Source organism: Arachis ipaensis, chromosome B10, assembly GCF_059453495.1.
Source record: "Arachis ipaensis isolate K30076 ecotype BB chromosome B10, ASM5945349v1, whole genome shotgun sequence".
Lineage (NCBI taxonomy): Eukaryota > Viridiplantae > Streptophyta > Magnoliopsida > Fabales > Fabaceae > Arachis > Arachis ipaensis.
The window spans coordinates 105,534,297-105,606,385 of record NC_142435.1 but is presented as its reverse complement, the minus strand read 5'-3'; the positions used below and the strand labels follow the sequence as shown (position 1 = coordinate 105,606,385).

At 40.4% G+C, this 72,089-nt stretch overlaps 2 non-coding genes across 2 annotated transcripts; both read right to left on the bottom strand.

Annotated features, from left to right (window-relative positions):
* Positions 1 to 28,513: 28,513 nt before the first annotated feature.
* Positions 28,514 to 28,620, bottom strand: LOC148581187 (small nucleolar RNA R71). The gene has a single exon (XR_015893965.1). It is a non-coding gene; the product is annotated as a small nucleolar RNA R71 (small nucleolar RNA).
* An 8,790-nt stretch (positions 28,621 to 37,410) lies between these two features.
* On the bottom strand, positions 37,411 to 37,518 carry LOC148581186 (small nucleolar RNA R71). Its single transcript, XR_015895465.1, has one exon. It is a non-coding gene; the product is annotated as a small nucleolar RNA R71 (small nucleolar RNA).
* Positions 37,519 to 72,089: the final 34,571 nt, after the last annotated feature.

Genomic DNA, 72,089 nt, shown 5'->3' with positions numbered 1-72,089 from the left:
TTTATACAAAAAATATACCTTGTAGTAAGGATAAAATCTTCCTCCACTATTGAATATTTCGGGTGGGACAGTTGAGCCGTTCACTTGAACTAAAAATTGATCTTCTAAGGTTATTATAGCTCTAAGGACTTGGTGAAAATGTCGACTAATAGTCTCAGTAGACCGACGAAAGAAAAAACTTTCTGCCCGAGTACTTGAATGACCACTTAAAATATGTAAAAACTTTGCCACTTGCTCTTCAACAATACTATATTGGTTATCTCTAAGAAGCCCTCGTTGACGAAGTATTGCAACTAATCTAGTGAAAGCATCATAACTCAAACGTATTATAGAACGTGAGTTATAATGTGTTTCTAATTGAGCAATCAATTCTCGACGTATTTTTTCTCTACTATGATGTTGAGATTGGGTGATTGATCTTTCAATACAAGATATTTGCCGAATCATATATCACATACAAGCCAAATAGCCTGCAAAAGTAACTATGGCTAAAATTGCATTTATTTCAGATTCTATCATATTAGATACCTACATAATATCAAAGTAATAAAGAAATGGTATGTTGATGATAATAAAGAAACGGAATGACATTGCATTGGATAGGAAAAGGATACATGTTTAAAGAAAGAAACTTAGCTTCCTCTTATACCCAAAAGAACCATCGCATGAAAGGGATGACATCACAATCACAAACCCATACAAAACCCTTGAAAATTAATTAACAGTAAAAGGCTCAAAACAAAATAGCCATTCCATCCAAATTTGTAATCCATGTGTCAAAATATCTTTCATCGAGAATGGTTCTTTAATTGAGTCCTATCCAATTTAACATGGGAGCAACAAAATAATCTATAATGAAATAGCCTGTGATTTACATAAAATAATACACCACACTATAACAATCACCAAATAGTAGCAACAAAACCAATTATACATGAGAACCGCGGGCTAAAAATAAAATCATAAGTTGTTGCGGGTATGAGCATGAAGAAGTGATCAGTCATCAAACAGATTAGAATCGCGTGCTCAAAATAAAAACAAAGATTGAAGATTATGACCATCAGCAATAACAAGCCAAAAAATCATGACAATTTATGGAACTAGAAATCAAATTAGACATTTCATCAAATAGATTGTGCACATTAAACAAATACACAAATCTAGAGTATGGGTAACAAATTTTTGCCAAAGTAATCAACATTCCCCTACCTCTAATTCCAACTCCTATCAATTGACAGAGTGAAGAGTTTGCGTTGCTCGAAGAGGAAGGCTTCACGACACTGTAACAAAGAGCTTGCACCTTGTCAGAGAATGGTGAAAGTAACGAACAACCCTGACAAACACGAACAGGGCTTCACGGTGTGCAGATTCAATCCTCCAACAAATAAGCAAAATAGGGTTTAAGAAAGTGAAGGGATTATGGAATATTATAATTTGGACAGGGGTATTTTTGATATTGCACAGTTTAAGTGAGATTTAGGTGAGAATTGATTTTGAAATCAGACCAAAGTAGGTCTGATTTGTAAATAGGGGTAAAATGATAATTGGAATTCTCACCGAAATTCAACTTCATGTTTTTTTTCTATTCCAAAGCAAGGAATAAAATTCAATTCATCTATGATTTTAAATCAGATGCATTCCAAACAGGCTCTTAGGTAACATTTCATTTCTCTGCTTGGTTTATTTTCTTTCTTTGCTTTGTTTAAATTTTAATAAATTGGCATACGATTATATTCTAAGTTTGGTGTTGCCCTGCAACAATTTGTTTTCAATCCCTCTGGATGATGGCATCAATTCTAATTGAAAGTGTCACACTGAGATTCTAAGTTTGGTATGCCACTTATTTTTCTATGCAAGTCATTCAGTAACACCACTTGTCTGCATAATCATAATGCCTCTGCAAAGTTATCTTTCTTTTGGTTTAACATTTTTATTGTTATCTTTGGTTTAGTCAATTCTTTGTTTTTTTATGCTTTCATTTATTTTGCTCTTTGACTATTTTTTGTTAAATACCTCACCAAGAAATCCTTACTCATGACAGATTCTTGGCTTGGTAATTGTATTTAACATACAACAGTTTTATTTTCTTAGTGTTATTTCAAATAAATTGACATGTGATTGCATTCTAAGTTTGGTGTTTCTATGTAACAAAATTTGTTTCCAATCCATACTGGATACTTGTATCAATTCCAAGTGAAAGTGTCACACTAAGATTGGTGTGCCACTTATTTTCTTTATGCAATGTATCATGCACATCCTCTTATTTTTGCAATCACAATGTCTTTGTTTCTCTGTGCCTTCATGGTTATCTTTAATTTTGCTTGCTTAAAACACATGTACTACTAACATTTCATTGTGTAAGACACTCATGATCCATCTTAGCCCCATATCCATTGTTCTAATTGTTGCTTGAGGATGAGCAAGCATTCTGAGTTTAGCAAGGGAAAGGGAAGAATAAGAGGAAAAGGACAATAACAAGGAAGATGAACCACAAGGTGGTAACGCTCCTTTCTCCTCCTACTTACTTCCAGCACTGTAAAGAAGCATGATTGTCTTTATCTTCTCTGTATGCATGTGTGGTATGAATAAGCATAGCTTGAATTTTGATTTGCAACATGTTACTGGACCATTATGACTACCAATTTGAGTTTTATGAGTTCAAAAGCAGTAAAGTATCATGATCATAAACAAACAAGTTTATTAAAGAAGAATTTAGCATGTGCATACAAGTATTGGAGGGCTAGTATGGTTAACTGTTGCTCAATTGCATTAGATTTTATTTAATTGAAGTTTTCATCTAGGACATTTTGTGAAATCTTTGGAAATCATGAAAACTTTGAAGAAGCAATTGCAAATTAAGGTAAGAAATAAAAAGGGAAAGAATGAGAAAGCTGAAGGCTCGGAGTACCAATGACACTTAAGTTCTTAAGTACTTGTGGTATTTATGTATCAAGCAAAAAGCTTGAAAACAAAACACTTAGAGTCAAGGCTAGGCTCAAGTGCAAAAGCACTCCCTCAAAGCTCAAGGCTCTGAGCATCAATAATTAGAGAGTAAAGAAAAGAAACAAATGAGCTTAAAGAAGTCCTCTAATTAAATGCTTGTGGTGCTTATGTATCAAGTGGTAAAACTTGAAAACAAAGCATTCAAATTCATAGTTTTGGTATCAACTCATGGGGCAAAACACCCAAAAGGAGAAGCTAATCAAAAGCTTGTTTCAAGGAAGAAATATAAGGAAATGATTTCATAAATTGAGCTAGATAGAAGCATCAATCATTTACCTTTCTTTTGTGATTGTGGAATGCATAGAAAACTAGCCGACCATGAACATTAAGTTGCTAGTCTTCCCACCTTGGTTTGTCAAAATTTACTGCATGATTCTTTTCTTGCTTGGGGACAAGCAAGGTTTAAGTTTGGTGTTGTGATGACATGTCATCATGTCATGTTTTTCTATACTTTTTTATACAAGAAATTGATTATTAGTGCTTAAATATTGAATGCTTTTGTGCTTAAATGGTATATTTCTTTGATCTTTTGATTTTATAAACTTTGTAGGAAATAAGAAGAAAAAGAAGCAAAAAAAAGCACAAAATAAGCTAAAAAGAAGAAAAGAAGAATTTTGGACATGCTTTGAAGATTGAGCACGCTTTGGAACCTTAGGCCACGTTTTTAAAAGCGTGGCCCATGACCATGGAGCCTTGGCATTAGTGACATGATATAGATGCATTAATAACTAAAGCATGCATGCATTTAATTATTAATGCTTTATGCATGCATTATCATGAATTATCATGTATTAATGTTTATGCATGCATGAAACATTTAATTAATAATGCCAAATGAATGAAATAAATGAATGCTATGTTAAGTAATTGGCATTACTAATTAAATGTAATAATATAATGAAAACATGCATGCATGAAACAATTAATTACTAATGCTAATGAATGAAGGCGTTAAATGAATGAATGCTTTAACGTTAATGCATAAGCATTATTAATTAAAGCCATACATTTCTAATGCAATTGGCAAATGAACAAATAAAGCTTATATTAATGCATGGCATTACTAATTAATTAAATAAAAACATGCATACATTATTAAAGCTAAGGCATTAATAATAGAAAAGTGAAGCAAGGAAGCCTAGCGTTCAAATCCAAAGTGAACGTGGCGTTCACATTTGTTCACTTTTGCGTGAAGACAAGGCAAGGAAATAAATGAGCTAGCGTTCACTAAAGGAAACGCTTCATTAAACAAAGGAACGCTACAAGCACGGGAACAAAAAGAAGGAAGCAAGCGTCCAAGCTAGTGAGCGCTACGTTCACTAATTTAACCTCTTTCGGGTTTTCTTTGTGAGGCAAGGCTTTTGATCAAGTGCCCAAAGAGCATAGCGCTCAATTAAGAAAGCGCAGCGTTCAATGAAGTGAACGCCCAGCAAGAGAATGGTGCGCATCCAATGAGGGAAGTAGCACTCAAAAAGGCAATGCAGCGCTCAAATTGTGAGAGCTAGTGGAGAGGCCAAAGCGCGCACCAAAAATTGGCGCAAGGCTAGTGAACGCAACGTTCACTTTTCCAAACAAAGTGCTCCCCTGGGAGTGTCAGCAAGCCACTCCTAACCCATGCCATCAAGTGCCATCTTGGATCCAATTCTTCACAGACCCAAGTCACCAAATGCATCCAGATCCACTCTCATTCAAATCCAAAGCAAGCAAAGCCCAATTGACATCACTCAAAGGCACAAGGATCAGTTAGATTAAGAATTTCATTTAATTGTAATTTGTTTTCAATTTCAATTTAATTTTTATTTTGTGAAGCCTATATAAAGGCATCTGTTTCATTTTCAAAAGAGGCTGGCTCTGTGATGAATCCAATTCACACCCCCATCAAAAAATTGGTGAATTAGTTCTTTTGGCAAGCGCACCAAAATTATCGTCAAGTAATAACCCACAGTGGAGTGGGATCGTATCCACAGAGATTGGCAAATTTGAGCAATTTTAATCAATTGATGAATTAGACAATTGAAACAGATAGATTGTGATTTGCAGAATTATAAATGGCAGAAATGTAAATGACTAAAATGTAAAGGAAAGCAACAAAGTGCAGAAATGGAAATAACAGAATGTAAAGTGCAGAATCATAAATGACTTGAATGTAAATGGGAATGGGGAATTGCAGAATGTCAAAATAAGCTATAAAGAAAGTGGTAGATAAGAATGGGGAAATTCATTGAGATTAGGAGATGTTGTCTCTTTGGATCAACTTTAGCTTATATCCTCTTCAATCATGCAACTCATTGACCTCTTGGCAATCATGATTGATTGAGCCCCAATCCCTTGGTGACTCAATCTCTCAGATCTTGATCAATAGCCAATTCCTTGGTCTAATTGTTCATGAAGAGAGATATGCTTGGTCCCTGATTATACCACACATTATCATAGGTCCAAGTAGAGGGAGGATTATATGTCACCATATCCAAACACTAAAACCCAGATCCTACTCAATTGTGAGAAGGGATTTCAAGCATGGTTTCATGTTTCCTTTCCCAAGGTTCCCATGAAACCCATTTTGCATTCAATCTCTTTCCCAAGATAATTGAACACTAAGCATGTAGAACGAAATTCCTTCTAGCAAATCAAAGAGAAGATGAAGAGAAGAAGAATTTCACTATCATTAATCCATCAAGTACAACATAGTTCCCTCTCTCAATGAGAAGGAATTTAGCTACTCATAGCTCAAAGAAAAGTACTCAAAGTAAAGAAGATGATGAAGTGTAAAAGTGAATCTAAAACTGCTATCTCTAACCGCTTAACCCCTTTCTCAGTACTCCTTGGGGGTATTTAAACTACTCCTAGTAAAAATAAAAGAATTACAAAAGTGAAAAAAAAGAAAATTACATTTTGGAGGGAAAATAAACTCAATAAGTGTGACTTTCCAGCTGGCGTGTGGTTGGCACTCCAGTGGCGTGTCACGTGCTCCCTCAATTCTGGCTTGGCGTGCCACACCCAGTCCCTCAAGTGGCATGCTCATCTTCATAACAACCTTGGCGTGCCATGCCTTCGAGCTCAAGTGGCACGCCCTAGCTTTTTTGCTACTTCTCTTTCTTCTGGAAACTTGAACTAGCGTGGCACGCCCAGGGTATGATGTGTCGCGCCCTTGCTGCATGCTTGACCAAGCTTCTCTGGAAAGTTGAACTAGCGTGGCACGCCCAGGGTCTGGCGTGCCACACCCCTTTGTGAACAAGTGATTCCTTTGTTTCCCGTGCCACGCCACGAACTCAAGTGGCACGCCCCAATGGTGCTTTGCTCTCTGAATGACACTAGCGTGCCACGCCTGGGATTCAAGTGGCACGCCCAAGTGAGGAATAGTGGATGGCGTGCCACGCCTTCGACACCAAGTGGCACACCCCATGTATTTGGCCTCCTTCACCCTCCCTGGAAACTTATACCAATGTACCATGCCTAAAGGCTGGCTTGCCACACTCATAATCTTGCCTTGGTTCCAGTAGCTGGCGTGCCATGACTGGTCGCTCAAGTGGCACGCCATAGTGAGATTCTTGGGTTGGCGTGCCACGCCTTCGACATCAAGTGGCACGCCCAGCCCTTGCTTTGGCCTCTTTGTGCATTGGCGTGCCACGTCTGGTCGCTCAAGTGGCACGCCCAGTCTTCAATTGCCTTCAGCCCCTTCTCTAGATTTTTGTACTAGTGTGCCACACCATGCTGTTCAAGTGGCCTGCCCATACGTTTGTGGACTCTCCAAGCTTGGTGTGCCACGCATGGATCCTCAAGTGGCACGCCCTAGTGACTTTTTGGTGTTGGCATGCAACGCCTTCGATACCAAGTGGCATTCCATAGTGAAGGTTCCCCCTGGAGTGATGAGTTGGCGTGCCACGCCCCTTGGCTCAAGTGGCATGCCCATAGTGGCTGATGGGTTAGGCGTTCCACGCCCAACATGGCGTGCCACGCCCCTTTTATGTCCTCCATTGTTGTTCTCTGGAACTTTGTACTAGTGTGCCACGCCCAATTCCTGGCGTGCCATGCCCATATGAATGCTTGAGAATTCTCCTCTGGAATTTAGTACTGGCGTGCCACGCCAGTGCATTTTTGTGGCGTTTGTTCCAAGTGACACGCCAGTTTCACACGCCCAGCTTCTTTGTTGCTTTCTTCCCATTTTTGATGCCTTTTTCACCCGAAATTCAGCATAAATCATCTCAAAGTAGTGTACCATAATATCCATCAAATAATGCATGAATTATACTGATCAAATGAGATTTATGCTCTTTTATGGTCCTCTTTATGCAAGAGAGAAGGGTAAATAATGCAAGTCATCACAACACCAAACTTAAGCTTTGCTTGTCCCAAGCAAATCAATGTGAGTAGCCCTTTTATAAATTGAGACCATGGCCTTTGAATGAATGCAACATAACTAAGGATAGAATTAAGTGTTCACACATGTATGAATGTTTTAATGTCATGAAAAACTCTTAGATCCTTGAGGGTTCTTTCAAGTATAAGCTTCAGGGGTCCTTTCTATTGATTGTCACCTTGAAGTAGTAAGAGTTGTTTCACTTTCTCTTTGGTTGTGCTTTCTTGACCACGACTCTAAGTGTTTTGTCTCAAGACAACCCTTTAATTAAGCTTTTAATTAGCACTCCCAAACCAGTTGCTTTTAGGGTACTGGGTGTCGAAACACCCCTGAGAATCTACTTGCCCAGGCCTCTTCTTGACACATCTTCACCACAAGCATCTACTAGGATCCTTAACTCTCCTTTTTTTGAGCTTTTTAATGTTTCTTTTCCGTCCAAGTAGTTGATGCTCAGAGCCTTGGGTCTTTATTGCTTACTACTTCTTGGTTCTATGGATATTCAAGTAACACCCTTTAACCTTCTTTTATTACACCTTCTAAGACTAGTTGCTTTCCATGACTTATTTTCTTTTTAGTTCATTCAAGGTTCTACACTTAGTTTCTTATTCCTTAGTTTGTTGGATGATCTATCTTGGGCCATGGTTTCTCTTACTTCCTGTTTTTGCACAACTCACAGTAACTCTTATGAAAACAAACTCTACTTTGTTTGTGTTGAAGAAGACTTGAAATACATGGCATTTTCTTTCTTGTAAACTAGAGGACTCATAAAGACTTCAAACATGAAATAAAACTAAGCAGAAAACATAAACTATCCTAGCATGATTATTTATTTTGACAAAAAGTAAATCAAACAAAAGCTTAAAACAGGATTTCAAAAATTAGAGAGTGTCAACCATGGGACTCAACAACCTTGAGCAACTTCATCTTCAGTTCATTGGCCCTTTTCCTTTGTCCTTCTTCTTGGAAGGGGAGGAGCCACCTTCATCTTGCTTGGAGGAACCTTCTTGTGCTTTGGCATCCTTGGGTTTCCATAATCCTAGCCTCCTCATGTAATTCCTTTCATCTTCCTTATGTTTGGCTAGAATTTCCTCTTGTCTTGCACTCAGCTCCTCCATTCCTTGCATGAAGGTTGGGTATTCTGGGTTTAGAGCGGCCACGGCATTACACAAGTGATTCAGCTTCGCTTGTGTATTGATGTCATACTGCCTCCTGGATATGGTTCTGGCATCATAGAGATTTTTGAATTCAGCCAAGTTCTTCTATTGCCATTTGCCTTGCTCTACTATTTTGTCCAGTGCACTTCGCACCTCTCCCCAGTCAAATTGTTCTTGCTGCTCCTTCCTCATATGCTCCCAACTCCCTTGGAGTTATTGTATGTTCTGGTTGACTTGGCTCCATTGTTGTTGTTGAGTCTCCTTGAATTGATTAACATCTTCTCTTAGGTGGTATAGGTCTCCCTTCATTTGGTATACATCTCCTTGCAAGTGTTCCCAGTTGAATCCCTCTGGAAATTGTTGGTATTGGTAGTGTGGTGGTGGTTGAAGTGCTAGAAAGTGTGGTTACTCTTCTACCTCTTGTTGTTGTTGTTGTTGTTGTGGCTCATGAGCATGAGCTCTTTGTTTTCTGTGAAGTGGGTGAACAGCCACCACTTTCGCCATCTTCTTGGCTGTTATGAATTTGTCTTGCTTCACTATCACCTCATCAATGATCTTTTCAACTCCAGCTTCATCACATAACCTCTGTATGATACTGGGGAATGCCAACCTTGTGTTGTCACTAGTGCTTTTCAGCACCTTGTTGATGTTGTTGCCAATCATCTCCCCCACATTGACATTCTCACCTTTCATGATGCTGTATATGAGCACATCTCTCTCCTTGGTCACCTCTGAAGTGTTGGATGTGGGGATTAGGGACCTCCTTACAAATTCCAGCCACCCTCTAGCTTGAGGGCTCAGATCCCTTCTTCTCAATTGGTTGGGTATCCCATCCTTGTCCTTGATCTATTGCACATTTAGCATGCAAATCTCGTTCAGGATTTCATCAAATCCAGGGTTTTGTTGCTTCATTCTTTCTTCATAGCTCTGGGTGGAGCTTGTCCTCTTCACCATTAGCATCCTCTCTATGCTGGAGGGACTATAGTCAATGGACTTTTCCCTCACATAGCTAATATAGCCATAGTGTTGTCCTGATTGAGGCACAGCGTTAGTATAAAACTCCCTCACCAAGCTCTCTACTACCTTCCTTGGTGGGTTGCATAGAAGTGACCAGCCCCTACTGTTGATTTCAATGTTGATTTCAGGATGCTCGTTCCTCCCTAATTGGAACCCAACTTCTGGAATGATCTTCCTCTCACTCACCCAACCATAGAATTGATTATGGTTGAATGTGGAGAGAAACTTGTATTCGTTGAAAGAGCTTGTGGATCCAGAGGTTGGTTCCTTGGTTTTTCTTTTCTTTGAGGCTGAGCTTTTTGGTGGTGCCATTAGGTTGAGACAGTGTGTTTGAGGTTGTAAGAAAATATTTGGGGGAGGTTGCAAGAGGGGCAAGCAAAATAAGGTTTTGCTCCAACACCAAACTTAGGACTTGATTGTCCCAATCAAGAGAAAGGAAAAAGAAGTAGGGGAAGAGAGGTAGTAAAAGACAAAAAGAGAACATGAGAAGAAGGGAGTATGGATTCTCTTCGTGTGTGATCAGGGGTTTAGAGTGGGAGAAGAGTTGGGAGTGTGAGGCTTTTATAAGGTGTGAGGGGTGTGAGTTGAATGGTGGGAAATAAAAAGGGTTAAATATTTTCCCACTTGGGGAGTGGCGCCTAGCGTGGGAAGAAGTGCCAACTCTTATCTCACTGTGCCTTCTGCATGTGTTGAGTTCCAAAGTGTAGGTACACTTTGACTTCCTTGTTTTGTGAGTTATTCACCATGTGGATCCCATCTTTTCTCCTGGAATTGAAACTGAAACCCATTAGTAATGACAAAAGAATCCTTCACTTTCTTTCTTATCATGAGTAATTCGGATTGCAACTGATGGGTGTCCCTTGGCACACCAAACTTAATCCTTTAGCATCTTAATAAATTGGTTCCATCATTGTGTATTTAATGTGTTCATAAGGATGAAATAACTCCAATCTTTTCATTTTCTTTTGATTCCAACCTCCTCTAAACACATTAAACCACGTTCATGCTCTTGCCCAAAACATTAAGTGATCCTTGGTGGTGGCCACACCAAACTTAATCTCTGGGCTTACTCTTCAAAATTAAGCTACTAAAATGGTTGTAAGCCTAGATTAAGTGGGTGAGTGGCCACACCAAACTTAGCATTTTAGCTAGTTCTCAGCCCATTTACTCATCATTAGTAATACATTCATCAAGTTGCAATTCCAGAATAAAAAGAAATAAAAGAGTATAAGAGTGTTCTAACTACCAAAACTAGTATTAAACTTCCTAACCTACTATTGCAATCTAATTCTAATTGGTAATGTAACACAAATTTGAGACTGAAACTTAAACTATCTAAAGCAATGAATTTAAACTACTTCTAAGAAAAATAATAAATCAAAAGGATAAAGTGTTGGGGTGCCTCCCAACTAGCGCTTCTTTATTGTCACTAGCTTGACACTCCTCCATCTTTAGTTAAGCTTGTAGCTCACTCTCTGCTCCTCTAAGGAGCCTCCCAAGTAGTGTTTGAGTCTATGGCCATTGACAGTAAAAGTTCTCTGAGTCTTGTCCTCCATGAACTCTACATGACCATAGGGAAACACCTTGAGTATGGTGAATTAGTTCTTTTGGCAAGCGCACCAAAATTATCGTCAAGTAATAATCCACAGTGGAGTGGGATCATATCCACAGAGATTGGCAAATTTGAGCAGTTTTAATTAATTGATGAATTAGTCAAGCGAAACAGATAGATTGTGATTTCCAGAATTATAAATGGTAGAAATATAAATGACTAAAATTTAAAGGAAAGCAATAAAGTGCAGAAATGGAAATAACAGAATGTAAAGTGCAGAATCATAAATGACTTGAATGTAAATGGGAATGGGGAATTGCAGAATGTAAAAATAAGCTATAAAGAAAGTGGTAGATAAGAATGGGGAAATTCATTGAGATTAGGAGATATTGTCTCTTTGGATCAACTTCAGCTTATATCCTCTTCAATCATGCAACTTATTGACCTCTTGGCAATCATGATTGATTGAGCCCCAATCCCTTGGTGACTCAATCTCTCATATCTTGATCAATAGCCAATTCTTTGGTCTAATTGTTCATGAAGAGAGATATGCTTGGTCCCTGATTATACCACACATTATCATAGGTCCAAGTAGAGGGAGGATTATATGTCACCATATCCAAACACCAAAACCCAGATCCTACTCAATTGTGAGAAGGAATTTCAAGCATGGTTTCATGTTTCTTTTCCCAAGGTTCCCATGAAACCCATTTTGCATTCAATCTCTTTCCCAAGATAATTGAACACTAAGCATGAAGAACGAAATTCCTTCTAGCAAATCAAAGAGAAGATGAAAAGAAGAATAATTTCACTATCATCAATCCATCAAGTACAACAGAGCTCCCTCTCTCAATGAGAGGGAATTTAGCTACTCATAGCTCAAAGAAAAGTACTCAAAGTAAAGAAGATGATGAAGTGTAAAAGTGAATCTAAAACTGCTATCTCTAACCGCTTAACCCCTTCTCGGTACTCCTTGGGGGTATTTATACTACTCATAGTAAAAATAAAAGAATTACAAAAGTGAAAAAAAGAAAATTACATTTTGGAGGGAAAAGAAATTCAATAAGTGTGACTTCCCAGCTGGCGTGTGGTTGGCGCTCCAGTGGTGTGTCACATGCTCCCTCAATTCTGGCTTGGCGTGCCACGCCCAGTCCCTCAAGTGGCACGCTCATCTTCATAACAACCTTGGCATGCCACGCCTTCGAGCTCAAGTGGCACGCCCTATCTTTTTTTCTACTTCTCTTGCTTCTGGAAACTTGAACTAGTGTGGCACGCCCAGGGAATGGCGTGCCACGCCCTTGCTGCATGCTTGACCAAGCTTCTCTGGAAAGTTTAACTAGCGTGGCACGCCCAGGGTCTGGCGTGCCACGCCCCTTTGTGAACACGTGATTTCTCTGTTTGGCGTGCCACGCCACGAACTCAAGTGGCACGCCCCAATGGTTCTTTGCTCTCTGAATGACACTGGCGTGCCACGTCTGGGATTCAAGTGGCACGCCCAAGTGAGGAATAGTGGATGGCGTGCCACACCTTCGACACCAAGTGGCACGCCCCATGTATTTGGCCTCCTTCACCCTCTCTGGAAACTTATACCAGCGTGCCACACCTAGAGGCTGGCGTGCCACGCTCATAATCTTGCCTTGGTTCCAGTAGCTGGCGTGCCACGCCTGGTCGCTCAAGTGGCATGCCATAGTGAGATTCTTGGGTTGGCGTGTCACACCTTTGACATCAAGTGGCACGCCCAGCCCTTGCTTTGGCCTCTTTGTGCATTGGCGTGCCACGCCTGGTCGCTCAGTCTTCAATTGCCTTCAGCCCCTTCTCTGGATTTTTGTACTAGCGTGCCACGCCGTGCTATTCAAGTGGCATGCCCATACATTTGTGGACTCTTCAAGCTTGGCGTGCCACGCCTGGATCCTCAAGTGGTACGCCCTAGTGACTTTTTGGAGTTAGTGTGCCACGCCTTCGATACCAAGTGGCACGCCATAGTAAAGGTTCCCCTTGGAGTGATGAGTTGGCGTGCCATGCCCCTTGGTTCAAGTGTCACGCCCATAGTGGCTGATGGGTTAGGCGTGCCACACCCAACATGGCATGCCACGCCCCTTTTGTGTCTTCCATTATTGTTCTCTGAAACTTTGTACTAGCGTGCCACGCCCAGTTCCTGGCGTGCCATGCCCATATGAATGCTTGACAATTCTCCTCTGGAATTTAGTACTGGCGTGCCATGCCCAGCTCCTGGCGTGCCACGCCAGTGCATTTTTGTGGCGTTTGTTCCAAGTGACACGCCAATTTCACACGCCCAGCTTCTTTGTTGCTTTCTTCCCATTTTTGATGCCTTTTTCACCTGGAATTCAGCACAACTCATCTCAAAGTAGTGTACCATAATATCCATCAAATAATGCATGAATTGTACTGATCAAATGATATTTATGTTCTTTTATGGTCCTCTTTATGCAAGAAAGAAGGTGTTCCGTGGGTTACCTGAAACTGGAGGTCGATCTCGGAGGAGTCTTCTGTACTGGTCAGAGATGGCGTGTCTGGCTAGCTGACGGCAGCCGGAGCTGTTGTGTCCGACTTGTTGGTCTTGCTGCACTGCTGATCCTTGGCCACCGGAGGGTGGGGGGTACCTGCAAGAGACTCCGATGCTTAAGTTAGCACGGGTATTAAACAGGTTTTTATGTAGAATCAGAGTATGAGTTATACCTGGGTGCTCCAGTGTATTTATAGTAGCGTGGGCTGACCTTTCTGATAAGATAAGTTAGTTATCTTATCTTATCTTATCTTATCTTGAGTGAAGTCAGCTTATCTTCAAGGGAACCGCCTTTATCTCTATAGGCTGGGATTGCCTTTGGATTCTGGGTCGTGTTCCTCTATTTGGGCCCTTTTATTGGGCTTTGCTGTCGATTTGGCCGAGTTCTTCGTAAAGAAGTCGGTCCGCTTGACCTGAACAGGTCGGTCGCTTCGCTACTGAACATCCCGGTTCGGACAGCTCGACCCTGGGTATGAACAGTGCCCCTGCTTGAGCTCGGTCTTCTTTTTGAGGTCGAGTTCTCGACTTCGGTCCTTCTTTAGTGAAGCTGAACTCAAGCATTTTGTCGATTCCCTTGCAGCAGCTTTTTTGAATGTAGAACGTTTTCCTCTAAAAGCGCGCCCTTTTGTATTAGCGCTTTGTCCTGGGGATGTGCGAGGGTTTAATGCCCTAATTAATTAGCTTTAATTGCTCCGTTTTTTCCTTTGGCTCTTTATTTTGATTTTTGAAAGCTCAGAGATGGTTTCTCTTCTTTACTCTTTCGTAACTTCTTCACCATTTTTCTCCGTTATTCTCGTTCTCTGTTTTTCGCCTTCGTTTCTTCTTTTCCTTCGTGGCGGTGTTGCCTGGCGATTATCGGGACAACTTACATCTCCTTCTTTCCTTTGAAGCTTTTCTCTTCTCCAGGTGAGTTCCATTCGCATTTTCCTTTCTCTTTCGCTGCTTTTGGCTTTTTTGTGATTAAGTTGCGATTTTGCTTTGAGGGAAGTTTGGACCTTTCTGCTTCTACTGTGCCTTGGTTGTAGTCGTAATGCGTGTTCTGAGTCTTTTTCGCCTTTCCTATTGCTTTGATGTGTTTTAGGGCTTCTGCATGTTATTTCTTGTTTGTGCTTTTGATGATAACGCATTTGATTCTGAAAAAAGGGCTGGTGTCTTTGATGATTTCTTGTTTGGTATGCTCGGTGTTGGTACTTGCCTTTTACTTGATTTTGAAAAAAGTTTGCACCTTTCCTCTTGGCCGTTTTTACTAAACTGTAGAAATAGTGCTTTCTTCTGATAAACCGTATGAGAGCGATCCTTTTTGCATTTTCGCTTTCTTTTGTTTTCTTTCTGAGTGGTACTGGGGTGCGAGTTGTAGATTTTTCCTGGAAACTTTGCCTGATTATTGCCTCCAAAGGATGCCCCAAGATTTTGGTTTGAGTCTTGGGGTTTTCCTTTTCTGTGTGATCTCCTGCATCGTATTGAGTTATTTTTCCCTTGTCCGAGATGTTTTTAGTAATCCCCTCTTCTTTCTTTACTTTGTAGGATTTAGTTGGCCTCATGTCTTCTCGCAATAACATTGTAGAGATGTCTTCCAGAGTTCCCGAGGGGATGTCCGATTGGCTGGACTCCCTTGTTTTATTGTGTGTTTCTATTGTGGATGCTGAATTTTGCACAGAGCTGAGGAAGCGCCATAGGATTTGTGCTAACGGTTCCTGCGAGGGTGATTATGAGCTTGTTGCTCCTGATTCTGATGAGAGAGTCTGTTTTCCGACTTCTGTCGAGGGGGAGCGTCCCTCTTTCTATGCTTATGAATACTTTTTCAGCCAATTGAACGTTACTTTCCCTTTTACCGCTTTTGAAACTGATTTGTTGTGGTCTTACAACATTGCCCCATCTCAGCTGCATCCAAACTCCTGGGTTTTATCAAAATATTTCAGCTTCTTTGTCAGGAGTTGGATATAACACCTTCTGAAACTCTTTTCCTTTATCTTTTTGTCTCGGCCAAACCTGGGGGTTCCTCTAAAAAGAAAGCTTCCTGGGTTTCTTTTAGGTTGGCCCAGGGGCATAAAGCTTTTGCTATGCATGATGAGTCGTTCAAAGATTTTAAGAACTACTTCTTCCGGGTCCGTGCCATTGAGGGGGTTCGCCCCTTTTTTCTTGATGAAAATGATGAACCTGCTTTTCCTCTGGAGTGGCAAAAGAATGTAAGAGTGCCACGTTACACGTGGGAAATGCTTAGTGAGGTTGAGCGGGCCTTTGTGGTCGTTCTTGAAGATTTGTGGGGGAAGCCACCCCACCTGGACACGAAGAGATTTTTGAGTGATCCATCGTTGGTTCGGGCTGCTTTGGGTATTGCCTGATTTATTTTTATACTTGCTCCCGGGCTTTGTTTCTCCTGTGTTGTAACTTGTCTTTTGTTTTTTGTGTTTTTCAGAGATGTCGAAGAATAATGATTCTATGAGAGCCTATAAGAAGGCGAAGAAGGCGACCGCAGCACTAAACCTCTCGGCCAAAGCGGCTGGAGAGGGATCTTCTCAGCCTCTGGTTAAACCTCCTATACCGAGTTCTCCTGGGCCGAGGAGAGCAATTCCTACCCCTCGGGTCTGTCAGGTTGATCCTCCACAATCTTCCGTTGCGGCTCCTGGTCCCCCTCCTAGTAAGAAGCAAAGAACAGCTGAACCTTTCAATCTTGACGCTCCTGACTTTGATGCAGTTGAGTTTGTAGATCAACAAGTCGGCCCTTATGGTGTTCTTCCTATGGACGACGCGTCGATTCTTCATCATTTTGATTACATCACTCGGAGTGGTATCAAGTTGGCACATATGGGGGCGGCCCTATATCGGACTGCTCAAAGTCTTCCTCTTCATGCCACTAAAGCTTTTATGGAGGAGGCCAAACAGGAGTTTGATCAGATGAAGGATTTGAAAGGGGAGCTTGAAGTAAGGGTGGCCAGGTTGGAGAAAGATTTGGAAAATGAAAAGGCTATTTCTACTTCCTTGGCTGGCTCTCTGAAACTGGCCGAGGACACGGCTATGCGGCATAAGGATAGTTATTTGACATCTTACCGGGAGGTGTTGCGCCTAAGAGAAGAATTGGAGAATGCCCGGGAGAATTACTCCGAACTTCAAGGTCACCTTGTTGGCAGTGTAACTGCTGCCTATGAAAACCTGAAGGCACAAGTTTGGGTTATTGCTCCCGAGGCTGACCTGAGCCCCTTCAGCTTGGAGAACGTTGTCAGGGATGGCAAGGTTGTCCCTGATGACGAGGATGAGGATGATGTCGATCCTCCCCCTGTAGCTTCTACCAAGGTGTCGACTCCTGCTGTCCCTGCCGAGGTTGGTCCTCCTGTTTCTGATCCCGACTGCCAGATTCTGAATCGGGATGACGGTACAGTAGATGCCGTTCCTCTCCAGACTCGGCCTCCGTCTCCTCGGCCTGATGCTGCTAAAAAATCTTCTGATTCTTAGCTTTTTATATTTATTCTGGGCATGTGGTTGGCCCGGCTTGTGGGCTTTATTAAACTCTTTATGTTTTGCTGACACTTTCCTGTTGCTCGCCTTAGCAACTTTTGTTTTTTATAAAAAACAAATGGTAGCATGCTTTAGCTTCTTTGCGGTAGGTTTTGGTTGCCTCCGAGGCTTTTTGACCTTGTGGATGATAACTTTGTCTTTTGTGCTTGACTTGGTATTTCTTTTTTCGTGAATGTTGGAGTCCTACAGCTTAACCACTTTTTTGGACTGCTTTTGCATTTTGTATTTTGAATCCTTTGTGGTTGTGGCTAGGTAGATCTAACTTGATTTTTTGGTTCGTTCTCGCTCGATTTGTGACCTGATTCCTTAGAGTTGGTCTCCGAGTTGTTTTCGCAGCCCATTTCCAAGTTATTTTTGTAATCCCTTTCCTGGATCTTTGTCAGATCTCTTTCCGGTACTACTTTGATAACTTTTAGTAGTAGTAGGAGTCCGACTTGGCGTATCGGTCTTTAAGTTATTTGTAGTCCTCTTTCTTGGATCTTTGTCAGATCTCTTTCAGGGACTACTTTGATAACTTTTAGTGGTAGTAGGAGTCCGACTTGGCATATCGGTCTCCTTTAAGTTATTTGTAGTCCTCTTTCTTGGATCTTTGTCAGATCTCTTTCAGGGACTACTTTGATAACTTTTAGTGATAGTAGGAGTCCGACTTGGTTATATCGGTCTCCTTTAAGTTATTTGTAGTCCTCTTTCTTGGATCTTTGTCAGATCTCTTTCAGGGACTACTTTGATAACTTTTATTTTGGGCTGACTTTGTCGTATCGAGCCCTTCTAAGTTAAAGTAATCCTCTTTAATAGGGTTGGCCAGACCTTTTTTCAGGGTTTACTTATAACTTGGGTTGACTTGGTCCGACTTGGCAACGTCGGCCAGTCTTAAAGTTATTATTTTAGCGATCCGTAAGACCTCGTTAGGTTCTTTTTAAGATTGCTTTCGATAACTTCTTACATTATTCTGTGTTCATCTTTGCCGATTTGTAGAAAGTGGTTGTCATCTCTAGATCATCCTTTGGGTGAATCGCGTTTTCACCTTTATCGGACGGTTTGTCTTTATCGTGATCGTATAGTGAAATTGTTTTTCACTTTCTGCCGATCTGTCGCTTTATAATCGGATGATGAATGCTTCAGATTAATGCGTCTTGAAATCTTTGTAGAATATCTCAAAAATATTTTATTAAAAGAAAAGGTAGAAATATATACATATGGGATTGTCTGAGTCTCAACTTGGTGCCTCATTAAAAAACCTTTTCAGGAAAAAGAGTGCATCCAATGATGAGATCTTTTATATACTTTTTTCTAACTATAGTACCTTCTGAGGTTGCAGGCGTGCCATGACCTGGGAAGCTCTCGTCCATCGAGTTCGGACAGTCTGTAGTAGCCCTTTCCAAGCACTTCTATAACTCAGTAGGGTCCTTTCCAGTTTGCTGCCAGTTTTTCCTCTCCTGGTCGAGTTGTTCCGATATCATTTCGGATTAGGATGAGATCATTTTCTATGAAACTTCTCGGCACCACCTTTTGATTATATCTGGAAGCCATTCGGCATTTTAGAGCTTCTTCCCTGATTCAAGCTCTTTCTTGGGTTTCGGGTAACAAGTCGAGCTCTTCTCTCTGAAGTTGGAAGTTCGCTCCTTCATTGTAGTGAACTACTCTTGGCGATCCTTCCTCAATTTCTACTGGAATCATCGCTTCTGTTTCGTATGCTAATCGGAAGGGGGATTCCTTCGTGGTTGAATATGGAGTTGTTCGATATGCCCATAGGACCTGTGGAAGTTCTTCTGCCTAGGCTCCCTTTGCATTTTGTAATCTCCATTTTAGTCCAGCCAATATGACTTTGTTAGCCGCCTCGGCCTGTCCATTGGCTTGTGGATGCTCAACGGAGGTGTACTAGTGCTTTATATTCAGGTCGGCTACTAGTTTTCTGAAGCCTGCATCTGTGAATTGAGTGCCATTGTCTGTAGTTATCGAATATGGAATCCCGAATCTCGTGACAATGTTTCTATATAAGAATTTCCGACTTCTTTGAGCGGTGGCATTAGCTAGGGGCTCTGCTTCGATCCACTTCGTAAAGTAATCTACGCCCACTATGAGGAATTTAACTTGTCCTGATCCCTGTGGGAAGGGGCCGAGAAGGTCGAGTCCCCATTTTGCAAATGGCCAAGGTGAAGTCACGCTGATGAGCTCTTCTGGCGGGGCGATGTGAAAGTTGGCATGTTTTTGACATGGTGGACATGTCTTTACAAATTCTGTGGCTTCTTTTTGTAAAGTTGGCCAATAGAATCCTGCCCGGAGTACTTTTTTGGCGAGAGCTCGCGCTCCGAGATGATTACCACAAATGCCGCTATGTATTTCTTCTAGCACTTCCTTTGTGTTGGAGGTCGGTACGCATTTTAGTAAAGGTATTGAGATTCCTCTTTTGTATAGGATGTTGTTTATGATGGTGTAGTACTGTGCCTCCCTTTTTAACTTCTTTGCCTCCTTTTCTTCTGCGGGGAGTGTTCCTTCTTTGAGGTAGTTGATTATAGGGGTCATCCATCCTTGGTCCTGACTTGTTATGGCCAGGACTTGTTCCTCTTCCGAGATTGATGGGTTTTGCAGCATTTCCTGGATGAGGCTTCTATTGTGCCCCCTGGTTTAGTGCTGGCTAGTTTTGAGAGTGCATCAGCTCGGGCATTTCGTTCGCGGGGTATGTGGCAGATCTTATATTCCCCGACTTGTCCGAGCAGTTCCTTGGTTTTATCAAAATATTTTTTCATGGTGGGATCTTTGGCTTGGTAGCCCCCTGCTATTTGTGATGTGACCACTTGTGAATCGCTGTAAATGTTGAGTTTTTGAGCTCCGACCTCTTTAGCCAGCTTCAAACCGGCTAATAGTGCTTCATATTCCGCCTGGTTATTGGAGGCCGGGAACCCGAACTTGAGGGAGAGCTCAACTTGGGTTCCTTGGTTGCTTTCTATTATCACGCCTGCGCCGCTTTCAGTTTTATTTGAGGAGCCGTCCACGTAGAGATTCCATTCTGTGGGAGTTTTCGGGGTATCTGTGAATTCTGCGATGAAGTCGGCCAGATATTGTGATTTGATGGCCGTCCGAGCTTCATATTGGAGGTCAAACTCTGATAACTCGACTGTCCATTGTAGAATTCTGCCTGCTAAATCTGTTTTCTGCAGTATTCCTTTTATGGGCTGGTTAGTTCTGACCTTAATGGTATGAGCCTGAAAGTATGGGCGGAGTCGTCGAGATGTTAGGATGAGAGTATAGGCAAAATTTTCTATTTTCTGGTAGTTCAGCTCAGATCCCTGTAGTGCTTTGCTAATAAAGTAGACGGGTTGTTGCCCATTTTCGTATTCTCTGACTAGTGCTGAGGCTATCGCTCGGTTTCCTACCGCGAGATATAATATAAGTGGTTCTCCTTCTTGTGGTCGAGATAGGATAGGTGGCCGTCCTAAGAACTCCTTGAAGTCCCGGAAAGCTTGCTCACATTCTGTCGTCCATTCGAACTGTTTTCCCTTTCTTAAAGTAGCATAGAAGGGGAAAGATCTTATCGCAGCTCCTGCTAAGAATCGGGATAGGGCGGCCAATCTCCCGTTGAGTTGCTGTACCTCTTTGACACAGGTTGGGCTCTTCATGTTGAGTATAGCTTGACATTTGTCTGGATTTGCCTCAATTCCCCTTTGTGTGAGCATGAATCCCAAGAATTTGCCTGCTTCAACTGCGAAGGTGCATTTTGCGGGGTTGAGTCGCATGTCATGTTTCCTTATAGTGTTGAATACTTGGGATAGGTTGGACAGTAATGTATTTTCGCTTTGTGTTTTTATCAACATGTCGTCCACGTAGACTTCCATGATTTTCCCGATGTAAGCAGAGAAGACTTTGTTCATTAACCTTTGATAAGTAGCTCCCGCATTTTTGAGACCGAAAGGCATCACGATGTAGCAGTAGTTTGCTTTTGGTGTCAAGAACGATGTTTTTCCTTGATCTGGTGGATACATGGGGATTTGGTTGTATCCTGAATAGGCGTCCATAAACGATAGGTATCTATATCCGGAGGAAGCATCTACCAGAGCGTCAATACTTGGGAGTGGATATGGATCTTTTGGGCAGGCTTTGTTGAGATCGGTGTAATCAGTACACATGCGCCACTTCCCATTTGATTTTTTCACCAAAACTACGTTGGCTAGCCATAGTGGGTACTTGACTTCTCTTATGAATCCTGCCTCCAGTAGCGTTTGTACTTGTTCTTCCACAGCTCGGGATCGTTCTGGTCCGAGTTTTCTTCGCTTCTGCTGCACCGGCCGAGATCCTGGATAGACCGCCAACTTGTGGCACATTAACTTAGGGTCTATGCCTGGCATGTCTGCGGCTTTCCATGCGAAGAGGTCGGCATTATCTCGCAGGAATTGTATCAGTGAGTTTTTTGAATCTCCTCTTAGGACCGGGCCGATATTAGTCGTTTTATCCGAGGTATCTCCAATCTGAACCTTCTCTATCTCGCCTTCTGGGTGCGGACGGAGTTCCTCCCGACGCTGAGCTCCGCCAAGCTCAATTGTATGAAACTCTTCTCCTCTTCCTTTGAGGTTTAAGCTATCGTTATAGCAACGACGTGCCATCCTTTGATCTACTTTTACCGTGGCTATCCCCTCTGTAGTTGGGAATTTCATGCATAGATGTGGGGTTGAGACTATTGCGCCGAGTTGATTGAGCGTTGTCCGACCTATGAGAGCATTGTAGGCTGAACTTACGTCGACTACTATGTAGTCTATTTTGAGGGTCCTAGATTGGTTCCCTTTTCCAAAAGTAGTGTGTAGCGATACGTATCCCAATGGTTGTATCGGGGTGTCTCCTAGTCCAAACAGATTGTTCGGGTATGCTCTAAGTTCCCCTTCATCTAAGCCGAGTTTGTCGAAAGCTGTTTTGAATAAGATGTCGGCAGAACTCCCTTGGTCCACTAGTGTGCGGTGTAGATTGGCGTTTGCCAGTATAATTGTGATCACCATGGGATCGTCATGTCCCGGAATGATGCCGGATGCGTCCTCTTTAGTAAATGTTATCGCCGGGATGTCGGGTGCTTCCTCCTTTCCCTCAACGTGGTATACTTCTTTGAGATATCTCTTTCGGGACGATTTGGAGATCCCACCTCCTGCGAATCTGCCATGTATCATGTGGACGTGCCTTTCTGGTGTCCGAGGTGACCGTTCAGTTCGTCCATCATCTTCGTCTCTCCGTCTTTTTCTTTGGTCGTCATCCCGGGTGGCCAGAAATCGATCTAATTTGCCTTCTCTTACCAATTTTTCTATGATGTTTTTCAAGTCGAAGTATTCGTTGGTAGAGTGCCCTCGAATCCGATGGTATTCACAATATTCCTTCCGATTTCCTCCTCCCCTTTTGCCTTTGAGTGGTCGTGCTGGGGGAATTTCTCTGTATGGCAGACTTCTTTGTATATGTCGACCAAGGATGCTTTGAGAGGAGTATAGTTGTGGTACTTTTTGATTTTCTCACCCTATCGATCTTCTTTCCTTTTGGAGTCCTTGTCTTTGTCTCGGTAGGAAGCTCCATATTTTGAGGTTTCTCCCAACCGAGCGTTCTCTTCCATGTTGATGTATTTTTCTGCTCGCTCCTGTACTTCGTCTAGGGAGGTAGGATACTTCTTTGATATGGATTGGCTGAAAGGCCCTTCTCGTAAGCCATTGATAAGCCCCATGATGGCGGCCTCTGTTGGTAAACTTTGTATGTCCATGCATGTTTTGTTGAATCTTTCCATGTAGTTGCGGAGGCTCTCCCGATCTCCTTGCTTGATCCCTAGTAAGCTGGGTGCGTGCTTGGCCTTATCTTTCTGGATGGAGAATCTGGCCAGGAACTTTTTGGCCAGGTCGTCGAAGTTTGTGATGGACTTCGGAGGTAGGTTGTCGAACCATCTGATCGCCGTTTTTGTGAGAGTTGTTGGAAAAGCTTTGCAGTGAACGGCGTCTGAGGCATCGGTAAGGTACATCCTGCTTCTGAAATTGCTAAGATGGTGGTTGGGATCTGTGGTGCCATCGTACAAAACCATATCCGGAAGCTTGAAGTCTTTTGGAATTTTGGTCTTCATGATTTCCCTGGTGAATGGGTCCTGTTCTTTGCGTGAAGTTTCCTCAGGAGTGGTCCGAGGAGCTTCCGTTTTGAGGTCGGCCTCTAATTGTTGTAGTTTTTCTTCTAGTTCTCGACGTCGCCGTACCTCTCTTTGCAGATCCTTTCCGATCTCCCGTTTTTGCTGGGTTTCTTTCTCAAGTTGTTTTAAACGATTTTGGAGTGCTTCCATGGCTCCCGGATTTGGTGAGTTTTTGTCCCCGTTGGATTCTGGGGTATCCTTTAGCGTAGTGTCCGCGTTCTTGTGCGGTGTTCTGTTCTCCAGATCTGAATCGTGGTCGTTGTCATGGCCGTCCGCCATTGTTTTGGGATGACTTCCAGGTCCCCGGCAACGGCGCCAATGTTCCGTGGGTTACCTGAAACTGGAGGTCAATCTCGGAGGAGATCTTCTGTACTGGTCGGAGTGGCATGTCTGGCTGGCTGACGGCAGCCGGAGCTGTTGTGTCCGACTTGTTGGTCTTGCTGCACTGCTGATCCTTGGCCACCGGAGGGTGGGGGGTACCTGCAAGAGACTCCGATGCTTAAGTTAGCACGGGTATTAAACAGGTTTTTATGTAGAATCAGAGTATGAGTTATACCTGGGTGCTCCAGTGTATTTATAGTAGCGTGGGTTGACCTTTCTGATAAGATAAGTTAGTTATCTTATCTTATCTTATCTTATCTTGAGTGAAGTCAGCTTATCTTCAAGGGAACCGCATTTATCTCTGTAGGCTGGGATTGCCTTTGGATTCTGGGTCGTGTTCCTCTATTTGGGCCCTTTTAATGGGCTTTGCTGTCGATTTGGCCGAGTTCTTCGTAAAGAAGTCGGTCCGCTTGACCTGAACAGGTCGGTCGCTTCGCTACTGAACATCCCGGTTCGGACAGCTCGACCCTGGGTATGAACAGAAGGGTAAATAATGCAAGTCATCACTCTGCTAGAGAGCAGTAGGAGTAGGAGTAGAATAGAAAACTCTCTTAGATACACTTTTAATTTTTCTGCACTCCACATTTCAGAATTTAATTTAGCTTTATGCAATTTGCATTTCTCTGCTACAATTTTTTCTTCTGCTACAATTTCCTTTTTGCAATTATACACTTCAGTTTATATTGAGCTTGAATTTAAATCTTCTGTTCCAATTGCTTCCAATTTACTTTTATGCAATTTAATTCTTCTGCAAGGGTTCTGCATTTTACAATTCTTGCTGTGATCTGAATTTACTCTTCCTGCAACTTAAATTTCCAGTCACTTGTTCTCAAGATCTCTTCGATTGCTTGCTTTACTGCTTTCATTTAATTTTCCAGCACCCAGCCCCCTTTACATTTAATGCAATTTACTTCTCTTGCTCTTTAAGCTTCTGCCAATTTAAACTTCTGTCCACTTTACTTTCTGCAATTTACAATTCATTGCAATTTACTTTCTTCTAGTTCAATTTCATCTAATTCACCAATGTTAGCTTGACTAAACTAATCACTCACTAAAATTGCTTGATCCATCAATCACTGTGGGATCAACCTCACTCTTGTGAGTTATTACTACTTGATGCGACCCAGTATATTTGCCAGTGATTTTGTGTGGAATCGTTTTTCCCTCAGCACTTATGAGAATGCAAAGATATACAAGGAGAGAGCTAAGAAGTGGCATGACAAGAAAATCTTGAAAAGAGAGTTCAAACCAGGACAACAAGTGCTCCTATATAATTCCAGGCTCAAGGTTTTTCCTGCAAACTCAAGTCCAAATGGACTGGCCCTTATATGATAACCAAGGTTTTTCCACATAGAAGCCTTGAACTTTTGAATGAAGCAACAAATGACATAATCACAGCAAATGGTCAAAGAGCTAAACATTATCTGGGAGGATCTTGGAACAAAGAAGAGAGTGTTCAGGAGTTAGGATGCACAAAGAATGGAAGACGTCAAGCTAATGATGATAAACAAGCGCTTGTTGGGAGGTAACCCAACCAAAGGTAGTTTTTTTTCCTAACTAATTCAATAAAAGGGTTAAGTAGATTTATCTATATTGCAAGGAGCTAAGTTTGGTGTTGCACACCAAAATAATTTAAGGGTGAATGAAGGGTGCTAAGTTTGGTGTTCCACCAAAAATTTTAATTAAGAACACATTTCAACCCTCTGCATAAATGGTTATTAGCTCCAAACAATTAGGGAAACTACTCAACCATTGTCTGTTTTCTAGTTCTTAGTTTTTACTCCCTTTAGCGAAGGCACAAGGTTTCATATATATGGGTGATTACTGCATAAGAGGTATTGGCAAGGGACTAAGTTTGGTGTTCACACACCAAAGTAAGTTCAAAAGCCTACAAACATTCATGCATATTAACCATTTTTCAAGTGCTTGGGGGATAAGCAACTTTCACTACCAGTGCAAAAAAAATATTCAACTTTTTGGAAGGACCATACATGATCAAGAAAAGCATAAAAGCTAAGAAGGAGGATGAAAGACTAAGCAAGAGGATACCAAAAAGTTGTATTATTACTATTTATATCTGCTGTGCTTTAGTTGATAGTTAAAAGTTTAATTGTTCTCCTTTCTGATAAAGTTCACCCTTATCTGCACTCTGCTAGATTACTGTTCTGTTGTTATTCAATTAAGTGTTCTAGTATAAGTGTATGCATCACTCATCCTACTTGAATATATGTCTTGTTCCCCTTTGCTTGAATATAAGTGTCTGCATCACTCATCCTGCTTGAATAAATGTTGAAACAGGAAGTGAATGGCCAATGTGGTAGGAATGATAATAAAGTTCAATGGTGGTTTATATGTTTGATTGATAAAGTAAGCTCAATAATAAAAGTTGCAGGATAGGATATCTCCTTGTAGTGTGAATTTAGTTGCTGTTGTAAAGCCTTCAATTAATAATTGTCCTTGGAAAAAGAAAAAAGCAAGAAAGGAAAGGAAGAAAAGCCAAGAATTGGCAACCAAAAATGAAAGAAACAGATAATAAGGCTAGACACCAATAGCTTGGACCTTAGGACACATACCTGTGATGCCATTGTATTAGGATCTGCTTGGATTATTAGGTTCTGAGGAGTATTTTAAAACTTGGTAACTTGGACTAACTAATCCGGGATTACCAACCGAAAATCCACCATCAAGAGCAACCTAATTACAAAGCATTTAGTGACCAAAAGAGGTGTGAAAAACCACTATTTTATGGTTTATATTGTGTTTAATTGTGTGGTTTTATCATGATCCTTACCCACTTATTCATTAAATTAGCATGAAATTATAATTCCTTCCTGAATTTATAACATGTTTGAAAACTGCTTCCTAGAGACTTTAATTATGTATTTTTAATTCTCCTTTATTCCATTCGATGCCATGATCTATGTGTTGAATGTTTCAGACTTTATAGGGCATGAATGAGTTGGAGATTGGAAAGGAAGCTAGCAAAAATGGAAGGAACACAAGAATTTGAGGAGATAACCAGCGAGAAGTGACGCGGTCGCATGGCTCACGCGACCGCGCAAAGGAGAGCAAATCGCAGTGACGCGGCCGAATGGCTCACGCGGCCGCGCGGATTGGAAAAGCTCAAGCGACGTGGTAGCGTGGACGACGCGAACGCGTGGCAAGAAAAAGCGCGAATGACGCGTCTGCATGGATGACGCGATCGCGTGACATGTGCGATCTGCATAATCTGCAGAATTCGCTGGGGGTGATTTTGGACCTTATTTCGACCCAGTTTTCGGCCCGAAACAGTAGACTAGAGCCAGAGAATATGCAGAAACAAAAGACAACATTCATTCTACACAGTTTTCAGTTTTAGATCTAGTTTTACTCCTTTTAGGTTTCTCTCTCTAGGTTTTAGGAATTTTAATTTTCAATTGGTCTTAGCATTGGAACATTGAGAAAAGTTATTTCCTCATCAAGACTTCGTCATTCTAGTTCATTCTCTTAACTTGGTTTTATTCTTCCATGTTCTTTGCTTTGTTCAATTTTGTCATTTGAATGCTTTCATGATTATTTAGTACAAGGATTATTTCTTCCATTTTAATTTATTTTCCATTCCAATAATCATGTCTTCTTTTAATTCCCTTTCATGTGTTATGGATTTATTATTTACAATGAGTGAGTAGTTCCCTCACTTGATGGGGAGTTGATTGAAAGGAACTCTTGAGTTGGAAGGATTGAAAGAAAAATTGTAATTGGGTTAACTGTTGGATTGTTATCTAATCACTAACACCAATCCCTTTGAACTAAGTGGGTTGCAACTCGTGAACAGATCTAGCATTCCAACTTGTTTGACTTTCCTTTACCTAGTAAAGGATAACTAAACAGAACAACCATTAATTATAAATTAATCTTGAAATCATCCCATCAATGATAGAGATTCCAACTAATCAACTCCCAGTCAAGGCTTTTATTCATATTATTTGAATTTTCTCAATTTAATTTTCCACCTACTTAACTCAACTTCTTGGAACATCTGATTAATAAAATAGCACACTTTTCTGTAACTCGTTGGGAGACGACCTAGGACTTAAACTCCCAGTAATTTTTAATTTAAACTCTCTGTGACATATTTCTAAATTGATAGGCAGATTTTCGGTGAGTTAAGAACTATACTTGCAACGTAACTATTTTAATAATTTTTAATTCACCAACTTCTGTGCTTCATCAATTTTTGGCGCCGTTGCCGGGGAGTTGCAATAGAGTGCTAAAGTTATTAATTAGAATTTATTTATTTACATTTCATTTTATTTTGCTACTATGAGCTGCATGTTTCTTTCGTCAAATGACGCGTTCACTTCCTAATCCGCGCTTGCTAATATTCGATCCTGAAATTGAAAGGACTATTTCACGAATAAGGCAAGAACAGCGTCGGTTAGTCCGCTCTGAGGGCGGATCTGAAAGTGAACTTGAGGAAGAAACCAGCTCCCGTTCTACTGATTCGGTTGTTTTACGTGCAGAAGACATGGCAGCTAGGAGAGTTACCATCCAGGAGGAAGGAGCCCCTGATTTTACAATGCAACCGTTTCAAGCGCATCATCTAGCGGTAGCTACAGATTTTGAAATAAAGACCGCACTGCTAAATTTGATGCCCAAGTTTCATGGCTTACCTGCTCAAGAGCCTATCAAGCACTTGAGAGATTTCCAGGCAGCCTGTTCTACTGTCAGGCGTGATGGTACTGATGAAACTTCAATTTTGCTGAAAGCTTTCCCGTTTTCTCTTGAGGGAAAAGCAAGAGAGTGGTACTACACTCAACCTCTAGCAAATGTATCCAACTGGGATACACTCAGAAAGGAGTTTTTGGAGAAATTCTTTCCATCTGAAGTTACTGATAAACTGAGGAAGGATATTTCTACAATTGTTCAGGATGACAATGAGACTCTCTTTGAATACTGGGAGCGCTTCAATAATCTTCTGGAAGCATGCCCCCACCACAGGATTGACAAGATAGTGTTACTTAGCTACATCACGCAGGGCATGAGGCCCCAAGATAAGACCACATTGGAAATTGCTAGCAATGGGTCTATGAAGAAGTACAAGACCACAGATGAGGCTTGACAATTGATCAGTGATTTAGCTGAATCTACTAGGAACCACAGACAAAAGCAAGGTCGTTCAAAAGCCGTTGCAGAAGTATCCTCTAGTAGAGAGACTGCGGCTCTAGCTCAGAGTATATGTGAGATGACCAACTTGTTGAAGCAGATGCAATTAAATCAACAACAAGCTCAGCAAGCTCAACCTCCTCCACCACAGCAAAACCAACAACTAGTCCCGCAAAGAATTTGCGGAATCTGTGCTGATTATAGCCATTACACTGATGAATGCCCGCAGCTCCAACAAGAAGACAACATGGTGGCATCCACTCATAACTTCTATGACCACCCCAACCAAGGGTATAATCAAAGTGGAAATAATAACTATGGATGGCAGGACAATTCTAACCAGAATTGGAAGGACAACAATAACAGAGGAGGCAGAGATAATCAGGGAAATCAGAGATGGAATAATAACAACAACAGGCAGCGAAATCAACCTTACAGAGCATCTCACCTGAGGCAAAACCAAGGACCACAGAACAATCAACAGCAGACCTCTCAATTTACTCATTCTTCTTTATCTCCTAATGAAGAGCTACTACAATCTTTTGAGCGAAGACAACAAACCATGGAAAGTAACATCATGAATAGTATTAATGCCAGTCTGAATGGTCTCACCTCTACTTTGTAAGCTCTTATGTCACAGATTGGATCAACGCAAAATTCCAGTAACCAACCTTCAAGCTCCACTGGAATCCCCTCTCAACCATTACCCAATCCAAAGGGAGGCATTAATGCCATCACCCTAAGGTTTGGAACCACACTGTAGGAGAAGAATCAGGAGGAACCAAGCCCACCAGAACATACCTCAGCTGAAGAGGTAGTAGAAATAGAAGATGTTAAAGAGGAAGAGGACATACAGGACATAGCTGAAGAAGAAATAGCTCAACCACAAGAGGAAGCACCAAAAGGTGCAGACAGCACAGAAAACACTACTCCTATTCCATTTCCACAACTTGCAAGGAAGCCTAGGAAGCAGCTGGAACCTGACCCCAAAATGGTAGAAATATTCAAAAAGGTTGAGGTAACTGATCCTCTTTTTGATGTTATTCAGCAGGTACCTAAGTATGCAAAGTTTCTAAAAGACTTATGTATCCATAAAGACAAAATTAATGAATTAGAAACTATTCCTTTAGGTAGTTATATATCTGCTTTAATGGGAGGATTACCTGAAAAATGTAGTGATCTAGGTCCTTGTATAGTTAGCTGTACTATTGGTGGTGTAGTAATTTACGATTGCATGTGTGATTTAGGAGCATGTGTCAGTATAATGCCTTTGTCTATATATGATATTTTGAGGCTCCCTCCCTTAAAAAGGTCGGCAGCTCATTTTGTGTTAGCAGATAAAAGCATTATTACAGTGGCTGGAGTTGCTGAAGATGTTTTGGTGAACATTAAAGGGCTTACATTTTTCACTGATTTTTATATCTTGGAAATGCCCCATAATGATTCAGATAAGCCATCATCAATCCTACTTGGAAGACCATTCCTGAAGACATCAAAATTCAAATTGGATGCTTTTTCAGGAACATACTCCTTTGAAATAGATGGCCGCATAGTAATCTTCAATCTGAATGGAATCATTGACAACCCCCAAAAAGATCGTTCTATCTTCTAGTGTGATGTCATAGATGAAAGTGTAGCTGAAGTTCACAAGGAAGAGTTTGAAGAGAGGCACACTGGATAAGGTCCAAGTATGGGGACCCTTTTAACTGACAATGAGGGCACTTGATGCCAGGGCATCTTGGCCAGTTTCATTGACCTTTTCTTTACTAATTTTAGGTTAGTTTCATGCATTTTCTTAGGAAATAAGCTAGTTTTGGGTAGATATTCACTTACACCTTGATTCAAGCATACATTGTGCATTTTACATTATTTCATGAGGATTTTGCATAAGTTTAGTGACAAATTGTATGTTGCATTGCCCATGACTTGGACTAGAACTTTGATGCGCTCTATTGCTTGATTTCAGGACCAAAGGAAGCAAGGAATGGGAGGTAACTTGCAAAGTTAATGAGAAAAGTGATTGCCAATAACGCTCTCAAAGCCATCATTGACCACGTTAAGAGTCACGTTAACTAAGTTAACGTGAACTCTAACGTGGAGAAGGGAAGTTGAGCCAACGTTAGTGACACTTAACATTGTCACTAACGTTAGCAAATGCTCATAAGTGGCCACGTTAGAGTCCACGTTAACTTAGTTAACGTGGCCTCTAACGTTAGAAAAGGGGAGAAACGCCAACTTTAGTGACATTCAACATTGTCACTAACGTTGGCCTAAGGAGAAACATACCACGTTAACTCCCACGTTAACTTGGCTAACATAAGACGCAAGCATGGTCGACAACGTTAGTGACACCCAATATTGTCACTAACGTTGGAAGTAACCACACAACCCCCCAAGGAGCCACGTTAACTTCCACGTTAACTTAGTTAACGTGAAAGCTAACGTTGATGAGTGAAAGAATGGCCAACGTTAGTGACACTCAACATTGTCACTAACGTTGGGGATGGCTAAGCATGGCCACGTTAGAAGCCACGTTAACCTAGTTAACGTGGACTCTAACGTGAAGCATAGGGGCACCTTGGAACGTTAGTGACAATGTTGAGTGTCACTAACGTTCTCGAAGGATGGCAAGCCCACGTTAAAGAGCCACGTTAACTAAGTTAACGTGGGCTCTAACGTGGGAACAAAAGGGGCTTTTCAAAGTTATTGGAAATGTTAAGTCTCAATAACGTGTGCGAAGGACTTAGAGGCAACGTTAGTGGCAACGTTTATGCCACTAACGTTGAAGTTAACGTGGCTTTTACTTAGTAACGTTAGTGAGAAAGTTGATTGTCACTAACGTTCTCGAACTTATATTTTCACTAAACGTTAACACCCCTAACGTCCTGAGCTAAAGTTTCTGCCCACTTCACATTTTCTCTCTGCAAGTAAAGCCAAGCCCAAATGAAGAAGAGAACTGCTTCAAACTCAAGATCCAAAGGCCCAAGACTTGAAGAGCCAACTAGAAGCTGAGAGAAGTAGTATATATAGGAGTAGCTTTGAATTGTTAGGTCGGAAAGGAGGAAAGGAGAACTACTCTCTGTATTTTACTTTCTCTGCATTTTTCTAGTTTTATGATGTATTCTCCATCTTTGTTTTCATTTTCAAGAGCTATGAACAACTAAACCCCTTTCATTGGGTTAGGGAGCTCTGTTGTAATTTGATGGATCAATACTAATTTTCATTATTCTTCTTCTATCTTTTCTCTTGATTTTACTTGAAAGCTTTCGATCTTCATCCAATTGAGTAGTTATCTTGGAAAAGAAGCTATTTAAACTTGGATCTCTTCTGAACCTTGAAAGAGGAATGAAGAGATCAAGCTAGAAATACTTTCTCATGCTGGACCAAATTGGGTTTGGATGGGTATGTGACTATAACCCTCTCAATACTTGATTTGGGAAATGCATGTGGTATAATCAATGACCATACTTCATCTCTTCTCATGAGAAATTGACCAAGGAATTAGCTATTGATCAAGATTTGAGAGATTGAATTGCAAGAAACTGTAATTCAATCAATTAAGATTTCCAAGGAGATCAATGAGTGCATTGATTGAGGAAGAGATGAAAATGAAATTGATCCGGAGAATTGGAACATCTCCTAAGCCTAATGAACTCCCCATCTCTGATCTTACCCATTCTCTTTAATTTCTGCCATTTACTTTTATGAGCAAATCCCCCATTCCCATTTACAATTCTACAATTTATTTTCAGTCATTTACTTCCAGTCCTTTAATTCTAGCATTTACTTTTCTGTTATTTACATTCCCGCCATTTTATTTTCTGCAACTCTCAACCCAAATTCTGGATTCGCTCAACTAGAACATTCTTCTAATTAAAGTTGCTTGATCAATCAATCTCTGTGGGATTCGACCTCACTCTATTGTGAGTTTTTACTTGACGACAAATTCGGTACACTTGCCGAAGGGAGATTTGTTGTGAGACAAGTTTTCCGTGCATCAGCACTTCGTCATTTTCACATGCTCCAGATAATCCAAAGCCTGCCCATGATCAAAAGTTAGAATTGAAACCCCTCCCTCCACCTCTCAAATATGCTTATCTTGAAGATGAGCAGAGGTTTCCGGTTATCATTGCAAGGGAACTTACTCCTCAACAAGAAGAGCAGTTACTTGATGTGCTGAGGAAGCATAAGAAGGCAATTGGGTGGAGCTTGGCAAACATAGTAGGCATCAACCCTCAAGTATGTGAGCACAGAATAATTTTAGAAGAGGGAGCAAGACCTGTCCGTCAACCCCAAAGAAGATTGAATCCCACCATCTTGGAAGTTGTCAAAAAGGAAGTAACCAGACTATTGGAAGCCGGTATCATATATCCCATTTCAGACAGTGAATGGGTAAGGCCAGTACAAGTGGTGCCCAAGAAGTCTGGAGTCACTACAGTGAAGAATGAGCATAGAGAGTGATGAGCGGATAATTTATACGCTTTTTAGCATTGTTTTTAGTATGTTTTTAGTAGAATCTAGTTACTTTTAGGGAAGTTTTTATTAGTTTTTATGTTAAATTTACATTTCTAGACTTTACTATGAGTTTGTGTGTTTTTCTATGATTTCAGGTATTTTCTGGCTGAAATTGAGGGACTCTAGCAAAAATCAGATTCAGAGGTAGAAGAAGGACTGCTGATGCTGTTGGATTCTGACCTCCGTGCACTCAAAGTAGATTTTTTGAAGCTACAGAACTTAAAAAGGCGCGCTTTCAATAGCGTTGGAAAGTAGACATCCAGGGCTTTCCAGCAATATATAATAGTCCATACTTTGGCCGAGTTTAGATGACGCAAAAGGGCGTTGAACGCCAGTTCTACGCTGCAGTCTGGAGTTAAACGCCAGAAACACGTCACAAGCCAGAGTTGAACACCAGAAACACGTTATAAACTGGCGTTCAACTCCAAGAATGACCTCTCCACGTATAAACTTCAAGCTCAGCCCAAGCATACACCAAGTGGGCCCCAGAAGTGGATTTATGCATCAATTACTTACTTCTGTAAACCCTAGTAACTAGTTTAGTATAAATAGGACTTTTTACTATTGTATTTGGATCTTCGGAACATCTGGGGACGTTTAGTTCTTAGATCATGGGGGCTAGCCTCTCGGCCATGCCTGAACCTTTATCACTTATGTATTTTCAACGGTAGAGTTTCTACACTCCATAGATTAAGGTGTGGACTCTGCTGTTCCTCATGAATTAATGCAAAGTACTACTATTTTTCTATTCAATTCAACTTATTCCACTTCTAAGATATTCATTCGTACTTCAATATGAATGTGATGAACGTGACAATCATCATCATTCCCCCACGAACGCGTGCCTGACAACCACCTCCGTTCTACCTTAGATTGAATGAGTATCTCTTGGATCCTTAATCAGAATCTTCGTGGTATAAGCTAGATTGATGGCGGCATTCATGAGAGTCCGGAAAGTCTAAACCTTGTCTGTGGTATTCCGAGTAGGACTCAGGGATTGAATGACTGTGACGAGCGTCAAACTCGCGAGTGCTGGGCGTAGTGACAGACGCAAAAGGATAGTAAATCCTATTCCAGTATGATCGAGAACCTCCAGATGATTAGCCATGCAGTAACAGCGCATCATACCATTTTCATAGAGAGGATAGGATGCAGCCATTGACACTGGTGATGCCTCTAGATGATTAGCCATGCAGTGACAGTGCATCGGACTATTTTCACAGAGAGGATGAAAAGTAGCCATTGACAACGGTGATGTCCTTACATAAAGCTAGCCATGGAAAAGAGTAGGACTGATTGGATGAAAACAACAGAAAAGCAGAAGTTCAAAGGAACGATGCATCTCTATACGCTTATCTGAAATTCTCACCAATGAATTACATAAGTATTTCTATCTTTATTTTATGTTTATTTATTTATTAATATTCGAAAACTCCATAACTATTTGATATCCACCTGACTGAGATTTACAAGATGACCATAGCTTGCTTCATACCAACAATCTCCGTGGGATCGACCCTTACTCACGTAAGGTTTTATTACTTGGACGACCCAGTGCACTTGCTGGTTAGTTTTGCGAAGTTGTGAAGCTATGCTTGGACCATGGTATTGTCCACCAGTTATTGGCGCCATCGCCAGGGAGAGAACGAACAACAAATTTTACAACCTCAGAGTAACAATTTCGCATACCAAGTTTTTGGCGCCGTTGCCGGGGATTGTTCGAGTTTGGACAACTGATGGTTCATCTTGTTGCTCAGATTAGGTAACTTTCTTTTTGTTTTATTTTCAAAAGTTTTTCAAAAAAAAAATCTTTCAAAAATTTCCCATCTGTTTTCGAAAATTATTCTAAAATTTTTTTAAGAATGAATTCTAGTGTTTCATGAAGCATGTTGAAGCCTGACTGGCTGTAAAGCCCTGTCTAAATTCATTTGGACTGGGGCTTCCAACCCAACATTATTAAGAGCAAGCTAGTTGTTGCTAATCCACCTGCTGCTATTTTTGATCCACCTGATTTACATGCTAAAGCTTGGCTGGCTATTAAGCCATGCCTAACCCTCAAATTGGTGCTTTAGACTAAGAGTACAAGATTCCTGGAATTCATATTAAAAAATTTTGGAATCCTTATTTTTCTTTTTCAAATAATTTTCGAAAAGTCCAAAAAAATCATAAAATCATAAAAATAAAAAATATTTTGTGTTTCTTGTTTGAGTCTTGAGTCAATTTTTAAGTTTGGTGTCAATTGCATTTTTTCTAAAAATTTTATGCATTTTTCAAAAATTCATGCATTCATAGTGTTCTTCATGATCTTCAAGTTGTTCCTGGCCAGTCTTCTTGTTTGATCTTGATGTTTTCTTGTTTTGTGTCTTTTCTTGTTTTTCATGTGTATTTTTGCATTCATAGTGTCTATACATGAAAAATTCCTAAGTTTGGTGTCTTGCATGTTTTCTTTGCATTGAAAATTTTTCAAAAATATGTTCTTGATGTTCATCATGATCTTCAAAGTGTTCTTGGTGTTAATCTTGACATTCATAGCATTCTTGCATGCATTCATTGTTTTGATCCATAACTTTCATGCATTGAGTCTTTTTCATGTTTTTCTCTTTCATCATTGAAAATTCAAAAATAAAAAAATATCTTTCCCTTTTTCACTCATAAATTTCGAAAATTTGGATTGACTTTTTCAAAAATTTTTAAAATCTAGTTGTTTCTTATAGTCAAATCAAATTTTCAATTTAAAAATCTTATCTTTTTCAAAATCTTTTTCAAAAATCAAATCTTTTTCATTTTTCTTATTTATTTTCGAAAATTTTAAAAATATTTTTCAAAAAAAATCTTTTTCTTAATTTCATCTCATAATTTTCGAAAATATCATCAACAATTAATGTTTTGATTCAAAAATTTAAAGTTTGTTACTTGCTTGTTAAGAAAGATTCAAACTTTAAGTTCTAGAATCATATCTTGTGATTTCTTGTGAATCAAGTCATTAATTGTGATTTTAAAAATCAAATCTTTTTCAAAACTAATTTCAATCATATCTTTTCAAAAATATCTTTCTATCTTATCTCTTCATACCATATCTTTTTCAAAAATTTGATTTTAAAATATCTTTTCTAACTTCTTATCTTCTTATCTTTTCAAAATTGATTTTCAAATTTGTTTCAACTAACTAACTAACTTTTTGTTTGTTTCTCATCTCTTTCAAAACTACCTAACTAACTATCCCTCTCTAATTTTCAAAAATCCCTCCCTTTTTTTCAAAAATTCTTTTTAATTAACTAATTATTTCAAATTTTAATTTTAATATTTTTTTTCTTCTTTTAATTTTCGAAAATCACTAACCATTTTTCAAAAATAATTTTCAAAAATCCTTCTCTCTCATCTCCTTCTATTTATTTATTCATCTACTAACACTTCTCTCCCATCCAAAAATTCGAACACTACCTCCCTCTCTGTGTTCGAGTTTTTCCTCTTCTCTTCTTTACATTACATTCTTTTCTTCTTCTACTCACAAAGGGGAACCTCTATACCTGGGTAAAAAGGATCCCTATTATTATTATTTTTCTGTACCCTCTTTTTCATATGAGCAGGAGCAAGGACAAGAACCTTCTTGTTGAAGCTGACCCTGAACCTGAAATGACTCTGAAGAGGAAACTAAGAGAAGCTAAAATACAACAATCCATAGATAACCTTACAGAAATTTTCGAACAAGAAGAGGATATGGCAGCCAAAAATAATAATAATTCAAGGAGGATGCTTGGTGACTTTACTGCACCTAGTTCCAATTTACATGGAAGAAGCATCTCCATCCCTACCATTGGAGCAAACAATTTTGAGCTTAAGCCTCAACTAGTTTCTCTGATGCAACAAAACTGCAAGTTTCATGGACTTCCATCTGAAGATCCTTTTCAGTTCCTAACTGAATTCTTGCAGATATGTGATACTGTTAAGACTAATGGAGTAGATCCTGAAGTCTACAGGCTCATGCTTTTCCCTTTTGCTGTGAGAGACAGAGCTAGAATATGGTTGGATTCTCAACCTAAGGATAGCCTGAACTCTTGGGATAAGCTGGTCAAGGCTTTCTTAGCCAAGTTCTTTCCTCCTCAAAAGTTGAGTAAGCTTAGAGTGGATGTTCAAACCTTCAGACAGAAAGAAGGTGAATCCCTCTATGAAGCTTGGGAGAGATACAAGGAACTGACCAAAAAGTGTTCTTCTGACATGCTTTCAGAATGGACCATCCTGAATATATTCTATGATGGTCTGTCTGAATTAGCTAAGTTGTCATTGGATACTTTTGCAGGTGGATCCATTCACCTAAAGAAAACGCCTGCAGAAGCTCAAGAACTCATTGACATGGTTGCTAATAACCAGTTCATGTACACTTCTGAGAGGAATCATGTGAGAAATGGGATGCCTCAGAAGAAGGGAGTTCTTGAAATTGATACTCTGAATGCCATATTGGCTCAGAACAAAATATTGACTCAGCAAGTCAATATGATTTCTCAGAGTCTGAATGGAATGCAAGCTGCATTCAATAGTACTCAAGAGGCATCTTCTAAAGAAGAAGCTTATGATCCTGAAAACCCTGCAATAGCAGAGGTGAACTACATGGGTGAACCATATGGAAACACCTATAATCCCTCATGGAGAAATCACCCAAATCTCTCATGGAAGGATCAACAAAAGCCTCAACAAGGCTTTAATAATGGTGGAAGAAACATGTTTAGCAATAGCAAGCCTTTTCCATCATCCACTCAGCAACAGACAGAGAACTCTGAACAAAATACCTCTAATTTAGCAAACTTAGTCTCTGATCTATCTAAGTCCACTGTGAGTTTCATGAATGAAACAAGGTCCTCCATTAGAAATTTGGAAGCACAAGTGGGCCAGCTGAGTAAAAGAATCACTGAAACCCCTCCTAGTACTCTCCCAAGCAATACAGAAGAGAATCCAAAAGGAGAGTGCAAGGCCATTGATATAACCATCATGGCCGAATCCAAGAAGGAAGGGGAGGACGTGAATCCCAAGGAGGAAGACCTCCTGGGACGTCCAATGATCAATAAGGAGTTTCCCTCTGAGGAACCAAAGGAATCTGAGGCTCATCTAGAGACCATAGAGATTCCATTAAACCTCCTTACGCCCTTCATGAGCTCTGATGAGTATTCTTCTTCTGAAGAGAAAGAGGAAGTCACTGAAGAACAAGTTGCCAAGTTCCTTGGTGCAATCATGAAGCTGAATGCCAATTTATTTGGTAATGAGACTTGGGGAGATGAACCTCCCCTGTTCACCAATGAACTAAATGCATTGGATCAACTGAGATTGCCTCAGAAGAAACAGGATCCTGGAAAGTTCCTAATACCTTGTACCATAGGCACCATGACCTTTGAGAAGGCTCTATGTGACCTTGGGTCAGGGATAAACCTCATGCCCCTCTCTGTAATGGAGAAACTGGGAATCTTTGAGGTACAAGCTGCTAAAATCTCATTAGAGATGGTAGACAATTCCAGAAAACAGGCTTATGGACAAGGAGAGGACATGTTAGTAAAGGTTGAAGGCCTTTACATCCCTGCTGATTTCATAATCTTAGATACTGGGAAGGATGAGGATGAATCCATCATCCTTGGAAGACCCTTCCTAGCCACAACAAGAGCTGTGATTGATGTTAACAGAGGTGAACTAGTCCTTCAATTGAATGAGGACTCCCTTGAGTTTAAAACTCAAGAACATCCTTCTGTAAACATGGAAAAGAGGCACAGTAAGCTTCTCCCACTGCAGAGTCAACCAGAGCCCCCACAGTCAAACTCTAAGTTTGGTGCTGGGAGGCCACAACCAAACTCTAAGTTTGGTGTTAAACTCCCATATCCAAACTCTAAGTTTGGTGTTGGGAAGTCTCAACAATGCTCTGAACATCTGTGAGGCTCCATGAGAGCCCACTGTCAAGCTATTGACATTAAAGAAGCGCTTGTTGGGAGGCAACCCAATTTTTATTTATCTAATTTTAATTTATTTTTATTGTTATTTCATGTTTTATTAGGTTCATGATCATGTGGAGACACAAAATAAATATAAAAATTGAAAACGGAATAAAAAATAGCACACCCTAGAGGAGGAGTTCACTGGCGTTCAAATGCCAGTAAGGAGCATCTGGCTGGCGTTCAACGCCAGAACAGAGCATGGAGCTGGCGCTGAACGCCAGAAACAAGCATGAAGCTGGCGTTCAACGCCAGAAATATGCTGCATCTGGGCGTTGAACGCCCAGAACAAGCATCAGGTCGGCGTTTAAACGCCAGAATTGCATGCAAAGGCATTTTACATGCCTAATTGGTGCAGGGATGTAAATCCTTGACACCTCAAGATCTATGAACCTCACAGGATCATCTCAGGATTTGTGAATCCCAAAGGATCCCCACCTTCCCTCCTCATAATCCTAGTTTCTTCCACATCTTCTTCTTCATCTATTCTTTCTTCTTCTGCTCGAGGGCGAGCAACATTCTAAGTTTGGTGTGGTAAAAGCATTGCTTATTTTGCTTTTCCATCACCATTGATGGCACCCAAAGCCAGAAAAAACTCAAAAAAAAAGAGAAGAGAAAAGGGAAGACAAAAGCTTCCACCTCCAAGTCATGGGAGATGGAGAGATTCATGTAAAGGATCTATAGCTCAGTGGTAGAACATTTGACTGTAAATCAAGAGATCCCTGAGATACCTCAGGGGATACATTTTCCCCCACACAATTATTGGGAGCAACTAAGGATAGGAGCACCAAAATCACTAGGGATCAAGCAACAGAGACAAGGAAGAGACATAGAAGAGCTCAAGGACATCATTGGTTCCTCAAGGAGAAAACGCCACCATTACTAAAGTGGACTCATTCCTTGTTCTTACATTCTCTGTTTTTCGTTAAGTGCTTATCCATGTTTGTGTCTTATTACATGATCATTAGTATTTAGTAACTATGTCTTAAAGTTATGAATGTCCTATGAATCCATCACATCTCTTAAATGAAAAATGTTTTAATTCAAAAGAACAAGAAGTACATGAGTTTCGAATTTATCCTTGAACTTAGTTTAATTATATTGATGTGGTGACAATGCTTCTTATTTTCTGAATGAATGCTTGAACAGTGCATATGTCTTCTGAAGTTATTGTTCATGAATGTTAAATATGTTGGCTCTTGAAAGAATGATGACAAAGAGACATGTTATTTGATAATCTGAAAAATCATAAAAATGATTCTTGAAGCAAGAAAAAGCAGTGAATACAAAATCTTGTAGAAAAAAAAGAGAAAAAAAATTGCGAAAAAATAATAGAAAAAGAAAAAGCAAGCAGAAAAAGCCAAAAGCTCTTAAAACCAAAAGACAAGAGCAAAAAGCCAATAACCCTTAAAACCAAAAGGCAATGGTAAATAAAAAGGATCCCAAGGCTTTGAGCATCAGTGGATAGGAGGGCCTAAAGGAATAAAATCCCGGCCTAAGCGGCTAAACCAAGCTGTCCCTAACCATGTGCTTGTGGCGTGAAGGTGTCAAGTGAAAACTTGATACTGAGCGGTTAAAGTCAAGGTCCAAAGCAAAAAAAGAGTGTGCTTAAGAATCCTGGACACCTCTAATTGGGGATTTTAGCAAAGATGAGTCACAATCTGAAAAGGTTCACCCAATTATGTGTCTGTGGCATTTATGTATCCGGTGGTAATACTGGAAAACAAAGTGCTTAGGGCCACGGCCAAGACTCATAAAGTAGCTGTGTTCAAGAATCAACATACTGAACTAGGAGAATCAATACAACTATCTGAACTCTGAGTTCCTATAGATGCCAATCATTCTGAACTTCAATGCATGAAGTGAGATGCCAAAACTATTCAAGAGGCAAAAAGCTGCAAGTCCTGCTCATCTGATTGGAGCTATGTTTCATTGATAGTTTGGAATTTATAGTATATTCTCTTCTTTTTATCCTATTTGATTTTCAGTTGCTTGGGGACAAGCAACAATTTAAGTTTGGTGCTGTGATGAGCGGATAATTTATACGCTTTTTGGCATTGTTTTTAGTATGTTTTTAGTAGAATCTAGTTACTTTTAGGGATGTTTTTATTAGTTTTATGTTAAATTCACATTTCTGGACTTTACTATGAGTTTGTGTGTTTTTCTGTGATTTCAGGTATTTTCTGGCTGAAATTGAGGGACTTGAGCAAATATCAGATTCAGAGGTAGAAGAAGGACTGCTGATGCTGTTGGATTCTGACCTCCCTGCACTCAAAGTAGATTTTTTGGAGCTACAGAACTCAAAATGGTGCACTTCCAATTGCGTTGGAAAGTCGAAATCCAGGGCTTTCTAGCAATATATAATAGTCCATACTTTGGCCGAGTTTAGATGACGCAAAGGGGCGTTGAACGCCAGTTCTACGCTGCAGTCTGGAGTTAAACGCCAGAAACACGTCACAAGCCAGAGTTGAACGCCAGAAACACGTTACAAACTGGCGTTCAACTCCAAGAATGACCTCTCCATGTGTAAATTCAAGCTCAGCCCAAGTACACACCAAGTGGGCCCCGGAAGTGGATTTATGCATCAATTACTTACTTCTGTAAACCCTAGTAACTAGTTTAGTATAAATAGGACTTTTTACTATTGTATTTGGATCTTCGGAACATCTGGGGACGTTTAGTTCTTAGATCATAGGGGCTGGCCTCTCGGCCATGCCTGAACCTTTATCACTTATGTATTTTCAACGGTAGAGTTTCTACACTCCATAGATTAAGGTGTGGAGCTCTGCTGTTCCTCATGAATTAATGCAAAGTACTACTATTTTTCTATTCAATTCAACTTATTCCGCTTCTAAGATATTTATTCGTACTTCAATACGAATGTGATGAATGTGACAATCATCATCATTCCCCCACGAACGCGTGCCTGACAACCACCTCCGTTCTACCTTAGATTGAATGAGTATCTCTTGGATCCTTAATCAGAATCTTTGTGGTATAAGCTAGATTGATGGCGGCATTCATGAGAGTCCGGAAAGTCTAAACCTTGTCTGTGGTATTCTGAGTAAGACTCAGGGATTGAATGACTGTGACAAGCGTCAAACTCGCGACTGCTGGGCGTAGTGACAGACGCAAAAGGATAGTAAATCCTATTCCAGTATGATCGAGAACCTCCAGATGATTAGCCATGCAGTGACAGCGCATCGGACCATTTTTACAGAGAGGATAGGATGCAGCCATTGACATTGGTGATGCCTCCAGATGATTAGCCATGCAGTGACAGCACATCGGACCATTTTCACAGAGAGGATGAAAAGTAGCCATTGACAACGGTGATGTCCTTACATAAAGCCAGCCATGGAAAGGAGTAGGACTGAATGGATGAATACAGCAGGAAAGCATAAGTTCAGAGGAACGATGCATCTCTATACGCTTATCTGAAATTCTCACCAATGAATTACATAAGTATTTCTATCTTTATTTTGTGTTTATTTATTTATTAATATTCGAAAACTCCATAACTATTTGATATCCGCCTGACTGAGATTTACAAGATGACCATAGCTTGCTTCATACCAACAATCTCCGTGGGATCGACCCTTACTCACGTAAGGTTTTATTACTTGGACGACCCAGTGCACTTGCTGGTTAGTTGTGCGAAGTTGTGAAGTTATGCTTGGACCATGGTATTGTGCACCAGTTATTGGCGCCATTTCCAGGGAGAGAACGAACAACAAATTTTACAACCTCAGAGTAACAATTTCGCATACCAGAGAGCTCATAGCAACTAGAGTTCAGAATGCTTGGAGAGTCTGCATTGATTACAAGCGTCTCAACCAAGCTACCCGTAAGGATCACTACCCACTTCCATTCATTGATCAAATGCTGGATCACCTGTCAGGTAAATCACATTATTGCTTTTTAGATGGTTACACAGGTTATTTCCAGATTCATATAGCTCCTGAGGATCAGGAAAAAACTACTTTTACATGTCCTTTTGGGACTTATGCTTACAAGAGAATGCCCTTTGGCTTGTGCAATGCACCAGCTACTTTCCAAAGATACATGATGAGTCTTTTCTCTGATCTTATTAAGGACTGTATGGAAGTTTTTATGGACGATTTTAGCGTTTATGGTGATTCTTTTAGCCTTTGCTTAGATGGATTATCTAGAGTATTAGATAGATGTGTTAATACAAACCTTGTATTAAATTTCGAAAATGTCACTTTATGGTAAAACAAGGGATTGTATTAGGACATGTGGTATCTAATAATGGCATTTCTGTAGATCCAGCAAAGGTGAATGTTATTTCTAGTTTACCTTACCCCTCTTCTGTGAGGGAAGTCCGTTCGTTCCTTGGCCATGCAGGTTTTTACAGGAGATTTATTAAGGACTTTAGTAAGGTCGCACTTCCCTTATCCAGATTACTACAGAAGGATATTGAGTTCGAGTTCAATGAGGATTGCAAACAAGCATTTGATAAGCTGAAGACTGCTCTGACTCAAGCTCCAATTGTGAGAGGACCAGACTGGAGCCAGCCATTTGAAATCATGTGCGATGCTTCCAACCATGCAGTAGGAGCAGCGCTGGCTCAACGTGAAGGTAAGGATCCTTTTGTTATTGCTTATGCGTCTAAGACTTTAGACACTACCCAGTCCAACTATACTACTACTGAGAAAGAGCTTCTTGCTATTATTTTTGCTCTGGATAAATTCCGAGCCTATTTACTTGGTACTAGAGTAGTAGTGTATTCGGACCATGCAGCTTTAAAGTATCTATTAGCTAAAAAGGAATCCAAACCAAGACTCATACGTTGGATACTGCTGTTACAAGAATTTGATTTAGAAATAAAGGATAGGAGTGGTAATCAGAATTTAGTGGCAGACCACTTGAGTCGCCTTGAGCATATTAAGGATGATTCTACTCCTATAGATGATAATTTTCCTTTTGACAACCTGCAAGCAGTATCTGAGGTAGTCCCTTGGTATGCACCTGTTGCTAATTATTTAGTTAGCCGCACATTTCCTCCAAATTTTTCTAAGCATCAAAGAGACAAGCTGAAGAGCGAGTCTAAATATTATATATGGGATGACCCATATTTATGGAGATGTGGCACTGATCAAGTAATTAGACGTTGTGTGCCTCAATCAGAATTCCAGTCCATTTTAGAGGCCTGTCACTCATCTGAGAGTGGAGGATATTTTGGTCCTCAAAGAACAGCCAGAAAGATCTTAGACTGTGGATTCTGGTGGCCTACTCTTTTTAGAGACGCTGCTGAGTTCTGTAAATCTTGTCTCCCATGCCAGAAATTTGGTGATATATCCAGGAGGGATGAGATGCCTCAACAAATTATGCTTTTCTGTGAAATTTTTTATATTTGGGGCTTTGACTTCATGGGTCCATTTCCAAATTCTAATGGATATTTTTATATATTGTTAGCTATGGATTATGTTTCCAAATGGGTGGAAGCAATTCCTACCCGCATTGATGATGCTAACACTGTTGTTTCCTTTGTGAGAAACCATATTATATGTCGCTTCGGATCACCACGAGTAATCGTGAGCGATCAAGGCACCCATTTTTGTAACAGGAGACTAACAGAATTAATGAAGAAGCATGGGATAATTTATAAAGTTGCAACAGCTTACCATCCCCAAACTAATGGGCAAGCCGAGGTGTCAAATAGAGAAATTAAGCGTATCTTGCAAAAGATAGTAAAGCCTCATAGAAAGGACTGGAGCACCAAGCTACAAGATGCACTCTAGGCATATAGAACAGAATACAAGACACCCATTGGGATGAGTCCTTTCCGCTTGGTTTATGGAAAAGCTTGTCATCTCCCAGTTGAAGTAGAACACCGAGCTTTTTGGGCAGTTAAAGAGTGCAACATGGGAATTGAGAAAGCCGGAGCTGAAAGAAAGTTGCAACTGCAGGAACTAGAGAGCCTTCGCCTAGAAGCTTATGGAAACTCCAGAATATATAAGGAAAAGATGAAGGTTGTACATGATCAAAACATCAAGAAGAAAGAGTTTTAGCCTGAGGATTTAGTCCTCCTTTATAAATCACGACTAAGGCTCATGTCAGGCAAGTTGAGATCAAGATGGGAAGGTCCATACAGAGTAGAGAAGGCCGAACCGTACGGAATTTATCACCTAAGCCATCCTTCAAGCTCTGAACTTATTAAGGTTAATGGACAACGCCTGAAGTTATACCATGGCGAGATGATGCAGAGAAACAAAGAGCTTGAGATCTTCCTCTTGGAAGATCCCCACATAGCAGAAGATTGAGCTAGTGGAGCGTCCAACTTACGGACGTTAAAGCAAAGTACTAGGTGGGAGACAACCCACCATGGTATGATCGTTCTTTTTTTTATTTTTAGTTTTTCCTATTCAATAACTCTTCTCTTTCTTAGTACTTTCGTGCATCTGCATTTACATGTTTTTATTTTCAAAAAAAAAAATTTTTGCTACGCGACGCGTCACAGGGAGAGTAAAGAAAAATAAAAATGAACAGAAAGTCACGCTGGAGTGTGGCTGGAGGCGTGCCAATGGCACAAATCAACCCACGCGACCGCGTTGCTGACGCGTTCGCGTCGCATGGGAATCATGGCCTCCCACGCGACCGCATGCCCTGAAGTTTTCGACGTAAAAGGGTGCAAAATGAAATATTGTGCGAGAGTGATACTGGATTGGTGCTGGAAGCACAATCCTTATCACGCGACCGCGTCACCGACGCGGCCGCGTCATCCGTTTTCTGACGCACACTCACGAGATCGCGTGACCCACGTGATTGCGCCACCCTAATTTTGGCAAATAAATTAATTTGAACAGAGAGTTGTGCTGGTGCGAGGCTGCACTCGCGCCGGAAGCATAACATGGGTCACACGACCGCGTGACCAACACGATCGCGTCACCTTACTTGAAGCGCATTCACGCGAACGCGTGCCCCACGCGGCCGCGTCGCGTGCGCCGCACAGCTCAACCTAAATTGCCAAATTATCTTATCTTATGCTTACTTTAGTTTGAGTTGTATGAATTTTTACAATTAACTTCATTCTAGTACTTTTGGATCAATGTTATAAATATATTTTGGTTAGAGACAATTTTTATTATATAAAAAAATTATTTAGTATAATTATGTATTTATTTTTATTTTGTAATATTCAATTCATTTATACATGTAATCATATTAACTATTATGTTGTATTAGTAATTATTAGATAATTATATATATATACAGAAAAAAAGGACCTAAGGCTACACCTATATGTACAGTAGCTATAGTATACAAAAAAAAAAAGAGACCTAAGGCTACACTTATATATAGTAGCTATAGTATACAGAAAAAAAAAACGAGACCTAAGGCTACACTTATATACAGTAGCTATAGTATAAAAAAAAAAAGAGGGACCTAAGGCTACACTTATAAAAAGTAGCTATGGTATACAATGTGGTTACGCTTTACAAGTGATGCAGTAGGGTTGAAAAGCGTAGCCTATTCTGGAAGAACGAAAGCTGAAAAGCGTAGCCTTTGGTCCTGGACAGCATCACTTGAAAAGCGTAGCCTATTTCCAAACGCCAAAAGCGTAGCCCTTGGTGCAGAAAAGCGTAGCCTTTGAGAATAGGCAACGGCCGAATAGGAATCACCCCAAAAAGCGTAGCCGTAGCCCAAAAAGCGTAGCCTTAGCCTAAGGCATCATTTTTTTCATTTTTGGCTACACTTTTCAAGTGTACCTGAATGGGTGTTTTTCTTGTAGTGTGCGAAGCTTTTCAGCCTAACCTCTTCGCACTCAAACAGCTATAACTTTAGCTATAGAGGTTCAAATGACACGGTTCTAGTTGTGTTGGAAAGCTAACGTCCGGGGCTTCGATTTGATATATAATATGCCATAGTTGCCTTGACGCTAGGCAACTTGAATGCGTGCTCCACGCGGATGCGTCGCAGTGGCAAAAATCAGCGTGGCAGATTTCTTCTCTAGCGATTTCTGGGCTGTTTTCGACCCAGTTTGCGGCCCAGAAAATACAGATTAGAGGCTATAAAGTGGGAGAATCCATTCATTCATATTTATCAGCTCATAATTCATAATTTTTAGTTTTAGATGTAGCTTTTAGAGAGAGAGGCTCTCTCCTCTCTCTTAGGATTAGGATTTCTACTTTTATGCTGTTGAGTTGGATATTACTACCTCCATTGAGGACTTTATTATTCTAGTTTGTTTTCTATTTCCTTACTCTTTTATATCTTTAATCCTTATTCAGAGTTACAATTGGAAAGCTTTTATGACATTATTAATGCAAAGAGTATTTTTCTATTTACCCCATTATTTGTTTGATTATCCTCAAGTATTTATTTAGTCATTTATTATATGAAATTAGCATCCATGTCAATGGAGTATGTTCCCAACTTGATTTTGGAGTTGATTAATATTTGAAGACCCTTGAGTCGAATTACTCAAGAGTTAAATTGTAACTGGGTTTATTGTTGGCTGGCTCTCTAGTCACTAACGCTAATCCTTCCCAAGGGAGAGGATTAGAACTTGTGAATAGAAGTAGACTTCCAACGGCGCCATTTTGAAAGAGCGAAACTCTCGCGCGATCTAGAATTTTCACAATAAATTCGCGTTACAAGTATAGCTTCTAGACTGACAAGAATTCCTTTCTTACAAACGTTTTGGTTGTCACAAGTAACAAACCCCTTTAAAATTGATAACCGAAGTATTCAAACCTCGGGTCGTCTTCTCAAGGAATTGCAGGGAGGTATGTTCTTATCATTGGTTATGAGTTTTCTAGGGAATTTGGAGTTTGGGCAATGGGCACAGATATAATTATAAATTAAAGCAATAAAAATAAATAAGAAATTTTATGTAATTAAATTAAAAGCCTTGACCCGCAGAAGATTAATTGGAAGTTCTATCCTTGTTGGATTTTTCTCAAGATCAATTGATAATTGAAGGTTACTTCTACTTAGTTATCCTTTACCAAGTAAAGTAAAAGAAATTCAAGTAAGTTGGAAGTCTACTTCTATTCACAAGTTCTAATCCTCTCCCTTGGGAAGGATTAGCGTTAGTGACTAGAGAGCCAGCCAATAATAAACCCAATTACAATTTAACTCTTGAGTAATTCAACTCAAGGGTCTCCAAAATCAAGTTGAGAACCTACTCTATTGACATGGATGCCAATTTCATATAATAAATGACTAAATAAATACTTGAGAATAATCAAACAAATAATGGGTTAAATAGAAAAATACTCTTTCCATTAATAATGTCATAAAAGCTTTCCAATTGTAACTCTGAATAAGGATTAAAGATATAAAAGAGTAAGGAAATAGAAAACAAACTAGAATAATAATGTCCTCAATAGAGGTAGTAATATCCAACTCAAGAGCATAAAAGTAGAAATCCTAATCCTAAGAGAGAGGAGAGAGCCTCTCTCTCTAAAAGCTACATATAAAACTAAAAATTATGAATTATGAGCTGATAAATATGAATGAATGGATTCTCCCACTTTATAGCCTCTAATCTGTGTTTTCTGGGCCGCAAACTGGGTCAAAAACGGCCCAGAAATCGCTGGAGAAGAAATCTGCCACGTTGATTTTCGCCACTGCGATGCGTCCGCGTGGAGCACGCGTTCGTGTCGCTTAGCATCAGGGAAACTATGGCACATTATATATCAAATCGAAGCCCCGGACGTTAGCTTTCCAACACAACTAGAACCGTGTTATTTGGACCTCTGTAGCTAAAGTTATAGCCGTTTGAGTGCAAAGAGGTCAGGCTGGACAGCTTAGCAATTTCTCCAACTTCTTGTATTCCTCCCACTTTTGCATGCTTCCTTTCCACCTCTGAGCCATTCCTGCCCTGTAATCTCTGAAATCACTTAACACACATATCAAAGCATCTAATGTTAATAAGAGAGGATTAAACATAAGGAACTTAAGGCCAAAGAAGCATGTTTTCAATCAAAGCACGTAATTAGGAAGGCAAATGTAAAACCATGCAAATAGTATGAATAAGTAGGTAAAGAGTTGATAAAAATCACTCAATTGAGCACAAGATAAACCATAAAATAGTGGTTTATCAAATGGATCAAAGGAGTGAAGAGAAAAGCATGCAAAGTGGAGAACTCATGGAAAATCAAGGATTGGGAGTGCAATCATCGACGTGTACACGTGGATTACGCGCACGTGTGGAATATGAAGTCGCATTGCGACGCGTACGCGTGGGAGTAAAATGCCAAACGACGCGTACGCATGACCCATGCTTACACGTGCAGCTCACACGTGACCTCATTAAAGTGAAAACGCTGGGGGCGATTTTTGAACTTCCCAGGCCCAAATCAAACTCATTTCTGAGCCTATTACATGCAGAAATCAAGAAGAGTCAAGGAAGGGGGAGCACATAGTGGAGTTTTCATCATGTTTTAGTTAGTTTCTAGAGAGAGAAGCTCTCTCTTCTCTCTAGAATTAGGTAAGATGTAGATTAGGATTTCTTAGATCTAGGTTTAATCATGCTTTTATTTACTTTTTCTTTCTAATTTCTTGTTCCTTTACCTTTGCTTTCCTAGTTAAGTATTCTAATCCTTGTATTTGTTTACTTTGTTGTTGATGCACTCTTGTTCCTTTTATTTTCCTTTAATACAATTTAAGTTTGATTTATTCTATTGTTGATTTGAATTGTTCTTGTTAATTTCCTTGCAATTAGTAGTTGTAGATTTACACTTCTTGTAATTTTATTTTACCTTCCTTTTATGCCTTCTAAGTGTTTGACAAAATGCTCGGAAGGATGTTAGAATAGATTTTTCTGTTCTTGGCTTGGGATGGTAACTTAGGTGAAATTGAGTTGCTAATGTCCAAGTCTTGATAATTGGTGTCCATTGACTCTAGCTTCCACTAAGTTAATTAGTAATGTGGCTAGAACTTATGGATTGGGATTGGTGTGGCTCATTTGACTTTCCTCCATTCGTTAGAGGATGACTTAATGGGATTAATCCTTGCAATTATCATGTTGTGGTTAGTAACAAGGATAAAGATCCTTAACCATCAACCCTTGCCAAGACCTTTTTATCATTTGAGTTTCATTTACTTTCTTGCAATTTATGTTTCATGTCTCTTATCACAAAATCTCAAATACTTGTCCCATAACCAATAACAAGAACACTTCCCTGCAATTCCTTTGAGAGACGACCCGAGGTTCGAATACTTCGGTTATTTTATTGGGATTTGTACTTGTGACAAACAAATTTTTTATTGAAGATTGTTTGTTGGTTTAGAAACTATACTTGCAATGAGAATTTATTTGTGAAATTCTAAACCATACGAAAAAATCCGTTCATCACTTAGCTTTGGGGTTATGATAAACCCCAATTTTGTGGTTTATCTTGTGCTTAATTTAGGGGATTTTATCACCTTTTCTCATATTTATTCAATGAAATAGCATGATTTTGTAATTCTCCCTTAATTTGTGCTTAAGTGTAAAAACATACTTTTCAGGCCTTAAAATTGGTGATTTTAATTCACCTTAATTCCATTCGATGCCTTGATGTGTTTGTTGAGTGATTTCAGGTACATAAGGCTTGTATTGGATGGAAGAAGTGAAGAGAAAAGCATGCAAAGTGGAGAATTCATGGAAAAACAAAGATTTAGAGTGCATACATCGACGCGCATGCATGGAGATGAAGTTGCCAAGAGACGCGTACGCGTAAGAAGGAAAAGCCAAGCGATGCGTACGCGTGACCCATGCGTACGCGTCACAGCTTGCACGTGACCTCATTAAAGTGAAAATGCTGGGGGCGATTTCTAAGCTGCCCAAGCCCAAATCCAACTCATTCCAGAGACTATTTCATGCAAAATTCAAGCTTGGGCAAAGGGGGAGCACTTAGATGTAGCTTAGCATCATGTAGTTTAGTTTCTAGAGAGAGAAGCTCCTTCTTCTCTCTAGAATTAGGGTTCTTAGGGTATTTTGCATCTTAGATCTAGGGTTCAATTCTTGTTTTCCTTTAGTTTCCTTGTAATTTCTTGTTCCTATATCCTAATTCTCTTAGCTTGTAGTGTTAATTTCTCTTTTCATGCCTCTTTTATGTTGATACACTTTTGTTGGATTTGGATTTCCTAATGCAATTTAATGTTGATGTTTTTTTATTGTTGATTTGAGTTGTTATTATTAATTCCTTGCAATTGGTAGTTGTTAGATTTTACTCTTCCTTGCAATTTAATATGTTTCCCTTTTTTGCCTTCCAAGTGTTTGACAAAATACTTGGTTGGATGTTAGAGTAGCTTTTTGAGCATTCTTGGTTTGGAAAGAGGAATTGGGAAATCTTGAGTCATTAATACCCAACCTATGTTGGTGATCTAGAGTTGTTTGTTAATATTATTTCCATTGACTCTAATCTCTTGCTAATTCAATTAGTGAGTTGATTAAGATTTTTGGATTGAGATTAGCTAGTCTTATTTGACTTTCTCTCATGGAAGATAACTTTGCACCTTCTTCCATGTTGGAGATGACGAAATAAGATAAATTCTTCTTAATCATTGTTATGATTAGTGACTAGGTAATTAAGTAGTAATTACTCACAAGAGTGAGGTCGATCCCACAGGGATTGATGGATCGAGCAATTTTAGTTAGGTGATGAATTTAGTTAAACAAACAGTTGATGATTTGAGTAAATTGTGATTAACAAAAGCTAAACTGCAAGTAAATAAAAGGGAAAGGGGAAATTGAAAGAAAAATAAAATGCAGAAGAGTAAATTGCATGAAACTTAAAGTGCAAGTAATGTAAATGACTGAAACTTAGATTGCAAGAAATATAAATAGCTGAAGCTTAAAGTGTAAGAAAACTAAATTACTGAATCTAAATTGCTGGGAAATGTAAATTGCTTGAAGAATAAAAGGGATTTAGGAGCTGGGATTCAGAATTTAACAAGAAAATGCAAAATGTAATCATTCAGAGAAGTAGAAGATGAAATAAGTTACAGAAGATCTAAACAAAAATGGAAAATTGCTTGAAAAAGCAAAACAAAAAGAAAACTTAGCTCAATTATGAAATCTAAAAGAGAAATTGAGGATCAAAGAAGAGAAATGAGATTAGAAAGTAGATCTAGATCTCAATTACCCCCTTGACTTAACAGAAAAGAAATTGCAGAAGAAATGTAAATGAAACAGCAAATGAAACTCAAATCCAATTCCTCAATTCTCAGAATTTTGCAGCAGAAGAGCAAAGATGAAATTTAGATCAAGAATTGAAACTGAATTCCTTCAATCTCAATCCAAAATTTAAAACAGAAAGTAGAGGTTGCAGAAGAAAGTAAAATGAAAACTAGAGAGCAAGACTTAGATCCAATCTGAGTTTCAGAGCTCTCAATGAAACTAAAGTTCAAGAAAATGAAAAAATGAGCTAAAAGTCCAGAGCCACAAAAGTTAAATGAGCCAAAGATCCTTTACAAATTAAATTAACTCCTATTTATATACTTTCTAGTTTTGGTTTTTAGGACTTGGAGTGGGCTTTTCAAATTGGTGAAGAAGTGGATCCAAAATGGCTTTTTAATTGAAAATTGGACCAAGGGCCACCTCTAGTGGAGCGCTCGGTGAAGTCAAATAACGTAGCACTCACTTAGCTCCTTGTGCTTCCTTCGAACCAAGCCTCGTGCTAAACTTCATAGCGCTCAGTGAAATGAACCAACGTAACGTTCCCTTGTGCTTAAGTTGGTCTCCCTCTTCGAGCCCTGGCCGTTTCATTTTGGAGCAATTTCTCATGCCAAAGTAGTGCTCAGTGAGGGGTTTCAACGTAGCGCCCTTTCTATGTATTGTGTGCCCCTTTTCGAGCCTTGGCTATCCCATTTATGAGTGTCGCGCCTTGTTTTCCTTTTGATGGGCCACGATAAAGTGAAAAGAGTTGACGGAGCGCTCTTGGTTTTGAGCGCTGGTGCCTTGTTAATTTGGTATCCCTTGAGCGCTCAGTTTGTAAACACAACGTAGCGCCCTTGCCTTTCTTTTGGCCGCTCCTTTACTAGCGCTCAATTAGAGAGCGCTGCGCTCAATTAGAGAGCGCTGCGCTCAATTAGAGAGCGCTATGCTTGGCCTTGGTTGAGTGCCACGCTTTTATATCATGGGTCACGCTTTTCAAACCGTGGCCTAAGGTCCAAAGCGTGCTCTAAGATTCCTTTTTCTTTTTTTCATCATTTCTTCACTTACAAGTAATCAAAAAACCAATCAAAGCATCACCAAATTCATAAGATTCCTAAATCATTCAAAAACCAACTAATTCTAGCTTAAACCTCATGATTTTATGGTAAATAATTGATGGTTGATTGTTGATAAACCCTGATTTCGTGATTTATCTTGTGATTATTTTAGGGATTTTATCACCTTTTCCCACATTTATTCAATGAAATAGCATGGTTTTGTAATTCTGCCTTGAATTGTGCTTAAGTGTAAAAACATGCTTTTTAGGCCCTTAAATTGGTGATTTTAATCCACTTTAATTCCATTCAATACCTTGATGTGTTTGTTGAGTGATTTCAGGTTCATAAGGTAAGTATTGAATGGAAGAAGTAAGGAGAAAAGCATGCAAAGTGGGAGAACTCATGAAGAAATGAAGGAACTGTAAAGCTGTTAAGCATGACCTCTTCGCACTCAATTGACCATAACTTGAGCTACAGAGGTCCAAATGAGGCGGTTCCAGTTGCGTTGGAAAGCTAATATTTGGGGCTTCAAAATGATATAAAATATTCTATATGTTATTTCGCGCTCAGAGGCGCACACGCGCCATGTACGCGTGCGCGCCGATGCTGTCCGTGGCCCACTAAAGTGAAATCGCCCCCAGCGATTTCTGAAGCACTTTGGGCCAACCCAACTCATTTCTAATGCTATTTCATGCAGAATTCAAGCTTGGGCAAGGGAGGAGCAATTGTTTGAAGTGTTAGCATCATGTAGTTTAGTTTCTAGAGAGAAAAGCTCCCTCTTCTCTCTAGAATTAGGATTAGAATTTCTTAGATCTAGGTTTAACTCATGCTCTGATTTAGTTTTCCTTTACAATTTCTTGTTCCTCTACTCTTCTCTCTCTAATTTTGTATTTCATTCTTGTAATTTCTTACTTTGTTGTTGATGCACTTTTGTTCTTCCATTTTCCTTTAATGCAATTTATAATTCATGTTCCTTTATTATTGATTTGATTTGTTGTTGTTTAATTCCTTGCAATTGAGTAATGTAGATTTACTTTCCTTGCTATTTTACTATGTTTTCCTTTTATGCCTTCCAAGTGTTTGACAAAATGCTTGGTTGGGCTTTAGAGTAGAATTTTGTGCTCTTGGCTTGGGAACGTAACTTAGGAACTCTTGAGTCACTAATGTCCAAGTGATTGACGATTGGGAGCCATTAATGCTAGATCTCACCAATTGATTAGGTGTAGAACTAGGACTTATGGACTTGGATTGACATAGCTCATTTGACTTTCCTTTATTAGTTAGAGGATGACTTAATGGGGTTGATCCTTGCCAATTCTCATGTTGTGGTTAGTGATTAGGATAGAGATCCTTGACCACCTAACCTTGCCAAGACCTTTTTGTTAGTTTATTTCCTTTGCCATTTATATTTCTTGCCCATCATCTCAAAAACCCCAAAACATACCTCATAACCAATAACAAGACACTTTATTGCAATTCCTAGGGAGAACGACCCGAGGTTCAATACTTCGGTTTATAAATTTAGGGATTTGTTATTAGTGACAAACATAATTTTTGCATGAAAGGGCTATTGTTGGTTTAGAAACTATACTTTACAACGAGATTTAATTTGAGAATTCTAAACCACACAAAAGTTTATTCATCAAATGTATTGACATAACCATGCAAATCCACTCCAAATCACTTACTTATAATGCAAGAAAGTGCATAAAACCTAATGAAACAAGTGAAAAATGCTTGAAAAGCTAGCATAAGATGACTTGTCATCACAACACCAAACTTAAACATTGCTTGTCCCCAAGCAAGCACTAAATATAAGAAGAAATGAAATGAAACAGAAAAGTTCCCATGACTGCACTGATGTCTGTTAAAGGTTCACACAAAAGTTCCCACCTCCTTTCCTTGGTAATTCTTCTCATGATGGGATACTCTCCACCCCTCAGTGTAAAACCCATCTCTGGAATGACGTGCTTTGACTCCATGAGCCTATGATACATTGATTCATGAAACTAAGACTTAAATCTCTTTGTATCATAAGTTGATGGTTCGGCTATTGATGACTAAAATTCACACCCCATTCAAAAATTAGTGAATTAGTTCTTTAGGCAAGCGCACCAAAATTATCGTCAAGTAATAACCCACAGTGGAGTGGGATCCTATCCACAGAGATTGGCAAATTCGAGCAGTTTTAATTAATTGATGAATTAGTCAAGCGGATCAATAAGATTGTGAGGTGCAGAATTGTAAATGACATAAATATAAATTACTAGAATATAAAGAAAAGCAATAAAGTGCAGAAATAAAAATGGCAGAATGTAAAGTACAGAATCATAAATGACTTGAATGTAAATGGGAATGGGGGATTGCTGAATGTAAAATTAAGTTGTAAAGATGGATAGATAAGAATGGGGAAATCCATTGAGATTGGGAGATGTTGTCTCTTTGGATCAAATCCAGCTTATATCCTCTTCAATCATGCAACTCATTGACCTCTTGGCAATCATGATTGATTGAGCCCCAATCCCTTGGTGACTCAATCTCTCAGATCTTGATCAATAGCCAATTCCTTGGTCTAATTGCTCATGAAGAGAGATATGCTTGGTCCCTGATTATACCACACACCATCGTAGGTCCAGGTAGAGGGAGGATTATATGTCACATATCCAAACACCAAAAACCAGATTCTACTCATGTGTGAGAAGGGATTTCAAGCATGGTTTCATGTTTCCTTTCCCAAGGTTCCCATGAAACCCAATTGCATTCAATCTCTTTTCCAAGATAATTGAACACTAAGCATTAAGAACGAAATTCCTTCTAGCAAATCAAAGAGAAGATGAAGAGAAGAAAAATTTCACTATTATCAATCCATCAAGTACAACAGAGCTCCCTCTCTCAATGAGAGGGAAGTTAGCTATTCATAGCTCAAAAAGTACTCAAAAGTGAAGTGTAAAAGTGGATCTCAAACTGACTGCTTAACCCCCCCCCCTTTTCTTCAGTACTCCTTGGGGGTATTTATACTACTCCTAGTAAAATAAAAGAATTACAAAAGTGAAAAAGGAAAAATACATTTTGGAAGGAAAAGAAGCTCAATAAGTGTGATCTCCCAGCTGGCGTGTGATTGGCGCTCTAGTGGCGTGTCACGTGCTCTTTGCTTTTAGCATGGCGTGCCACGCCCAGCCCTTCAAATGGCACGCTCGTCTCCTTAACAACCTTGGCATGCCACGCCTTCGAGCTCAAGTGGCACGCCCTAGCCTTTTTCCTTTTCCCTTGTCCTCTGGAAACTTGAACTAGCGTGGCACGCCCAGGGTCTGGCGTGCCACGCCCAGGGTCTGGCGTGCCACGCCCAGGGTCTGGCGTGCCACGCCCAGGGTCTGGCGTGCCACGCCCAGGGTCTGGCGTGCCACGCCCTTGCTCTATGCTTGGCTAAGCTTCTCTGGAAAGTTGAGCTAGCGTGGCATGCCCAGGGTTTGGCGTGCCACACCCCTTTATGAGTGAGTGGTTCCTCTGTTTGGCGTGCCACGCCACGAACTCAAGTGGCACGCCCCAATGATTCTTTGTTCTCTGAATGGCACTGGCATGCCACGCCTGGGATTCAAGTGGCACGCCTAAGTGAAGAATAGTGAGTGGCGTGCCACGCCTTCGATACCAAGTGGCACGCCCCATGTAATTGGCCTCCTTCATACTCTCTGGAAACTTATACCAGCGTGCCACGCCTAAAGGTTAGCGTGCCACGCCCATGATCTTGTCTTGGTTCCAGTAGTTGGTGTGCCACGCCTCAGCCTTCAAGTGGCACGCCATAGTGACATGCTTGGGTTGGCGTGCCACACCTTTGACACCAAGTGGCACGCCCAGTCCTTGCTTTTGTTATCTTTGTGCATTGGCATGCCACACCTGGTTGTTCAAGTGGCATGCCTAAGTGAGGTTAAGAGGTTGGCGTGCCACGCCTTCGACTTCAAGTGGCATACCCAGTCTTCAATTGCCTTCAGCCCCTTCTCTGGATTATTGTACCAGCGTGCCATGCCATGCTGTTCAAGTGGCACGCCCATGGATTTGTGAACTCTTCAAGCTTGGCGTGCCACGCCTGTGTTCTTAAGTGGCCCGCCTAAGTGACTTCTTGGAGCTGGCGTGCCACGCCTTCGATACCAAGTGGCACACCAAAGTGGAGGTTCTTCTTGGAATGGCGAGTTGGCATGCCACGCCCCTTTGCTCAAGTGGCACGCCCATAGTAGTTGATGGGTTAGGCGTGCCACGCGCAACCTGGGGTGCCACGCCTCTTTCATCTCCTCCATTGTTGCTTCCTGGAACTTTGTACTAGCGTGCCACGCCCAGTCCCTGGTGTGCCATGCCCACATGCATGCTTGGATCTCCCCTCTGGAATTTAGTATTGGCGTGCCATGCCTAGCTCCTGGCGTGCCACGCCAGTGCATTTTTGTGGCGTTTACTCCCATGTGGCACGCCAGTTTCACATGCCCAGCTTCTTGTTTGTCTTCTACCCATTTTTGATGCCTTTTTCACCTGAAATTCAGCACAACTCATCTCAAAGTAGTGTACCATAATATTCTTCAAATAATGTATGAATTGTATTGATCAAATGAGATTTATGCTCTTTTATGGTCTTCTTTATGCAAAAAAAAAGGGTAGATGATGCAAGTCATCACAACACCAAACTTAAGCTTTGCTTGTCCCAAGCAAATCAATGTGAGTAAGCCCTTTATAATTTGAGACCTTGGCTTTGAATGATTGCAATACAACTAAGAATAGGCTCTTGGAAAGGGTTCTTCAAGTATAGGCTTTAGAGGTCATTTCTATTGATTGTCACCTTGAAGTAGCAAGGGTTGTTTTGCTTTCTTGACCACGACTCTAAGTGTTTTGTCTCAAGACAACCCTTTAATTAGGCTTTAAATTTGCACTCCCAAACCAATTGGTTTTAGGGTACTAGGTGTTGACACACCCCTAAGAATTTACTTGCCCATGTCTCTTCTTGACACATCTTTACCACAAGCATCTACTAAGATATTTAATTCTTTTTGAGCTTTTTAATGTTTCTTTCTCCATCCCAGTAGTTGATTCTCAGAGCCTTGGGCCTTTATTTCTTACTACCTCTTGGTTCTATGGATATTCAAGGAACACCCCTTAACCTTCCCTTGTTATACCTTCTAGGACTAGTTGCTCTCCATGACTCATTTTCTTTTTAGTTCATCCAAGGTTCTACACTTAGTTTCTTATTTCTTAGTTTTTTTGATGATCTCTCTTGGCCTTGGTCTCTCTTATTATTTTTGCACAACTCACAGTAACTCTTATGGAGACAAGCTCTACTTTTATTTATGTTGAAATGAAGACTTGAAATACATGGCATTTTCTTTCTTGTAAAAAAAAAACTCATAAAGACTTCAAACAGGAATTAAAACTAAGCATAAAACATAAACTATCCTAGCATGATTACTTATTCAAAGAGTAAATCAAACAAAAGCTTAAAACAGGATTTTAAAAATTAGAAAGTGTCAACCATGGGACTCAACAACCTTGAGCAGCTTCATCTTTAGTTCATTGGCCCCTTCCCTTTGTCCTTCTTCTTGGAAGGGGAGGAGCCACCTTCATCTGGCTTGGAGGAACCTTCTTGTGCTTTGGCATCCTTGGGCTTCCAAAATCCTGTCCTCCTCATATAATTCCTTTCATCTTCCTTATGTTTGGCTAGGATTTCCTCTTGTCTTGCACTTAGATCTTCCATTCCTTGCATGAAGGTTGGGTATCCTAGGTTTAGAGCGGCTACGGCGTTACACAAGTGATTCAGCTTCGCTTGTGTATTGATGTCATACTGCCTCCTGGATATGGTTCTGGCATCATAGAGATTTCTGAATTCAGCCAAGTTCCTCTGTTGCCACTTGCCTTGCTCTACTATTTTGTCCAGTGCACTTCGCACCTCTCCCCAGTCAAATTGTTCTGGATGCTCCTTGAGATTCTCAAAACCCCCTTGGAGTTGTTGAATGTTCTGGTTGACTTGACTTCATTGTTGTTGTTGAGTCTCCTTGAGTTGATTGACATATTCCCTCAAGTGGTGTAGGTCTCCCTTCATTTGGTGTACATCTCCTTGCAATTGTTCCCAGTTGAATCCTTCTAGAAATTACTGATATTGGTATTGTGGTGGTGGTTGAAGTGCCAGGAAGTGAGGTTGCTCTTCTGCCTCTTCCTCTTCTTGTTGTTGTTGTGGTCCATGAGCATGAGCTCTTCGTTCTCTGGCCCTGTTGAGTGGGTGAACAGCCACCACTTTGACCATCTTTTTGGAAGTTATGAATTTATCTTGCTTCACAAGCACCTCATCAATGATCTTTTCAACTCCAGCCTCACCACATAGCCTCTGTATAATGCTAGGGAATGCCAACCTTGTGTTGTCACTGGTGTTTTTCAGCACTTTGTTGATGTTGTTGGTGATCATCTCCCCCACGTTGATGTTCTCTCATTTCATGATGCTGTAGATGAGCACAGCTCTCTCCTTGGTCACCTCTGAAGTGTTGGATGTGGGGATTAGGGACCTCCTCACAAATTCTAGCCACCCTCTAGCTTGGGGGCTCAAATCTCTTCTCCTCAATTGGTTGGGTATCCCATCCTTATCATTTATCCAACACACATTCATCACATAAACTTCATTCAGGATCTCCTCAAACCCAGGGTCTTGCTGTTTCATTCTTTCTTCATAGCTTCGAGTGGAGCTTGTCCTCTTCACCATTAGCATTCTTTCTATGCTAGAGGGGTTGTAGTCAATGGACTTCCCCCTTACATAGCTAATGTAGCCATAGTGTTGCCCTGGTTGAGGCACTGCGTTAGCATAGAATTCCTTCACCAAGCTCTCTACAACTTTCCTTGGTGGGTTGCATAGAAGTGACCAACCCCTATTGTTGATCTCAATATTGATTTCAAGATGCTCATTCCTCCCTAGTTGAAACCCAACTTCTGGAATGATCTCCCTCTCACTCATCCAACCATAGAATTGATTTTGGTTGAGTGCGCAGAGAAACTTGTAGTCATTGAAAGAGCTTGAGGATCCAGAGGTTGGTTTCCTGATTTTTCTTTTCTTTGAGGCTGAGCTTTTTGGTGGTGCCATTAGGTTGAGAGAGTGTGTTTGTGAAAAAAAATGGGGGTTGCAAGAAAGAGCAAGCAAAACAAGGTTTTGCTCCAACACCAAACTTAGGACTTGATTGTCCCAATCAAGAAAAAGAAGAAAGAAAGTAGGGGATGAGAGATAGTAAAAGGTGAAAGAGAAGGGAAGGTGAGGGGTGTGTGTTCTTCGTGTGTGAGTGGGGATTGTTGAAGTGGGAGAGGAGTTGGGGAGGTGAGGCTTTTATAATGGGTGAATGGTGTCGTTCAAAGGGTGGGAAATAAAAAGGGTTAAATGTTTTCCCACTTGGGGAGTGGCGCTTAGCATGGGAAGAGGCGCCAACTCTTTTCTCATAGTGTCTTCTGCATGTGTTGAGTTTCAAAGTGCAAGTACACTTTGACTTCCTTGCTTTTTGAGTTATTTACCATGTGGGCCCCATCTTCTCTCTTGAAATTGAAACTGAACCCATTAGTAATGACAAAAGAATCCCTTCTCATTCCTTCTCATCAAGAGTGATTTGAATTGCAACTGATGGGTGTCCCTTAGGACACCAAACTTAATCCTTTGGCATCTTAATAAATTGGTTCCATCATTGTGTATTTAATGTGTTCATAAGAGTGGAGTAACATAAATCCTTTTCATTTTCTTTTCATTCCAATTCCTCTGAACTCATTAAGCCACATTCATGTTCTTACCCAAAATATTAAGTGCTTTCAAATTGGGTGACTTGGGCTGCTATGTGATCCTTGGTGGTGGCCACATCAAACTTAATCTCTGGGCTTACTTTTCAAAATCAAGTTGTTAAGTGTTTGTAAGCCTAGATTAAGTGAGTGGGAGGCCACACCAAACTTAGCAATTTAGCTAGTTTTCAGCCCATTCACTCCTCATTAGTTATGCCTTCATCAAGTTGCAATTCCAGAATAGAAAAAAATAAAAGAGTGTAACGAAAATCTAACTGCCGAAGCTAATGTCAAACTTTCTAATCTACAATTGTAAACTAATCCTAGTTTGGTAATGTAACACAAATGTGAGACTGAAAATTAAACTATCTAAAGCAATAGATTTTAAACTACTTCTAAGAAAAGCAATTAAATCAAAAATGATAAAGTGTTGGGGTGCCTCCCAACTAGCGCTTCTTTATTGTCATTAGCTTGACATTCCTTCATCTTTAGGTGAGCTTGTAGCTCACTCTCTGCTCCTCTAAGGGGCCTCCCAAGTAGTGTTTGAGTCTATGGCCATTGATAGTAAAAGTTCTCTGAGTCTTGTCCTCCATGAGCTCCACATGACCATAGGGAAACACCTTGAGTATGGTGAAAGGTCCTGACCATCGAGACTTAAGTTTCCCAGGGAAGAACTTGAGTCTTGAGTTGTAGAGTAACACCTTCTGTCCTTCAGTGAACTACATTCTTACTATCTTTTGGTCATGCCACTTTTTTGTGTTTTCTTTGTATATTTTTGCATTCTCATATGCTTGATTTCTAAACTCCTCCAGCTCATTGAGTTGCATTAATCTCTTTTCTCCAGCAGCTTGCTCATCATAGTTTAACACTTTTAGAGCCCAAAATGCTCTATGCTCAAGTTCAACTGGTAAGTGATGCCTTGCCATATACCAGTTGGTATGGAGACATCCCAATGAGAGTCTTATAGGCTATTCTATAGGCCCATAGTGCATCATCCAGTTTCTTAGACCAATCCTTTCTTGAGCTTCCAATAGTTTTTTCAAGGATTCGTTTCAGCTCTCTGTTGGAGATTTCAGCTTGCCCGTTGGTCTGTGGGTGGTATGGAGTTGCCACTTTGTGCTTGACTCCATATCTGAGAAGGAGTGTCTCGAGTTGTTTGTTGAAGAAGTGTGTCCCTCCATCACTAATGAGAGTTCTGGGAACTCCAAATCTACTGAAGATGTTCCTTCTCAAGAAGCTTATCACAACTTTGTTGTCAATTGTTGCAGTGGCTATGGCTTCTACCCACCTTGAGACATAATCAACAACCACCAATATGTAGCTATTTGAGTAGGAAGTTAGGAAGGGTCCCATGAAATCAATCCCCATACATCAAATAGCTCCAGCTCTAGTATGAATTGCTGTTGCATCTCATTTCTCTTGGTTAGATTACCAGCTCTTTGGCATTCGTTAAACCTTGACACCATTTTCTTGGCATCCTTAAACATTGTTGGCCAGTAAAATCTGGATTGAGGCATTTTTGCTGCTGTTCTTTCTCCACTGAAGTGACCTCCATATGCGGATCCATGGCACTACCATAACACTTCCTGCCCTTCTTCATGGGATATACACCTTCTTAGGATTCCATCAGCACATTTTTTGAACAAATAGTGGTCATCCCAGATGTAGTGTTTGGCATCCTTGATTAGCTTCCTCCTCATGTGCTTATTGATGTTAGTTGGTAGTTCCCCAATAGCCTTGAAGTTAGTTATGTCTGCAAACCAAGGGGCTACTCAAATCATCATCAATTGTTCATCAAGGAAGCTTTCATTTACTACTACTTGCTGTATTTCTTCTTCTTGTGGGATCCTTGAGAGGTAGTCAGCTACCTTGTTCTCTGCTCTGCTCCTATCTTTAATCTCAATATCAAATTCTTGGAGCAGCAGAATCCACCTTATTAGTCTGGGCTTAGATTCTTGTTTGGTAAGCAAGTATTTGAGTGCTGCATGATCAGTGAACACAATTACTTTTGAGCCAATAAGATATGATCTAAATTTATCAAAAGCAAAAACTATGGCTAAAAGTTCTTTCTCCGTGGTGGTATAGTTCTTTTGATTCTCATTAAGAACCTTGCTAGCATAGTAAATAACATGTACTAGCTTGTCTTTCCTCTGTCCTAGAACAGCACCAACAGCAAAATCAGATGCATCACACATTAGTTCAAAAGGAAGATCCCAGCTTGGTGGTGCTATAATAGGTGCAGAGGAGAGTTTCTTTTTAAGTTCATCAAAGGCTACCATGCACTCTCTATCAAAAACAAAGGGAGTATTTGAGACAAGTAGGTTGCTAAGGGGTTTTGCAATCTTTGAAAAATCTTTGATAAACCTCCTATAGAACCCAGCGTGTCCCAAAAAACTTCTGATTGCTTTGACATTGCAAGGTGGAGGTAATTTTTCAATTACCTCCACTTTTGCCTTGTCCACTTCTATGCCATCTTTTGAAATCTTGTGACCAAGAACCACCCCTTCAGTTACCATAAAATGGCACTTCTCCCAGTTTAAAACCAGGTTGGTTTCTTGACACCTTTTTAGCACAAGAGCAAGATGGTATAGGCAATCAGAATATGAGTTCCCAAATACAGAGAAGTCGTCCATGAATACTTCTATGAACTTTTCAATCATGTCTTAAAAAATGGAGAGAATGCACCTTTGGAATGTTGTAGGTGCATTGCACAATCCAAAAGGCATTCTCCTATAAGCAAAGACACCATATGGACAAGTAAATGAAGTTTTTTCCTGATCCTTGGAGTCTACAACAATTTGATTGTAGCCCAAATATCCATCCAGGAAGCAATAATACTCATATCCTGCCAATCTTTCAAGCATCTGGTCCATGAAAGGTAGGGGAAAGTGGTCCTTCCGGGTGGCTTCATTAAGTTTCTAGTAGTCAATGCACATATGCCATCCGGTCACTGTCTTTGTGGGTAATAATTCATTCTTCTCATTTGTCACAACAGTGATCCCTCCCTTCTTAGGGACTACTTGCACCGGACTTACCCAAGGGCTGTCTGAGATGGGGTAGATCACCACTGCTTGCCACAATTTCAACACTTCTTTCTGAACCACTTCATTCATAGTTGGGTTCAGCCTCCTTTGTTGTTGTCTTGAAGGTTTGGCATCTTCTTCAAGTAAGATTTTATGCATACACATTGAAGGACTGATCCCTTTTAAATCTGCAAGTGTCCAGCCTATGGCATTCTTGTGTTGTCTCAGCACTTGGATAAGCTCCTCTTCTTGTTCCTTACTCAGACTTGAATTTATGATCATTGGGTGAGTATTGTTAGCACCCAGATATGCACATTTCAAGCTGGATGGTAAGATTTTCAGCTCTAGTTTTGGTGACTCTACATCTTTGTTGTCTGTAGTGGTTGGCATGATTGAGTTTCTCATGGTTGCGTGTAGTGGTTCTCCATCTGGTGCTTGTTCCAGCTCAATGGTTCCTCCACATTGTTCTTCTTCCAAGACTTCTTGAACTATCTGTTCCATGGTGTCTACCAGCATGCATTCTCCTATAGATTCCTTGGGGTAACTTATTGCTTTAAAGACGTTGAAGACCATTTTCTCTTCATGCAACCTCAAGACTAGTTTCCCTTTTTGTACATCAATGATGGCTCCAGCAGTAGCTAGAAATGGTCTACCTAAGACAATTGATGTGTTGGCCTTTTCTTCCATGTCCAGCACAACGAAATCAGCAGGAAAAATGAATTCTCCTACTTTCACTAGCAAGTCTTCCACCACCCCATGTGGAAACTTAAATGTTCTGTCAGCCAATTGGAGTGCCATTCTTGTTGGCTTGGCTTTCTCAATCCTCATCCTTCTCATCATGGTTAGGGACATAAGATTTATGCTAGCTCCCAAATCACACAAAGCATTCTCAATAGTGATATCCCCTATGATGCAGGGGATTTGAAAACTCCCTGGGTCTTTCAACTTTTGAGGCAGCTTCTTCTGTATGATGGCGCTGCATTCCTCAGTCAATACTATGGTTTCTTTTGCCTCTCGGTTCCTCTTTTTGGTTATAAGCTCCTTCAAAAATTTGGCATAGAGTGACATTTGTTCTAATGTCTCAGCAAATGGTATGTTGATTTGGAGCTTCTTGAAGATCTCTAGGAACTTAGAGAACTGGCCATCCTTCCCACCTTTTCCCAGTCTTTGTGGGTATGGTGCTTTTGGCACATAAGGCTTCAAGACTGGTTTTGGTGGAGGTGGAGTAGGGATCTCTTCTTCATCCTTAGTCCCATGCTTTTCTGCAACTTCTTCATGATTGTCTTTGCTTGGGGTTCTTTCCTCTACAACCTTCCCACTTCTTAGAGTAATGAATTTGCATTTCCCTCTTGGATTAGCCATGGTATCACTGGGAAATGTGTGTGTGGGAAGTGGGATTTGCTTGGATAAAATCCCCACTTGTGCTTCCAACTTTGAGATCGCTGCACCTTGATTTTTCAGATTTGTCCTGTATTCTTCTTGATTAGTGTCTATCCTTCTTTCTATTTGTGCTTGTCTGTCCATGAGGGTCGAGACTGCCCCTGTAATCTGTGATGACAGTTGTGCTATTGCAGCCTCCATCCTCTCAAAGTTGCTCTTGATTTCACATGGTTGCATAGTTGAGGATAGTGCATCTTGATTGAGGTTGTTGTGTATGGGTTGGTTACTATGGTATGATGTGTTTTGTGAGTTATGGTAGGGTCTATGGTTCCCTGTTTCATGGTTGGGGTTGTGATTAAAATGCTGATTTGATGAATACGGTTTGTTGTGGTCCCGGTTGTGGTTTTGTTGATTTTCTCACCCAAAATTTGGGTGGTTCTTCCAACCTGGGTTGTATGTCTTAGAGTGTGGGTCATATGGTGGTCTGGATAAATTTTTCACATAATTAGCTTGTTCCAGTCACCTTCGGATTCTGGTGCATTCCCTTCTTGCTGAGGAGTTTGGTCTTGAATGACTGAGGCTTGATTGGCCTCCATCCTCTTGGTTAGAGCTGCTATTTGAGCTGCAATTGCCTTGTTCTGAGCTAACAAAGCATCTACAGAGTTGAGTTCTAGCACTCCCTTCTTCTGAGTCCTTTCTGAAGCATAGAAATACTCATTTTCTGCTCTAGTCTCAATGACATCTATGGCCTATTCAATGGTTTTCTTTTTGTTGAGTGAGCCTCCTGAAGAATGATCCACTGCCTTATTTGCTTCATAGGATAGCCCCTCATAAAAGATATGTAGTTGTACCCACTCATTGAACATTTCTCGCGGGCATCTTCTTGTCATATCTTTGAATCTCTCCTATGCCTCATAGAGTGTTTCTCCATCTTGTTGTCTGAAGGTTTGCACCTCAACTCTCAGCTTGTTGATTCTTTGTGGAGGGTAAAATCTTGCAAGGAATCTGTTCACGACCTCCTCCCATGTAGTTAGGCTATCCTTGGGGAATGATTCCAACCACTTTGCTGCCTTATCTCTAAGTAAGAAAGGGAACAAGAGTAGTTTGTAGATGTCAGGGTGTACCCCGTTGGACTTTATAGTATCACATATCCTCAAGAATGTGTTGAGATGTTGATTAGGGTCTTCTTGGGCACTTCCTCCATATGAGCAATTGTTCTGAACAAGTGTGATGAGTTGAGGCTTCAGCTCAAAATTATTGTTATAAATTGTTGGCTTTAGGATGCTGTTGCCACAGTTTCCTGGGTTTGGGTTGATGTAGGAGCCTAAGACTCTCCTTTCTTGCCCATCATGATTTACTGGACCTTCTCTAGCATGGTTGTGAGCTTCTTCTTCATGGTGGTTCTCTATATTCTCCTCCATGTCTGTTTCAAAATACTCTTCCTCTTCCTCAGCACCAATGACTCCTTTCCCTCTTGCTTCCCTCCTTAATCTAAGGAAGGTCCTCTCAGGTTCAGAATTAAAGAAAGTTGAAGCCCCGCTTCTTCTACCTGTCATACAACCAATAAGGCAAAAAAGCAAGAAAGAAAATGAATGAAGAAATTACTCTTGTTAGAATGGTTGTTAGTGTAAGTGGTGCAATTAATCAAATAGTTAGAAGAGTGGAAATATGGATGATGAATAAAAATAATCGAAGAAGAAAGAAGTAGGACTCAAAATAAAAAAAAATAAAAGGCGCTAAATAAAATAAAATAACAAGGAATCTAAATTGTTTAATCTAGCTCTCCAATCAATTTAATCACTATCAAATTTAAGCCAATCCCCGGCAACGGCACCATAAAACTTGATGACTAAAATTCACACCCCATTCAAAAATTAGTGAATTAGTTCTTTTGGCAAGCGCACCAAAATTATCGTCAAGTAATAACCCACAGTAGAGTGGGATCGTATCCACAGAGATTGGCAAATTCAAGCAGTTTTAATTAATTGATGAATTAGTCAAGCAGATCAATAAGATTGTGAGGTGCAGAATTGTAAATGACATAAATGTAAATGACTAGAATATAAAGAAAAGCAATAAAGTGCAGAAATAAAAATGGCAGAATGTAAAGTGCAGAATCATAAATGACTTGAATGTAAATGGGAATGGGGGATTGCTAAATGTAAAATTAAGCTGTAAAGAAATGGATAGATAAGAATGGGAAAATTCATTGAGATTGGGAGATGTTGACTCTTTGGATCAAATCCAGCTTATATCCTCTTCAATCATGCAACTCATTGACCTCTTGGCAATCATGATTGATTGAGCCCCAATTCCTTGCTGACTCAATCTCTCAGATCTTGATCAATAGCCAATTCCTTGGTCTAATTGCTCATGAAGAGAGATATGCTTGGTCCCTGATTATACCACACACCATCGTAGGCCCAAGTAGAAGGAGGATTATATGTCACATATCCAAACACCAAAACCCAGATTCTACTCAAGTATGAGAAGGGATTTCAAGCATGGTTTCATGTTTCCTTTCCCAAGGTTCCCATGAAACCCAATTGCATTCAATCTCTTTTCCAAGATAATTGAACACTAAGCATTAAGAACGAAATTCCTTCTAGCAAATCAGAGAGAAAATGAAGAGAAGAAGAATTTTACTATTATCAATCCATCAAGTACAATAGATCTCCCTCTCTCAATGAGAGGGAAGTTAGCTACTCATAGCTCAAAAAGTACTCAAAAGTGAAGTGTAAAAGTGGATCTAAAACTGACTGCTTAACCCCCCATTTCTTCAGTACTCCTTGGGGATATTTATACTACTCCTAGTAAAATAAAAGAATTACAAAACTGAAAAAGAAAAATTACATTTTGGAGGGAAAAGAAGCTCAATAAGTGTGATCTCCCAGCTGGTGTGTGATTGGCGCTCTAGTGGCGTGTCATGTGCTCTTTGCTTTTAGCTTGGCGTGCCACGCCCATCCCTTCAAGTGGCACACTCGTCTCTTTAACAACCTTGGCGTGCCACGCCTTCGAGCTCAAGTGGCATGCCCTAGCCTTTTTCCTTTTCCCTTGTCCTCTGGAAACTTGAACTAGCGTGGCACGCCCAGGGTCTGGCGTGCCACGCCCTTGCTCTATGCTTGGTTAAGCTTCTCTGGAAAGTTGAACTAGCGTGGCACGCCCAGGGTCTGGCATGCCACACCCCTTTATGAGTGAGTGGTTCCTCTATTTGGCGTGCCACGCCACAAACTCAAGTGGCACGCCCCAATGATTCTTTGCTCTCTGAATGGCACTGGCGTGCCACGCTTGGGATTCAAGTGGCACGCCTAAGTGAAGAATAGTGAGTGACATGCCATGCCTTCGATACCAAGTGGCACGCCCCATGTAATTGGCCTCCTTCATCCTCTCTGGAAACTTATACCAGCATGCCACGCCTAAAGGTTGGCGTCCCACGCCCATGATCTTGTCTTGCTTCCAGTAGTTGGCGTGCCACGCCTCAGCCTTCAAGTGGCACGCCATAGTGACATGCTTGGGTTGGCGTGCCACGCCTTCGACACCAAGTGGCATGCCCAGTCCTTGCTTTTGTTATCTTTGTGCATTGGCGTGCCACGCCTGGTTGTTCAAGTGGCACGCCTAAGTGAGGTTGAGAGGTTGGCATGCCACGCCTTCGACTTCAAGTGGCACGCCCAGTCTTCAATTGCCTTCAGCCCCTTCTCTGGATTATTGTACTAGCGTACCGCGCCATGCTGTTCAAGTGGCACGCCCATGGATTTGTGAACTCTTCACGCTTGGCATGCCACGCCTGGGTTCTCAAGTGGCACGCCTAAGTGACTTCTTGGAGCTGGCGTGCCACGCCTTCGATACCAAGTGGCACGCCATAGTGGAGGTTCTTCTTGGAATGGCGAGTTGGCGTGCCACGCCCCTTTGCTCAAGTGGCACGCCCATAGTAGTTGATGGGTTAGGCGTGCCACACCCAACCTGGGGTGCCACGCCTCTTTCATCTCCTCTATTGTTGCTTCCTGGAACTTTGTACTAGCGTGCCACGCCCAGTCCCTGGCGTGCCACGCCCACATGCATGCTTGAATCTCCCCTCTGGAATTTAGTACTGGTGTGCCACGCCTAGCTCCTAGCGTGCCACGCCAGTGCATTTTTATGGTGTTTGCTCCCAAGTGGCACGCCAGTTTCACACGCCCAGCTTCTTGTTTGTCTTCTACCCATTTTTGATGCCTTTTTCACCTGAAATTCAGCACAACTCATCTCAAAGTAGTGTACCATAAAATTCATCAAATAATGTATGAATTGTACTGATCAAATGAGATTTATGTTCTTTTATGGTCTTCTTTATGCAAGAAAGTAGGGTAGATGATGCAAGTCATCAGCTATCACTGGTTCTTTTCCCTTCCTTCTTTTAGATCTTAAGGAAGACATATATTAAGAAGGAAAGAAAGAAGAAAGGATGAGCTTGGGCACGATTTTGTTGTGAGAAGAATGGAAAAATAAGATGTTGTGCTTTAATGTGTTTGAGAGGAAATGTATGAGTAAAGCAAAGGCAATTGGATGAAGTGGTCTTGTATGAGACGAAGGGATATGTGAGCTTCGGAGGTCTTGTTGCCAATTTATAGAAGGCATAAATCATTGAAACAAAATTACAAATGGGAGGGGTTCGGTTGAACAAAATGAAGGGTGAAGATTGAGCAAGACATTGTATAAAGCTCATAGTATGGACGGCTAGCATGCAAAGATGAAGGAGGACAAGGATTGCTCCCCCATTAGATGCATGTGGTTCAGCCTCCAAGGCATTCATGCATGAAGAATTTTTTCCAAGAGAGCACCATTTCCTAGGCACATGTGACTCTCTTTTCATCTTGTCATAACCGTGCATGCTCCCTTTTGTCTTCTTCTCAATCTCCCTTGTACCTATACAATTAAATCAAGACAGTGATAAGTTTCAAGGGTTGAATTACGGTGGTGTAGTGCCAAATAAAGAAAAACCAAATTCTACATGTTCCTTATTCATAAATAACCAATTGAGCTCCTTAGATAGTGAACCAAAATTTGGTGAACACCAAACTTGTCCCCTACTAAGTGATCCATATAAAATGCAAAGAACATCTGTCACAATTGGTACATTCATCATAAGGGACATTTTATTTTCTACCATAAACTCTTAAAATGAAATAATGTATGGTTCATCTATTCATGAATTTGATCCTTTGAGTAAAAAAAATGGTTTTTCTGAGATTCAATGCATATGTAGACACCAAACTTAGTGTTTGGTTATATACTTCTCCTGAAGGAATAAGTATATATCCTAAGATAGCTTGAGAAGCTATTTTGGAGTGCCTTTAGGTACATCAAACTTAGGAATCAGACATATGCTTCACAATGACATGTGCAATTATCAAATCTGCTTGTAAGAACTCAAATATATGCTAGGAGAACCATTTATTGAAATTAAAACAAAGGAAGAATATTAAATCATGGGATGCCTCCCATAGAGCACTCTTTTATTGTCATTAGCTTGACATTGACTCCTTATTAGGGTGGTTGATGATTGTGGTGTCTCAGTTTATCTCCTCTCACTGTAAGCTTTCTTCCAGTGCCTTGATGTTCAATCTCTGTATGCTCCAGTGAGAGTATCATGTTGATAGTGTAGTAATCATCAGATTGTTGCTCTGTCCCCAACTGTTGGTAGATTAGTTGCACTTTATCTCCCTTTGAGAATCTTTCAGTTGGGATCTTTTTGTTTTTCCACCCTTTTAGAGCTTTTTTCTTGCTTTTCTTCCCTTTTTTCGGTGATCCTTCTACTTTGACAGTGGGCTGTATTTTGGAATCTGTCTTCTCAGTGGCCAACACCTCGCTTTCTTCTTGCTTTCTCTCATCATTCTGTATAGTCTCATTCTCTTTTTGTCCTGCTTTGCTGCTTGTCTTTTGCTTTAGAGGGGAACTAATGAGTATATCCTTGGATTCTTCCTTCTAATGCAAGTCTTCTCTGTCATCCTTTATGCAGTTTTCCTTTTCATCACTATGCTGTGCTTCTGAAAAGACATTCAGAGTGATGCTCTTATCATGTACCCTTAGGGTCAATTCTCCTTGTTCAACATCTATGATGGCTCTTCCTGTGGCCAGGAATGGTCTTCCCAAGATAATAGAGTTACTCCCTTCTTTTTCTAGGTCCAGGATTACAAAGTCTGCAGGAACTATAAACTTATCCACCTTGACCAAAAGGTTTTCAATCACTCCTTTGGGAAATACCAACGATTTGTCCACGAGCTCTAGTGACATCTGTGTGGGCTTTACTTCCTCTATGCATAGCTTTCTCATCATAGAATAAGGTATTAGATTGATGCTGGCTCCTAAGTCACACAGTGCCTTTTTTATGGTCATATTACCAATGGTGCAAGGTAAGAAGAAGCTCCTAGGGTCTTGGAGTTTTGGAGGGAGCCCTTTTTGGATCACTGCACTGCATTCTTGTGTCAGAAGCACTATTTCC